This window comes from Ailuropoda melanoleuca, chromosome 3 (genome assembly GCF_002007445.2).
Source record: "Ailuropoda melanoleuca isolate Jingjing chromosome 3, ASM200744v2, whole genome shotgun sequence".
Classification (NCBI taxonomy): Eukaryota; Metazoa; Chordata; class Mammalia; order Carnivora; family Ursidae; genus Ailuropoda; species Ailuropoda melanoleuca.
The window spans coordinates 120,521,335-120,591,128 of record NC_048220.1 but is presented as its reverse complement, the minus strand read 5'-3'; the positions used below and the strand labels follow the sequence as shown (position 1 = coordinate 120,591,128).

The following is a 69,794-nucleotide window of genomic DNA, read 5'->3' as shown; positions in this document are numbered from 1 at the left end:
CAATATAAGGCAAGGTTTCTTTTGGGGGGGGGATTTAATTATCTCCAAAGTTAGTATTAAAAGAGTGTTTCGTGCAGACTTGCCTCCTTCTTTGTCTTTGGCATATCATTGCTTTTTGTTCATATTAGAATGATGTTGACCTTGAACTATTCTCTTCAAAGAAAGAAGAGAATTAAAATTTGTTGGGTGTATACTAAGTGCCTATAAGTGAGCTAGATCCTAGTCATGAAGTACTTAATCCTCACAAATGCTCATATGATAGCTCTCATTTGATGGAAGGGAGCCCAATGTTCTGCGAAGGGACTTGCCTATATTCACTTAGTCTTAGAGGTTTGGGCCTAAGCAAGTGGGACTCTAAAGGCCATGTGCTTTTCCCTTAGAGCCTCTGATTAGGAGGGGCATTGTTACGGAGTGAGATTCAGGACCCTGACTGTAGTTCACTGGAGGTGGCTCACAATGGGTACGTTTCTCACCAGGCTGGACAGGTGAGGGACAAGATGAGCAGAGAGAACACATTCAGCCCATCCTGTCCCACCCACCTGAGTCAGAGCCACACCTCCACTAGGCCCAACAGAAGACTGTGTCCTGATTTGTCAGTATCCAGAAGAGGGTTCTCTAGCCTCTCTAGTAATGTCCATGTGAGGACGGTGTATGGGGAACTTTGCCCCCTACCTGCTAGTGGGTATGAAAGTATATTTTCCTGGTCAAAGAGCCATAACTATATATAGATAGTTATGTGTGTGTGTGTGTGTGTGTGTGTGTGTGTGTGTGTGTGTATACAGTTCATTTCAGAAATGAACTTTCAGAAAATATATAGTTATATATTCAGTTATATATAGTTATATATATATAAATATATAGTTATATATGATATATAAATATACAAAGTTCAGAAATGAACTTTCAGAAAGTATATAGTTATATATTCAGTTATATATAGTTATATATATATAAATATATAGTTATATATGATATATAAATATACAAAGTTCAGAAATGAACTTTCAGAAAGTATATAGTTATATATTCAGTTATATATAGTTATATATATATAAATATATAGTTATATATGATATATAAATATACAAAGTTCAGAAATGAACTTTCAGAAAGTATATAGTTATATATTCAGTTATATATAGTTATATATATATAAATATATAGTTATATATGATATATAAATATACAAAGTTCAGAAATGAACTTTCAGAAAGTATATAGTTATATATTCAGTTATATATAGTTATATATATATAAATATATAGTTATATATGATATATAAATATACAAAGTTCAGAAATGAACTTTCAGAAAGTATATAGTTATATATTCAGTTATATATAGTTATATATATATAAATATATAGTTATATATGATANCCCTGTATAAGCACCAGGCCCTTTCCCTCCAGCCCCTTCAGGTGATTCCTTCCCCACCTTTGGGCAGTTTTCTCACATAGATGTGCTAATCAGTACTCTGCTGAATATGCAGGGGGAACCCACTACAGATATTCCTGGATCTTTTTCTGTGCAGCTGTCTCTTCTCTTTTACTCTGCTCTGAGAGTCCCCTGGGACTCTCATCTCCTTATCCTCAATTCAAGGCGTCTGCTAAGTTTCACTTAGTTCCTTTCCCTGCATCATGGCCTGGAAATGCTCTCAAAGCAATAATCTGGGGGCAGTCATGGCATTTATCTCACTTATTGCGCTCTCTCAGGGACCACTGTTCTTTGTTTGCTGATGTTCAGCGTCTTGAAGATAGTTTCATATATTTTGTTTACTCTTTCTCTTTTTGGCTGTTTCAAGTGCAAGGGTAAATCTGATCCCTATTATCCCATCTTGATTGGAAAGAGAGGTCAGTAATAAAATTTTACATGGAAAACTGCCCAAGAGTAAAGTGATACAGCCTGAGAATGCAATGCAAATTTAGGACCCGTACACAGATTTCATTGATGTCCATCCATTTGATGATAGCTATTTGGAAAATCCACATGGAAACCACTCCGGCAGCCCTGTTTTGGCCCTGTTACTTTGGTGACCCGTAGCCACACAGGGCAGTGGTAGGTACACTGAGGTGGAATGATGCACATAGAGCCTGGGAGTATGCAGAGCCTTCAACTCAGGCTCCTTGTCCTCTATGGTGGGAACCAGGAGGAGATGTGGTGCAGACATTTGAAATGTAAGCTCGTGATACCTCTGTTCCACTGGTGCTCTCCTGAGTTTGGTTTATTATGAAGGTGCTTGCCATCGGATTCTCTTTAACCTGCTGTGTTTCTCAACGTACCTACAGTGTCTGATGATTCAAATCCTTTTCTATGGAAGTGAGCACAGTAAGAGCAGAGACACAAGAGACCTCCTTACCCTGTTGCAGAGGTGAGTTCTGACTCTGATCATCAACAGGTCATCCGTGTGGGTCTGTGGATAGTGTGGCCTCTCCCAGATTCATTCAGCTAGGGGTTAGCACCTCTGTTGTTCTTGCTAGTAAGGCAGAATGCCAACCTGTACTATGGATTTGGCCACATCCTTTGGAGGTAACCAGTCAATTTCCAGTAGTGCCTCAGAAACCGATGTTATGGGAGTCTGCTGCAATAATACTTAGTATTCATAGTATCTCTTTCAATGCTGAGCATTGGAACCAAATCCTGCAAGATGGCGTCTCAGCTGACAACTTGCAACAGATCCAACATAGACTTATACAAAGTAAATGAATACATTAAACTTGTTTCTTCTTGCTGAATATACAAAATCCAGGTCCTTCAATATAAGGCAAGGTTTCTTTTGGGGGGGGGATTTAATTATCTCCAAAGTTAGTATTAAAAGAGTGTTTCGTGCAGACTTGCCTCCTTCTTTGTCTTTGGCATATNATATATAGTTATATATAATATGTATAATAATATATATATGCTATATATATATATATGTATTTTTTTAGGAGGGGAAAGGGCCAGAGGGAGAGAGAGTCTCAAGCAGCCTCTGCACCTTGGGGCTTGATCTCACAACCCTGAGATCATGACCTGAGCTGAAGTCGAGTCAGATGCTTAACCGACTGAGCCACCCAGGTGCCCCCATAACAAAATAATAGGTATAATATAGAACTCCTTCCAATTCCCTAGCATTGTAAACTACATATACTCTTTCTAACCCACAAATAATCCTATTAGGTAGATGTTTTTATCTCCCATGTTCAGGTGTTGAAACTGAGGGTCAGAATCACCTAGCTGGTAAGTGAAGTAAGATTTGAACCCACATCTATCATATTTCAAAAATACACTCCTTTTTACTATGGAATAGGGATTCTGACTTTGATGAATCTGAGAATGCATATGGAGACACCTGGTTAGCAGGTAGGTCTCCAGAGGTGCTCTTTGTGGGCAATGCAGCTTACACTCTGAAGGGAGCCTGGATTTCAAACTCAGCCTCCAACCTCGGCTCTCTGACCTCAGTGAAGTGATTCAGCCTTTCTCGGCCTCTATTTATTTATTAAGGAAATAATAGTCCCTTGCTCAAAAGATGGCTTTTGTGAGAATAGGATTATATATAACACAGCATACTTAGATCAAGTCCTGACAGGTCCTTAATGCTCAGTGGATGTTGGAATAATAATAATAATAATAATGATAATGATAATAGTAATAGTAATGATAATGATGATCTTTCTGAGATGCTGGAGGTCATAGGTCTGAAGGTTTAAATGAGAAGCTTTTGTATATCATGCAACTATTATTATTTTATTTTACAAGTAATGAGTAAAGAATATACATACGGATTCATCCCTGTCAGCTTAACCTGCCTCTGCCACTTACGAAGTATGTGGCCTGGGGAAAATCATTTAACCTCCTTGAACCTTGGTTTCTCCATCATTAAAATACAGATAATAGTATACCACGTAAAGTTGTTGTGAGTTTAAAATAAAATAATGTATGGGACATGCATAGGACGGTGGCTGGCCGAGTATGCACTCAGTCAGTGTTTGCAAAACAGCCTTTCCTCCCCCCCTCCCTCAAAACTGGAGCTAAAGTTCTCCTCAGCTTGTATTTAACAAGAGAAGCTTCAGATTAGCTGGAGTGAAACTGCTTCCTCAGTAGCCTGAGGTTTTCCTCCAGTCTCTCACTGTTCCTTGTTCCTTGTCCGTGGTTCGAAAAGAATCACAGGAGAAGGAGAAATTAGGAGAGGTTGGTCTAACCTAACTCAGACCCCAGGTAGTAGAATTGCTTTAGTGCATGGAGACTGGTTCTCTCTGTAAATGACAGTGAGACCGCGAGCTGCCAAGAAGATCCATGTAAGAGGAAGAGTCTTTTGAAGGACTCTGCTGTGGGAGAAGTTGAGTCAGTAGAGGTTTTTCTTCCACCGAAACAGGCCCATATCTCATTCCTCAAGAACTGCTGAGCAAAGCCATAGGAGGAGCTGCCAAAGCCCAGATGTCAAAAAAACAAAACAAAACAAAAAAAACCCAATAAAACCCAGTACAAAAATTGTTCTCTTTGCTTGAGCATCTCGCTGGAAGAATCAATCCCAGATGTCCTGGAACTCTGCTAGTTTTCCAATGTGCTCTCGTGCTTTCTACCCCACCTCCTCTGGAAACCCAGTGACAACGTTCCCTGGACATTCATTGCCAGGAGCCCAAATCCTTGGCTTTTAAAGCCTCTGCAAAGAAGTGAAAGCAGAAATGGCCCCTTGAAATAGGAGTTAATTCTAAGGTTAAATGATAGTTGCAATCCTCATGTAAAGATTTTAATGTATTGAAAAGGCACAGAACATCTCAGATTTGGGAGTAAACTTTTAGCTAAATCACAAATGTACTTCAATTTTAATTATTTACATATCAAGCTCCTTCTAGGCACTAAAAATACAATATATTTAAGATAGAGTCCTTTCAGAAAAATAGACACACATGACCAGATGACTAGTCTCTAGTAAAGCATTAATAGAAATGTAAACAAAGAGGACAAGTAATAAATTGGGAGATTAGACATATGGGTGAAGACTGTGTATACACTGGGGGCCGGTTGCTGGGTCTTCAAAGAAAAGTAAACTATCAGCAGGTAGCACAAAAGCCAGAGGAGGGCATTTCAGGTAGCGCGAGCAGCAGCACAGTGGCACGGAGATATTTGCTATTTCTGAGGAAACACAAGTGACCGAGGGTGGTTGTAGTTTAAGGTCCATGAGTAAGAACATGCTGGAGATGAGTGTGGAAAGATAAACTAGGGTCAGATTATGTGATGTTTTGTGTGCCATGCTAAGGAGTTTAGAACTTATTTACTACTCAGAAGGATTTAAGCAAGATATGACATGATCAATTATTGGCTTTCCAGCATTAACTCTGACAGCAATGGAAGGACGGATGGGACCAAGGGAGATTTTAGAAGTCAGGAGATCAGATAGGAGGCAGATACAACAATCCAAGGAGGAGGTGTTGGGAGTCTTAATTATCTAAAGCCATAGTAGGAGGAAGGTGGAGAGGATGGGTTGAGAAACAATTTGTGATCTGCTCTAACAAGACGTTAGCACCAGTTAGATGTGAGGTGTAATGCAGGCAGGAGTCACAGGAGGCTTTGAAGTTCCTAGCTTGGACAATTGGGTGAATGGCAATGCTACTAAAATAGTGTTGACAGTGAAGATTATCCTGGAGGATGTCTAGAGGGTCTGAGGAAGATGATGATTTCTATTTTGGATGTGTTAACTTTGAGGTACCCACAATGCATCCACTTGACAATGTCTAGTAGGCTGAATGGTCCAGGAGCTCAAGGAGATAGATTCTGAAGTGAAGGGAATGGATAAGAAACCCATGGAATATGTAAATGTGAAATGAAAGGGCTTGGGAGAGATTATTTTAGAGATAATATATGCAGTGTGATTTGGAATCAAAGCAGGGCTCAAATTTGAGCTTTCCCATTTGCAGTGAGACTTCCTGTGTCTCCCTTTCTTCATCTGAAAAAAAATATGAAGGGGCCCCTGGCTGGCTCAGTTGGTAGGGCATATGCCTCTTGATCTGTGGGTTGTGAGTTTGAGCCCCATGTTGGGTGTGGAGTTTACTTAAAAAAAATTAAAAACTAATCTTGAAAATGTGAATAATAAGAGCAGTCTATTTTAAGTGCTTTACTTATATATGGCACATAGGAAGCGTCTGTGAATTGTTAATTATTGTGATTACTATTGCATTATTTGGGGGTAGTAGGAAGGAGGGCCTTCTGTCTTCCTTGTAGATTTTATTTTTAAGATTTTGTTTTGTTTATTTATTTATTTATTTATTTATTTATTTATTTATTTAGAGTGCAGGGGAGGGAGGGATGAGCAGAGAGAGAGGGACAAGCAGACTCCGTGCTGAGCAGGGAGCCCAACGCGAGGCTCCATCTCACGAACCGGAGATCATGACCTGAGCCAAAATCAAGAGTCAGAGGCTTAACCGACTGAACCAGCCAGGCAACCCAGATTGCTTTCATGATAGCAAAACAGTAGAAAAAACTCAAATGTCCACCAGTAGCAACACCAGTACATTTATGGTCAATATACTGAGGTCCATGTTTATGATCATATAATATGGTCATTCAGAAGCATGAAGTGGAGCTTTGAAGAGTTATAGAAAAATACTGCAGATATATTATTGAGGGTAAAAACATGAAAAATACACATTAATGAGTATTATATAGAGTATAACCCATAAATATATATAAATATGTAGTTAGTAAAGTAACAGTAATTATCTCTGGGACATAGGATTATGGGGGACTTTCAACTTCTATATTATGTATTTGTGTTATTTGACTTTTTTTTTTTACAAAAATATGTATTATACCTGTGATAATAAAAAAGATAAATTTTTAAAGAGTATAGCATGTGTGTCCAATATTAAGAGACAACATAATGTAGTGTTAAGAGAATGGACTACAGTCAGACGCCCAGGTCAGAATCCCAGCTCTGTTATTTATTAGTTGTCTGACCTTGGACGAGTCACTTTACTTCTTAGTTTCCTTATCTGTAAAAATCTGTAAGATGTGACTAAATAAGTTACTGTAAGTAAAACTGCCCAGAAAGAGGCCTGACAGAGTATGTGCTAATTAGAGGTGATGAGGAGGAGGATGATAAGAGAAGGAGGACTAAGAAGAAGCCATTATGCTGGCAAACAGGGAAGCACCCATGTCGTTAGAGCAAGCCGTATTGGTAGAGAAGGTTTTTGAGATTACTCCAGTAATCCAGTAACTGATTAAAGACCTCCCCAAATCAGGAACTCACTCGTTACCTGTCAGAGTGGCCCTTTCCAATACTGGACAGTTCTAATGGTTAGAAGAATGTAATAGTCAAGGTCATGGACGTTAGAGTCAGACGGACCAGTGTTGGAATCCAGGCTCTGCCATTTTCTATGTGCCATTAGGCAGGTTATCCTAAGCCTCAATTTGCTCTAACGAGGACTAGAATAGTATCTATAATAGGGAAACATAATGAAGAACAAATGAGATTTTTACGTAAGGCGCTCAGCACAGGGTCTAGCTTATGGTAAATAAATACTAGCTCAATAAATAAATACTCAGTAAATCCTAGCTACTGGAACAACTCCAGCTAATCATGCAGACATATTGGAAGGATGAGAGTACCGTGCATCAATTTCATTTTTGTTATTTTTAAATGTTTCTAGGACAGCCACATGCCAAAAAGCTATTCCGGTATTACTTTTGAGGGGGCTTACAATGTAGAAGCCGGCAGAAGCAGCAGGGAGAACCATCTCTATCTTCACAAGAGGGGAAAGAAGGAGCGCCCACTGATCGATTAGTGGTCTGCTGTCCTCTTGGTCATGGGAACAGAACAGAACAGCCTCTTCTGGGCTGAGGGGCTAGAGAGGGAAAGCCAAGGAAAGTAGGATTTGGGGAGATTATCTACAGAGGGAAGTGCGGCAAGGCGGAGAAGAGCTCATGGGCTGTGTCAGCCAAACCAGCCTTGGCAAGACCTGCGTGATGACCTTTATGCCCCATCGGCTGGTTTCCCGGGCGCTGCATTCCTATTCTTTTCCTGTCGTCTATCAGTAAATATTCCAACACTGCCTCTACAAAACTGGGGAGGGGGGGATTTGGGCAAACCTTGGTGTATGAATCGGTGGGAGGCAAATCTGCTCTTGGTCCTGATGCCAAGGGGCAGCAGCTTGCCCAAATGAGGATACTAGGAAGAGCTGGAGGCATCGGGGCAGATGGGGAAGGGAGCCTTTAGCCTCACCTTCGGGCCTCCCTGAAGAGGAACAGAGGCTGCTAAGTGACAAAGAGATAGTTCGGGGTGCCTTGTCTGTAGCAAAACAGGAGAGAAATTCTACCGTCTACAGCCTTCTGCCTTGTCCACAAAAATGGATTGATAGGATATAATGTGGAATAGGGCAAGGAGAGTGAATATTTTTCATCTCATGGGCCCACTCTGTTCGTGGTTTCCTGGAGGCATGCTTGACATTCCAGAGCAAAGGGCTGTGGTTTGGTGGAGCTGATTTATTAGTTGTCGTGGGGTACGGGTGGGGAGATAGCTGACCCACACTGTCACAAATTTGCTATTCAGGCAGAGCGACAAGAGCAGGATACTTTGAGTGAAGGCACCTCATGTGTGACGCCCAACACTGCCATGAAATAGCTACGGGAACTTTGGTCACCTAAACATTCTGAGTCTGTCCTCATCTTTATTCATTCCGTCAACAAACATCTCGCGAGCACCTGCTAAGCGCGAGGTGCGGTTAGAGATGCGGGCACTGATAAAGATAAATAAAACATGGGCATTACCCTTGAGACAAGAATCAAGTAGGAGAGGCAACCATGAGGAATTAATGAAAATGAGTGAGTCCTGTAGTAGAAATCTCAGTGCAGTGCGAGTGGGAAGGAGAGACAATCTAAGAAAGTTGGAAAAAGACTGAGAGGGTTATATCTGAGTTGTTTCTTGAAGGGCGAGTAACAGTTCATCCAGGTGGAGAAGAGAAACCATTCCAGGAAGAAGGAACTGTATATGCAAAGGCCCTGAGGCGTGACAGAGGACAGTGTATTGAAGCAATGGTAAGTTCTTTATGGCTTCCATACAAGTAGCATTTCCTAGAGGGTATTGCAAGGTTGCTGATTGCAAGGGATGTGGCACTGACACCGAGGAAGAGGGAGAAAGGCCCTGGGGCAGATCAGTTTAGGAAAAAACAACCTAGGGTAAACAGTGACACATGTTCATTTCCCGGACTTCTCAGAACTTTTAATATACTAAACTTCCCTACTGGCCTATTGAAACCAAATTAATTTTTTTAAATCACTGTATTCATTTATAGCTGAATTCTTTTTGAAATGGTCAGTGACTTCAATTTTGGCAAATAAAACACAGTCTTTAAAACCAAAGTAGAGAAATTACCTAAGATTTGGTTTTATTTTAAAGCAAGGGGTGTAGCACATGCTTGAACTGAGGGTACAAGAATGCTTTTGTAGTTTGGTAGAAAATTTGGCCCCCACTTCAGGACATAATAAAGTCTGTGAACACCACTACCTCACCAATGGACTATTTTATCTGATGACAGAAATGTGACTTCAGTACATCCCTATGAACTAATTTTTCTTTATGATCCATGGTGGTTGACAGCTAGCTCTGGCGACAGACAAGACCGGGTTCAGACCCTGGGACCACCCCTTTCTAGCTGCAGGTAATCCTGGTCGTTCTCATCCAAGAATGGAGAGGAGAACAGCACCCGTCTCTTAGTGTTGCAGTGAAAGTAGAATGTATGTAAAGTGGTTATCAGGGTGCCCCACCCCACAGCATTCATATAACAAATAACAGCAACCTTTATTTTTGCTGAAGCCTGGGCTTTGAGTTTATTACCTTCTTGTTACAACACTGATGCAGGAAGCAAAAGGAGAATTGGTAACTATCGTTGGTGAAAAGCTACCACCAAGCTGGCGTGGAAAACATTTTGCTGGTTAACATCTTGAAAGTGAGCTGGAGCTTATCAGCCCTTAGAAACAGACAGTCTGACACAATTACTTAAACTCAAAGAAGATAATATATACACTGTGGATGGAAGTCAGTGTCCTTTCAGTGACCTGGAGATTTCAGGCAAGGGGAATCCTGCCACCTTGTGGCGGGAGGGTGGTAAGGCCCAGGCAGATTTCTAGTTACTGTCACCAGCAGAGGTCCCTCAGATTTTTGCCCACCTCTGAGTTTATGAGACCCTGGGCAATTGACTTAATTTGCGCCGTTTCTTCTTCAGATTTGAAATCACATTATCTCTTAGTTTACTGAGAAGGAAGTTAAAGTGCCAGATAGCTTTCTGTATTTTATGCAGTCAGTAGTAGACAGAGAATGAATCAGTCTTCAGTGGAACTTGCATATAAGAAAGTCTCATAAAATTTTGTAGCTCATGTTTCTATGGAACAAATACTTTTTTTCAGGCAAATAGGGGCAATGAAAACCACACATTGCAGGCTTGAGGTCTAAATAGGAGATGACTGAAGAACACTTAATAGAAACCAGGTTTCTGGACCAGATTTCTTTTGGACCAGATTACTTCTAACTCCAGCCCAACTTCTCCAGTATTAGGAAATCAGAGTATGGGAATTTTAATGGCTGGAAATGGGGAAGATAGATCCTCTTTGTAGCACTTAGCAGGGCCTCTGGGCTCTAAAATGTGTGTGTTCATGAGAAGAGATCACCTGAAAATGATGAACAATATAAAAGACCCCAAGTTAGGTAAATTTTTTCAGCTGTGATTAAAAGCAATCCAGGTATCTAAGACATCCTTGGCTACCATCCGAATCAAAGGAACAGCTCCCTGCTCTTTAGGAAGAAAAACCAAGACTCTAGAATCATTTTAGAGGCCTATTAGAAGAGTCAACATTTAAGGGGTATGGGCACATGGTGAAATAGTCAGTTGCCTCAGACAGAATCCAGCTTTCTATCCTAATAAAGCAGTGCTTCGGAGCTGGATGAGAAGGCAGGAACAAAGAAAAATGCACAAATGGTTTTCTCCTTTCCTTTAGGTCTTCTGTGATCAGTAAAGAGAAAACCTCTATACAAGATAGTCAACAATAAAACCAACCTGTTGATAACAAAAATTCTGGATCACAAGATGTATTTATCAACACTGATAGCAATGGCAGATTGAAAGCAGAACTAAGGACTGTAGAGGGAAAAAGGTCTACTGAACAGCAGCATTACAGGTAAAATGCCCAGGGGCCATTAGAAAGGCTCCTGATGGATAACTTGGGGCAGAGAGGGGGTCAGAAATCTTTTTTTAAACAGGTGCTTTTAGTCTCTTAGTGCCTGGGACTCTAATGCCTTTCTTATTTCCCTTTTATAACTCACATTTCCTTTTTTTCCAGTTCTGGCTTTTAAAGAAGATTCTGCAATATCTAAGTAGTTTTTGGTGAATATTTTAATAGACTATTTGTTAGTACCTTTAGTCATAGCCTGTTTCAGGTCACTAAAACTGCCTTGTGATTTCTGAAAACATTTGCCCTGGTCTCATGCCATGTTAAGAGTCAGAGAGGGCTTTTTGATTCTTATTATAAATGAAGAAACTAGGGACAAGAAAGAGTGATTTGTTCAAGGTCAGCCTGGTGATTATAAAGCTGACTTCCTGAATCATGGGTTACACTTTCCATCCCACTCTGCTGCCCCCAACCCCAAACTGGATTAAAGAACCTTGTTTTACGGAAGGAATGTTCACCAAGTTTGTTTTTAAAAAAAAAACAAAACAAAACGAAAACAAAAAAAATCCTTACCCCCTGAACAAATGTGTATCTAGGAAAAGAAATTGGTAATCTCAAATTATATTCCTTACTGTCTTCTTCATGTACCCAGGGAGAAAAATCACATTCCTGTGAGTTTACAATCTAAGAAACTTTTATTTTTCTTTTCATCGATTCTCAGTTATGTTGGCAGATTTAATGGAGCTCAAAGACTGTCTTTGGGGATCCAAGTGTCTTCTAACAACATCTCTATTTCAGTCAGTGCTTATAAGAACATTTTGGTTCTTCATTCAAAAAATTATTTTTTTATTTCAGTCCTTTGTTCATTCTATAATAGCTAATGATCAACCAGTACCCAAGCAAGGTATAGTGGTGAGTAGTGTGCTGCTGTGGCATAAGAACATATATACCAATTAATCCAATGGCTTGTCTATAGACTGGTAGTCTTCCTCCTGCAGCTGTGTTCTCCCTTAGCTCACTCCCAGAGCGCTTTGAGTTTGGCACTCAGGACCAAGGTCTCAGGTTGCAGCCCTGGCTGAAGGCAGCTGTATCCCACTGACCTTTTCTGCAGTGCTTGTGAACTGGTCACCCAGCCTGTCCTTGCTAATTTTAGCCCTGTCTGGAGACGGGCCTGCTATTCTTACCCAGAATAGTCTGAATTGACTAACGTAGCCTCAGAAGAGCTGCTTCCATTTTCACATATCCAGATGAAAATGGGTTTTCAACGACTGTGATAAAAAACAAAAGTACCAAACAGAAGTGGCCATTTGGACTCCATTTTGCATGACACTAAAATTTTTAAAATTAATATTTTGGGAGACCCCAATGTTTTAAGATCTCCAGAATGACAAACCCATATCAATAAACCAGTGGCATAAAGTGTAACCTTGCAAAATAAAATGTTACGGTGTGATCCTGTTATTGCATTTGAAATTAGTTTTAAATACTTAAATATTTTCAGTGTTTATTGTCAGTGTAAAGTTGCTAGTAGTCCATGTTGTGAGATTTTGATGTTAAATTGTTTAATGAAATGGTGGTGATAATGAATGGTGGCTGTAGTTTTAATATCCTCATACCTGAGAAAATAGTAAGTTGCTACTTGTGTTGGTTCTGAAAGTTTTAAAATTTTAGTATTTTGTGAAATCCCCAAGTTTTAAGAAATCACTTGGAAATATTTAGCTCAGTAAAACTGAATATAAACTTGCACTCTCTCTTGGAAAACTGTAGATGAGGGCTAAGCCACTTTCGAAATTCATTCAGTGGGAACCAGCAATCTGGACAATCCACCCCGATCAAACACTTGATGTTTCTAACAGATCTGAGTCAATAAGGTCATTCACAACTTTCAGATTCTTTTTAAATTAGCTAACAGGACCTGAAATTTTTGAGGTGGACGAGAGTTAGCTATTTTCCTACAGTCTCTGTACTAAATTAGAAAAGGGGAAAAAATCAAGCCCAAACTGTCCCACATACAGATTTTAATAAACATTTATCAGCAAGCATGCAAACAGTTTATGCAACCTGTTCCTTTAGGTCAGTGAAGTCCCACTTCTCTGTTTTGGTAGCCCACCCATCAGTTTCCATGAAAGGCCCACTTAAGGCAAACTTGACAGTATTCCAGAGGTGAGACTGTCCCAATCCAGTCAGCAACAAGCAACCAGAAATCCTGGACAAAATGGCAGGAAGCAAGACCCTTTAGGGGTCAAGCCTCAGACACCAAGCCTAAATATACAGGCTACAAGCCTCACTAGATTCTTATGTGCTTTCCATGCAAGCGCGGGGAACTACTCATCCTGAATACCTCTAGTTTTGCCAACGAGAGCCACTACTGTAATCTATTATATTGATCAACAAGCTGCTCATTTCAAAAGTAAAACCTACTTTAAACATTTATTCCACTAGTTATCAAAATCTCTGGTGGGGACTGCAATATGGACAGCAGAAGCACCCGGAACAGTTGCCCAGGGCATTTCTGATCAGGGCACTAGCTGTCACTCCTGGAGTGGGAGATCCCCGTTAGGGCTGCCAGCTGCCGCCGGTGTGCATGTAACCTGACCTGTGTGTGCAAATACCAACTATGGCAGAATCAGGAAAAGAAAGAAAATATACAATTTCCCCGATTTCTCAGGACCCAGTAGCTTTTGTTTCAGGAGGGAACAAGGAGAAGTCAGTGTGAAGACAGGGAAGGGAAAGCAGTACATTGTTCCAAAAAATTCCCCAGCCTAAACTGTTAAGAGTGCCACATGCTGCCTTTTCAGCAACTGTAACAAATTCTTACCAGGACTACTTGATACACCATAGAAACTCTGTGGCTTCTTATAAAAGTGACTGTGTTACAAGATTTATTGTTATTAGAAAAGTAGAATTTAAAAAATTATTTTATTTTTATTTTGATTCATTTCATCAATTCCAGGTGGAAGCACACCATCATCAAACAGGGAAAAACATTAAAAATGGAGAAAAAGATTACCCATTCCTGTAGTAAGCACAGTTTAATAAGAAAATGAGATCAACTTCAAAAAGGCAAACTAAAGGTCTTAAAAATAAGATTGTTTTTCTGTGTGTGACACATGAAATGAATTAGTCGTCACTAATGTGTCCTGGTCGACCTGCGAAAGCACTCCCCCTAGTGGACCGTCATAGGAATTTGAACAAAGTTAAACTAGTAAATTTGTAAGTTGAAGTGAACACACTAGGAAATTCTATATTCAATCAGTACCTTCCTGTTAGGGTGATGGAGAAAGAATTACATTCATTAGCTTCTGAATTCTAAATGGCTAAAGATATGTACAGCTAAAATGATTGTCTTAAATGTGCAAAAAGTCAATCTTTCCCTATGAAACCAATATATATTTTAAATCCTTCACAGGTCTAACTTTTAAAAAATACATTAGATCAAAATCAATTCAGAGCTAAATAATTGAAATTATCGTGACTAATAAGATGCTAAAATGTAATCTGAAATGGAGGTTCTTCCATCTAACAAATACTTATTAAATATGTTACATACTAGGCACTATTCTAGGTATGGGACATCAGTGAACAAAACCCAAAAATAACTGCCCTATTTTAAAGGAAAATTATAGTCCTTGAAATTGACTGGGTTAAATATTTTCAAAATTATGTTTTATATTTGTTCTGTTCTCGATGTTTCTCTAAAAAAATGTTTGCACAACATTTAGTAGATTCACTTCCTTCTTGAACATATACTGTACTTCACAAAACTCCAACTGTTTGTGCCAGCCGGCATCCTGTGAGGACCTGGGGACTCGGGAGTCATCAGGGAGTCACTGTGGGCTAGACACTCAGAACTGTCCATGTGCCAGGGAGCATTTCCCTGAAGTGCTTTGCCGAACTACTCTCCAAACCAACCTCCTCTAATGCCGTGTGGCCTATTTTAAGGTAGGGCATTCCAAATGTACCCTTTTAATGAATGTTTTTGATGAATATTATTCAATGGTTCTTAACCATCAGTAACGGGGGGTGGGGGTCACAGGTCGCAAGGACTGGCATTAGTGGGTAGGGGCCAGGGAGGCTTAATGAATCCTTCAATGGGATGAGTTTTTTTTTCCCAATGACGAACTGTCCCACCCACAAAAGCCAACAGTGCCTGCCCGACGCTGAGCTATATCACACGGTATAGGAACTTTTAGTTATATGTTTTTTTCTACTAGAAAACAAGCCAGATAATTTTAGTATTTCATTTTATTAAATATCTACATGCCATCAAAATTGATTGAAAACTACCCCAGAAAGTGCAGAATCACTTAATAACTGGTTTTCAACATCTTGGATGAGAAAGTCTTATAGGCGAATAGAAGGTATCTATTAAGTACTTACTACAGTACTTACTGCAGTGAGCAGTTCCAGAGAATAAGAAGAAATCCTGTAACTCTGAAGACTGTTTTATATTTTGTTCATAGATTTCTTTAAAATGTGTACTTTAAAAATAAATCATATAATTACTCAGACTTGTTTGGCAAAGCCTAAACTTCAGAACATTTGGGAAGAAATCACAAGTAAAAGCAATCACTTCAGTGCAATTAAATGCTATTAAAACCAAAAAAAAAAGTATCCTTCAAAACAGTGGTTCTCAAACATTAGCATGCATCAGAATTTCCTGGGGGGAAGTTTTCTTGAGCTACAGATTCTTGGCCCACCGCCAGAGTTTCTGACAAGTTTCCAGGTAATGCTCCTGCTGTTGGTCTAGGTGCCACACTTTGAGAACCACTGTTAAGAGATATTCTTTGGAATTCAAACTAATAAGCAATGCCCATACGCTGCTGCTTTGTCTAACAGTAAATAAATAAAAGAACATATCAGGTAAGGATTTATCAAAGTTTAAATTTTTAGACTCTTGAAATGTCTGACTTAAATAGATGATTCATCTTGCCTCATAATGATTCCCGTGAGTTCAAAAGACAGAACCACAGGACAGTCCAGTAGTGGGTAATCCATGACTACATGAAAACATTGGCTTACAAAATACACAGCAACTGTTAGGCTACATGGACCTTATTCCCATCTCCTCCATGCTTCTTCCCTTTAGAAAACCCAGTATCACGGAGCCACTATACCCAGAATGAGAATGTGACCTCTCTGGAATGTTCACGTAGACATCACAGTGAATGCCATACTTAAGACTCTGATTCGGAAACTTCTTCATCAGGACAGCAGTAATATTCCACAAAGCATATCTGTCCATCTTCATTTCTAATCATATACTGTAATGAGAGGAATCCTCGGTTATCTGTTCGAATAGATACCTTACAAGACAGGACTAAGGCCTTTGTGGAGGGTTTCAGTAAAGCAATCTTGTATCTGAGGAGGAGTAAATAAAAAGCAGTTGTTATTTGGACACACTTGACATAGTGCTCATAACTCCAAGTAAAGGACAAAAATTAGCCAAGAACTACCAAGTAACAACTAGAAGGATAAAATCAAATACTCGTCCAATTTGCTAATATTTTTCATTTTTAAAATTTCACCCACTATCATGACCCCAAATCTCCAAGTAAACCCAGCACCCTACTATTTATATCTTTAGGATGTTATTCCTTTAGCAACAGATTGAAAGTTTAATATTTATTTAATAGATACATGATATTCGATCTCACCTTCATCACCAATATATTAAGAACTGACCTGTTGACCTGCGTCTGGTTACAATTAAATGATTCCATCAAATCAGAATCTTTGGGATAATCAAGGTGGGAGCTTCCCGCATTCCCAAAAGTAGATAACCTACAGCAAAAAAAAAAAAAAAGAGCAATTCATTTATTCACTGGTCCAACAATAAGCCACATTAGGATCTCAGTAAAGATGACACTTCCTTAAGAAGCTCATTCTGGTGAGTGACAGATATAAACAAACACTGACAATACACTATACCAATTATAGTAATAAAGATTCTCACAGGATGCTATGGGAGTTCAGAAGATCCAGCAACAAATAAACAGCTTTGGAAAAAATCAATCATGAAAGGAATCCAGGGGTGTCTGCCTCAATTTCATTACCTTAATTCTACTCTGATACTCGTCCTTCCTCATCCTAAATCAGAAATCATATAAAAGGAGAGAGTTTGAGGAGTGATGGAAGACCCTGATTGAACTCATCGGCAAGCCTGGGGTCCTGTTCTCCACCCTCAACCGCCACACCCCGGAATTCTGGCTCCTCTGTATCTTAGTCAGACTGCTCTCTAGGCTGTTTCGTGGTTTTCCTTGCTTGGCAGTATCAGCAGTTTGTGTGTTTAGCAATTCATAAATGTTTAACGTCTGTTTAATCTGCAAGAATGTATTGCCCATTTGCTATGGGGTCAGCACACTGGTAAGTACTGGGTGAGCGCACAGAAGACCTAGGTGCTGGTCTCCCTCAGATTTGATCTTTTCTCTCCTCTAACGTAACCTCTTTCCCCGAGCCATCTCATCCATCCCCAGACGTGATGATGACTCCCAAATCTAAATTTCCATTCTAGATTGATGTTCTGAGCTCCATATGTTCAGCTACTCCCTAGTGTCATAGGCACCTCAAATTTAACAAATCCAGAAAAAAATTTCAACTCCTAGTTCCCCACCACCTCATCATTTCCCGTCCCGGAGAGGAAAGATACCATGATCTATCTAGTTACCTGTGCTGAGAGACACCACTTCGATGGGGAGCCTCTGAAATGCGCTGTTTAAGTGCCCAGAATTTTAATTCCTATCACTGCTTAAGTAGAATTTCCATTTTGGTTAATATTGTAACCAATCTTGAGCCAAATTTTTAACTGCTGCATGTCATGATAAGGGCCTGTAGTTCTTCTAGACTGGGTTTAAAAAGAACAACATACCTCTCATTCCTTACGTATTTTTAGCTCCTTTACACTTTAATATTCTGATGTAATTCAAAAGAGAACTATTTAAATCCTCTCCGAATTGATTCTAATCCTGAAAATTTCATAATTTGTTGGTTCAAAACATCAGGAGCAGCTTGAGAGTTTTTGACATTGTATACCTGCTGAAAACTGCTGAAAACTGCCCCCCCCCGGAAGCTTACCTCGATCGACCCCCCAAGTACTCTAAGCCTCTCTGTGTATTATTTTGGTACTTAGTGGCACACAATTCTGTTCCTTCTATGCTGTTTCACGTATCTTCTCTTCACCTTGATTTTAAGCCGCTCCTTTCCGAAGTGCTTAAAAAGGTAGTTATGCATATAGTAGGTGACTAATAGATATTTCGTGAATGAACCATGTAACCGTGTATAGAAAACATCTGCTTCCTTTTGCATCCTATACTAACTTGAAAGAAAAGGAGATACCATATGATACAAACACCTTTGTCAAAAAGCTTAAGCCCAAATTTTCCTCATGATGTAACAATCTACACCAGTAAGTAGTACAATGAAAACACCGCTAGATTATGAAGTAGGGACTGGGCTATTCACCTACAAACCAGCACTACTTAACTATGAGCTTTAAATACTGAGTTCATCTTCCTGGACCTCAGGTTTCTGCTCTATAAAAGTATGAAGTAAGAGCAAGAGCTCTCTAAAGATCTGAAAATTCTAGGAACCTGGATAATAAAAGTTGTGTCCTAAGCAAATGTGTAAGCAGGGAGATACAGTAGACTACAGTATTAATTATAATTGCCTTGCAGTCAAGTACCTGAAATAAGGCTTGTCGGGAGACATGGTGATCTGCAGGACCTCACTCGTCATATCCAACTCGGAAAATGCTTCACGGAGCCCCTCTGACTGCAGAATAATTTTATTGATAACATTGGTGCTGCAGAAATCAAAATCCAGAGTCTCCTCGGGCTCCTGAGTATTGATTTTACAGACTGTCACCACTCCTCCTTCTTCCAGAAATAGCATCAAAGGGTAACCATAACCTTGGTAACACATCCGAAGTGCAGTTAAAGTCCCTGCAATGGAAATAAATCATATGTCGGGCTTAGGTTTATAATGCAGGTTTCGCTTCTCCTTAAATGACACAAAAAATTCCTGAAGATTATTTTATTCTGTCCAATTTCTAGCACATATGTATGCACCTCTTTACAAAAAGGGATCATATTTTCCCTGATGACAGTAACGTGTAGACAATTCAAACAGCAACTAACAAAACTGGGAATGAGAACAAAATACAACTCTTTGAAATCATTTTCCAGCTTGCCAGAAACACCTCAGAAATAGCTTATTGGTTTTATATATCTACAATTTGCAGGAAGGAGAATCTACATGGACCAATACTGCAAGTAATAGAATCACTGCAGAATTAGCTAGGCTCTTTCCCAAAGGTGCAATGTGTGCAACAGCGGACTGCTTTAATATCGCCTGTACGATACTGTCAGTGTGTTCACTGTGATGAGGACCCTTCCAACCTTTCCTACTGGGAGATATTTACATTTCCTCAAACTTTAAGATCAAATTGGGAGAAAAAGAGAGGGCAGTTAATGGTGGTGTGGGTTTTAACACTACAAACCACTAGAGAGGAGGAGGAATATGACTAGAGTTTCTAGCTCCTTTCTCTCACTGGATGGAGAGCCACAGTGAGGAATGGGGAAAGGCAGATGCTTTTATGAAAAACCAGCTAGGGAATGCTGCGTTAGAAAAATGTATAATAACAATGGAACTGTCAGTACAAAATTAAAATATATTTTCTAAAGAACCACAACTGAACTTTCCCTGGCTAATCTCTAGATTCTGGTGAAATAAAATCATTCTTTGGGGGAGTCCTTGTAGTTTTATATCCATAGCAACTGAATTCATTATTTCTAAAAAAATAAACATATATTATATATATATTAACATAAATACTTTTGCAAATATGGAAAGAACTATAGCACACTTTCTATTACTGTGAAAAGTTAGAATACATGATTGTGACCAGTGAAAAATGAATTTGCAATTTCCAAGATATTTCTTACTTCTAATAACTTTTCCTGTATTTCTCTGACCATCTGTATAATGCTTTTGTGTCATTATAATGATAATAAAATAGTTCACCTGGCATAGGACTTGATCCAAAAATAGATAAACAGTCTAAAAGGACAGTTAAATTTATTCGAAAAGTAACAGATTCTTCCTGAACTATAAACTCTTGAAATATTCCAGCCTGTGAAAAAAAGTAAACATGAAAATGTATATATATTAATGAAAACTCACATACGAGGTTCTAGATTTCACTTTGTATGTTTTAAAAATAACAATATTGTGCTAACCCATGAAAATAATCTCTGATTACCGATCAAAACATCTTAAGCTTTTTCAACTATTATCCACTAGAATACTACTACTCAGTAGTTAAAGGTATAACTGATTTCAGTACAATGCAAAACTTTATGAAAGATCTTTCATCTAGCTTCTTGATCTAAACTATCGCCCACATGACTTTCCCTTGTCTCATTTTTTGCCCATAAACAGGGCTAAAGTCATTTGGAAAACAGCCAAACAATTTGATAATGCATGAGTGATACTAGTTTTCAATTTCTTTTGAGGACAGGAACCATGTCTTATCTATCCTTCTACACCTGAGGTCACACTCTGCACTTTGGTGTTCAAAAAAATGTTGGATTAGGGGCGCCTGGGTGGCTCAGTCGGATAAGCGTCTGCCTTCGGCTCAGGTCAGGATCCCAGGGCCCTGGGATTGAGCCCCACATTGGGCTCCTTGCTCAGCAGAAGCCTGCTTCTCCCTCTCCCTCTGCCTGCCACTCCCCCTGCTTGCGCTCTCCATCTCTTTTTTCTCTTAGTCAAATGAATAAAATATTTAAAAAAAAAAAAAGTTGGATTAAATCTGAAATCCTATCTGAGCCATACATGTATTACTTTGTAAGGACGGATTACAACCAATAAAAGGGAAAAGGGAAGTACTGGCCAAGAGCGTATACTCTGGAAACAAATGTTTCGGTTCTCATCCCAAATCAGCCACTTGCCAACTGTGGGACTGTTGGCAAATCACTTAAAAGATGCCTATTTCCATACCTGAATAAAAGCATTTGCTTGCACACACTTTGCATTTTCCACTGTAACCTTGATTCCATTTTTAGTAGCGAAACATGTAGCATGTTCTCGGAAGTGAATAGCCTTCAAGATAGTGGAGAGATTCCTAACATTGTCAAGGCTGGCCACTAAGCTGTAGTCATTCTCGTCCTGGATCTGTGGGGTTAGGAGGGGCATCGTCCACTGCACATTTGGTCCCAAGGGATGTTCCCGGTGCCAACACTTGCCGCCGAGGATCACGAAACACCTGCTGCGATTAGACAATAAAACTCCGGATCAATGCTGGCAAGGCCCGCGATGTCAACCTGCGCTGAGGCGAGTGGAAGAGGCCTGGGCATCAAACGCCGCCGGACAGGGGTTGCACCCCACTTCTGCCACTTCGATTCTCTGTAACTTTGGGGGGAAATTACTCCTCTCTCTAAACTACGATTTCCTCGTTTTTAGTAAGGGGCCAGTAACACGGGGAAAGTTGTGAATAAAAACAGGCAACTAATATGGGGGGCCAGTTTCACCACGCCACACTGGGACTACGTGTCCCTGCAGAGTCAGGTTTGAGCTGTCAGGCGTCCCCAGCCTTGCCCCTAGTAGAATAGGCGACGGAGAACGGGCCCTCATTCCCCGGAAGATCCTCGCGTCCCACACAACCCCGTTCACCAGCTCGTCAAGAGGTGGCATTTATCTACTGGCCCCGGGATCCGGGGCTCGGAAACCTTACCTTTCCGGCGGGATGCGGATGCCCGAGAGCCCTTCGCAGCCAGGTCACCGTGGGAGCCGACCGCTCCTCCCGGGTAGCTGGGGAGGAAATGCAGCGGCTCCCGCCGCTCTTTTCAGACCAGACGGCCACCTCGGCCACCGTCACCACAGAGCTAGACGCGGCCTAGAGAGCCGCACTTGCGCCTCCTGAAACCGGAAAAAGGTACCATCGAGCCGGGGGACTGCAGAGCCGAGCGCGCGGTACCATAGAGATCGGAAAGGGGCGCGAGCGGCAGAGCCGGAAGGAAAGCCGAGAGCGAAGGCGGTCAGGCAAAATGGCGGCGACCAAGAGGAAGCGGCGTGGAGGGTTCGGGGTTCAGGCGAAAAAACCAAAAAGGAACGAAAAAGATGCCAAGCAGCCAGCTAAGCTGCGCGACATCGTAGAAGAGGCGGAGGAAGAAGAGAGAGACCGTATCCCAGGGCCCGTTTCCAAGGTAGAGAGGGCTCATGTCCCGGTTACGCCTGCGGCTGGCTCTACACGCCTTCCCTGGGGCTACCTACCTGATGAGAGCATTGCTGATTTCGGAGTTGCCGGTCTGTTACCGGAGCTCGGTCTCAGCTTTCCTCCCGGTCAGAGAGGCCGCCGCGCTTACAGCTAGCTCTCATGCACGTGGCCGTCTCCGGGAGGCGGCGGCTGAGGAGGCAGGCGGGCTTCGGAACACTCACACGGTTCACAGGGAAGCAACCTTTGGGGTACTCAGTCCCAGTGTTGTGCCTTCTAATTACTCCATCCCCCCCCCCTTGGGTGGTATTACTTTTCCTTAAAGTTTTTTCTCGCTATTGAGTATGTATCTTCCAGTGGTTACTGTTCCGCCGTAGTCAGCTACTGTCAGTCAGGGATCCTGAAGCTTGTTAGGCGGTCCTTTAAAAAGCGGCTGTCTTTGGGATAATGATTTTGACATGTGTGATCAGGTTTTTAACTCTTAAGGGATGATGAAAGCTAGACTAAATAGAACGAACTTCTCTTGTATTCAAACTTGTTATATATATGTCAGGTACTGTACGAAGTTAGGTTTTCTCTGGTTTTGGGATTGCTAAACTAGAATGTGACCTTCTTTCTGAAGTGTTGGACGAGTGTAGAAGGAAACTTAAGAACTCATGTAAGTTCATGGTTTGTATTCAAAAAAAGGTGAACACAAGAAGTTGGGAACTTCCATTCCTTAAGCTAGGTTAAATACTGTGGAGACAAAGATGGTCTTTGATTTATTTCTGTTTTGATTCTATTTCTACTTTTCTGGCCCTTAGCTTAGTACTCTAGCAGGTAGTAGGTGATTAATAACCGTCTATGGTGGAAAGCACTAGGAAAGGAGTTAGCTCCGAGGGATGAAAGATGAGTTTAAATTCTAACCCTACAGATAATTTATGTCCACGTTTTGAGCTCTTTTGTCATCAGCAAATTAAGAGGAAGAAAATATGATTTACTTTTTGTGAAGAATAAGCTGGACTTCTAGAGGACTTTCAATAAATGTTAGTGCTCCCATTCTTCCCTTAACCTGGAAGGAAATATGATAGTATCTATGACCTGAGTCATAATATGAGAAAATTCTGTGGCAGTGCAGAAGATAGAGGTTACTTTTACCTTAGGACTGTCAGGTAAGGGATCATGAAGGATTTAGCCTTTGAGCTGGATCTCAAAGTAAGGGCACAATTTCAGTATTCAATATTCAAAAATGAGAGAGAACAATACAAGGGCAAAGAAGAAAAAATGATCAAAGGCATTGATGTGGAGGAAAAATGCTGAAAATCCAAAAAATAGAGCCAGATTAGTTAAAAGGGTTGATTTAGGACAATAGTGAGGTAAAAATAGAAATGTATTTTAAAATTCAGTGTTCAAGCTATGTCCTGTTGGAGTTTCTTTGGAAAATCCTGAGGGATTAAGGATATGGTTAAAACAGTGCTTTAAAAAGGCTAAGCTGGTGCTAGTCTGCCAAACCTATTGGAGAAACCCCTGTCTGGGAAGGCTAGCCATTTAGGAGATTTAAGATGATAAGGATCTGAATGCGGACACTGTGAATGGGAAGGATTTAAGAGTTGTTTTGAAAGAGAAATTGACAGCATGTAATAGTGCTTATGATATAGGAGAATAAGGCAAATAGATGATTCAAAGCCTGAGGGATGGAAATGATGGTTGCAGCATTAGAAAAATAAACAGGAAATTTAGTGTGTTTAAGGTTTAGTATTCTGGAGTTGAACTTGAGGTATTAAGTCAAATACTTGGATTATTAGGAGTGGAGAAAGTTCCTTACCTTTCTATAGATTTGATAATTGAAGCTATGGAATGATTATGAGAACTCCATCCTGGAGAGAACAGAAACCGAAAGAGAGCTAGGAAAGACTTTTTCCAGTCAGGAGGAGGAACTGGAGAGATGGAAGAAGAAAAACCAAAAATGAAGAAAGTCAAGGAAAGCATTTCTGGGAGGCAGCTCTGGTCATGAATACCACTGAGAGATTTGTCAGGATTGTTTGGCCTGCTACCTGGAAGCTTTTTATGAATTAGTATTGCGTCTCTACTTACCTTACATGCAAGGAATTAACTTTCCCATTGGCTGTGTTATTTTATTAGAACCGAGGACTATCTTTAGCTTGCTTTTTTAGTTGGGGGATCTAAATTTTGTCTATGAAGATAAAATGAGGACTTTTTTAAGTTCCTTTTTTGCATCATCACATGATGCCATGATGCTTTGTCATTTCTATCCTATATGACAGATACACTGTGGTTATCTATCATATAGAATAGAAATGGCAAAGCATCTAAATAAGGGTTTCATGTTGTTCTTGCCTTCATGTCTATTGATTTGCTTGCTTGTTGACTATCTTCCCACATAAGAACAGTGCCTGACTCCTGATAGGAACCTAGTAAATATTAAATTAATATTAAAGTTTTCTTGTGAAAGGAATATTGAGTGAGGAGTTCGTTCTGAATTCAGGGGTGGAAAGATTCTATGTATAGTGAAACATCTCAGTTCCCTGAATTACACACATGGGAGAGAGGCAGAATTAAGGATGTAGTCTTGATACATTAGAAGATGATGGCGTATTTAAGAACTAGATACTTTTAAAACTATCTTTAAAAAAAAACGGTAAAAAACTAAGGATATACTGTATGGTGACTAACATAATAAAAAATTATTACAAGAAACAAACGGGGTAGGTTCAGTATGAGATTTGAAAATCTTAACATTTTCTTTTTCTGTAGGGCAAGTGGAAAAATAAGGAACGGATTCTCATCTTTTCTTCTAGAGGAATAAATTTCAGAACAAGACATTTAATGCAAGACTTGAGAATGTTGATGCCTCATTCTAAAGCAGGTGCCTTTATATCATACACTTGAAAAGTCTTATTTATAAACTTGCCTGTATATTCTCACTTTAAGTTGTTGTTTAACCTTGTCATTTGTTCAGCCTTATCAGGTAAAGAACTCTGTTGTTGCCTCAGAACAGTGACAAGATTTTTCCAATTAATATTTTGTTAGAAATTCTTTACAAAATTCATTAAACATTCCCTTCACTTTCTTAGATGTCCTACTATTATCAAAACATTTGTTGAAGGTCCAGGAATGCCTTCATTGTAATGCTTTCAGAGGTCATGAGCTGGTTTGTCCTTCTAAGTAACTGAGGACTGCCGTGTATTGCTGTCTGCACTTTTTTTTAAGTTGGCTCCATGCCCAGTGTGGAACCCAACACAGGGCTTGAATTCACAGTCCCGAGATCAAGACCTGAACAGAGATCAAGAATCAGATGCTTAGGGGTGCCTGGGTGGCTCAGCCGTTAAGTGTCTGCCTTCGGCTCTGGTCCCTAGGATCCTGGGATCGAGCCCTACATCGGGCTCCCTGCTCAGCGGGAAGCCTGCTTCTCCCTCCCACACTCCCCTTGCTTGTGTTCCCTCTCTTGCTGTCTCTTTGTCAAATAAATAAATAAAATCTTTAAAAAAAAAAAAAAAAGAATCAGATGCTTAACCACTGAGCCACTCAGGCGCCCCACTGTCTGCATTAAAACAAAACAAAACAAAACCTCAGCCTACTTCTAAATGCCAAGATACTCTTTTTAGCAATGGTGTATCTTGCAGGTAAGTGAAGTTTTAAGTTTAGAACTGTGGCGGTACCATCATACAGCTGTTTTTGTGCCTGTGTTGGGAGGAGCTCTTGGCTTTAATTCTAGGTAATAACTTTGTTCCTTAGACCACTGTTTCTCAAACTGGGGTGTGCTGTTAATATCTTTATATCTCTGAAGCTAATAAGAGATTTAATTTCTATTGGTTTTCTTTTTTCTCTCTGTGATAATCTGAAACAGTTTTTTTTCCACTCCCATTTCCTTGGCAACTATGATTCAAAAGTCAAAGATTTCTTTGGTAACAATTTTAGCTTCTTCAGTGAGTGTTCCTAAACTGCAATCCTAGAACATAGATCAGTTTGTGAGAATGTTTCCATACTTGAAAGGGACTTAGAGAATATGTAAAGTTGACAAGAAACACTGCTTAAATCATAATTTATGATTCTCAAGGACTATTTTCTAATCAGTCATTTTTACAAAAAATGAACAAGATTTTTAAAGAGGTCATGTGTTTTTAGGTCTAATAATTTTGAAAATTAATAAAATCTCTTTTCAACTGAAGATTGTAAAAACACTTAAAATGCATTTTTAGAAAGCATGTGTGGTTTGTTTGAAGTAGCTTTGAAATCTTTTATTTACTTTTTCCTTTTTATAGATACAAAAATGGATCGTAAAGACAAGTTATTTGTCATTAATGAGGTGAGTTTAGATAATAATTCAAGTATTCTAGGAACACGATTTAGGAATAAAATATTTTGTAACATTAAAGATAGTTCATTTAAACAATAAGTCAGTTATTCAATGACTTTTAAATTGTTTTGTATAAGATAACTCAAATTTTCTTAACTCTTCAATAATCTGCCTTATAAATTTTTATATACTGTCTATATCTCACAGTTATTTCTTGATCATTCTTATATTTGTCTTTATCTCACCAAACATACTGAAATTTCTGAGAGACAAGGATTATAGCTCTTTTTTTCTCATCATGTACAATACAGTGCTAAATTTATAATGAGTACTTATTTAAGAAACTATCAACATGTACAATATAAGTAAAAAGTCTGTTAAATATTTTAGAAAGCATTTTGCCAGTATTAAAGGTGATAACACGTGGTATTTGCTCTTAAGATACTACAAATTAGCAATAGGTTAATTTTCAAAGTATTGTTGAAGGTATTAAACTTATATTTTCAAGCCAATTTTTTAAAAATTTAGAGGAACTGTGTTTCAAGATAATTTTCTTTTGCTATTAGAAAGGCTTCTTTTATTCATTTAGCATGGATTTTTGAACCTCTGTTCTAAATGGCCTTATTCTAGTGCATGGAAACTGTTTAACAGAACGACACCCTGTTATCCAATGGGGCTTACGTTCTAATGGGGCTTCAGTCCATGAACAAGTATAATTTCAAGTGAAGATAGGTGAAAAAACAGGGTATGCATTTCCAGCAACTGAGGCTTGACTAGAAAACAACCAGCTTAGTGTTGTTAAGTGTTGTTGTTCTAAGACCAATAAGAAACAAGCATTGGACCTAAGAGTTTTTTGAAGTTGTTAGATTTAAAGTCTCAAGTAGTTGAGAGTTGATGAGTACTATATTAGATAGTTTATAGTAATATAAACCTTCAAGATATTGCAGTTTAATTCATCTTGAAATACGTCTTCTATACTTCTGCCTTTCACCAGTCCCTTAGTGATTTCACAGAATGGAAATCACAGAAATGATAGTACAGATGAGGAAGAAAAATCCTAAATTTCTTGAGCTTAAAATCAAAACGCTAGGGGCGCCTGGGTGGCACAGTGGTTAAGCGTCTGCCTTCGGCTCAGGGCGTGATCCCGGCGTTATGGGATCGAGCCCCACATCAGGCTCCTCTGATATGAGCCTGCTTCTTCCTCTCCCACTCCCCCTGCTTGTGTTCCCTCTCTCCCTGGCTGTCTCTATCTCTGACGAATAAATAAATAAAATCTTTTAAAAAAAAATCAAAACGCTAAAGAGTTTAAAATAAAAATAACCATTATAATGGATGTAGTTGGTTCTTGAACGACTGTATTTTCCTAAGATTGATGAGGCTAACTGTTGAGTGCTTTATCCTGCGGGTATCTTTTTTTTACCCTTTGTAGGTTATACGTGAAAGTATGGTGGGAAGATAGAGGTTCCCAATAAGCAAGAGAGGCCAGAGTATCTAGTTTATCTTAGGATACCTAAGGGGATCTTTAAATGTTTCTTTTTGTGAATTTACCTAGACTTAGACCTTTGTAGCCTATTTACCTGCTTAAGTATTTTTGGAGGAATCTCGATATTAATTCCTTTGGTTCTCATTTTTATTATCTACTTAATTTTTCTGTATTTTGTTCTGTTTAGGTTTGTGAAATGAAAAACTGCAATAAATGTATCTATTTTGAAGCTAAGAAAAAACAGGATCTCTATATGTGGTAAGAGAATGTATTAAGTAAGATTTAGGTGGAACTATTCTTGTAAATGGACTTACTATTTACATCTCTTAGGTTATAGACTCCTTTCAGTCTTTTATGTAAAACGACTGGGCCAGGGGATGAAGCAAACTCATTGATTTCACAAAAGTTGAAACCTTTAAAGAAAATTAAATATGTGGATGTTACAAACACAGTTTGGTATCTTTTAAACTGTGAGGTAGTAAGAGTTTACTACATTCTAAATTACAATTAGTTGAAAAAATTCATATTTTTCAGGCTTTCAAATTCACCTCATGGGCCATCTGCTAAATTCCTCGTTCAAAACAGTAAGTTGACTCAGTTTAAGATTTTTTTATGACAAAATTGAAAATGCTCTTTTGGGATAATTGTGCCAAAGTTATAACTATTTTTGTTGTTACATTTTTTTCTAGTCCATACCCTAGCTGAACTAAAGATGACTGGAAACTGTTTGAAAGGTTCTCGGCCCCTTTTGTCTTTTGACCCTGTAAGTTTCTCATTTAGTGTATAAGGTCTAATTTTCTTACTCTGCATGGTTGTTTTTTAGTGGATATAGTTGTATAATTCAATTTAGTTAAAATTTCAAAAAAACCACAACTTTAAACAAAACACTGCTGTTGTCAAATAATGTGTTCATTCTATTTTTATAGGCTTTTGATGAATTACCACATTATGCTTTGTTAAAAGAACTCTTAATTCAGGTAAATATCTTCTCTAGAAAATATTTTTAGTAATATAAATGAGTGTTTCTTTGGGACTTTTTGTTAATTTAGCTATTTAAACATACATGATATACAGTAGAATAAGAAATTAACTTTTTTTTTTTTTTTAACCAGATCTTTAGTACACCACGATATCATCCCAAAAGCCAACCATTTGTCGACCATGTATTTACTTTCACCATTTTGGATAATAGGATATGGTTTCGGAACTTTCAGGTTAGCTTTAATTAATTTTTAATTTGAAATGAAGTAGGATATATAGTATATGGCATTTGTAGAAAATGCAAATAATAAGTCCTTTTGTTTTAAATAGCTTTTTGCCCCCACAGACTTATAGCAGTTAACTACTGTCTCATACTTTGCCTACTTCTCTACTTTTTTCCATGGCTATCAGTTGGTGTGGAGTAAGGGTTTGCTTACAAGCAACTATATATTCAGTGAGATAGAAGTTTCTCTCTAAAGAGGTTGGAATCTGGGGCTGGAGGTTGTTAAGACTTAGACATGATCCCTATAGAATGCATTCAGTGAGAATGGTGAGATGAGTCATACAGTGACTCGTTTAGGAGGAGGGGTGTTTCTGGAAATCTCGAAGCAGGAGTTTGGCAGGATAAGAAGTTAGAAAGATAGAGAGGTGGAAAGAAAAGCATGTGAAGTAACCAGGGCTCTTTCCTGCATGTGTTGTTATGTTGACTACCTTGCAGTGTTCGTTAAACACAGCCCCTAACTCTGAGGGCAGACATACCTGAACCAACAGTGTTGTGTTAGTTCTCTAATTTAGAAGTTGCCTCTTAATTCCGCAATCAGGAGCCATTCAAAAATAAACTTGGCCGTGTATCCTTTTATATACCTTTTAATCTAATTTGAATTAGATGTATAAATACAGTTTAGGGGTTGACTTAAATTTCAAAAGGGTTCTCCACAGGATGCTTTAATACATTTTGCTACAGTAGTAGCAGTTTTAAAAATTCATTTAACCACAGTTTTTCAAGAACACATGCACTGTGAGAACCAAGATAAGGACCAAATTGAAATTGCTCAGTTTTAAAAGAACACCCTGAAAAAAAGTTAATATTTTCCGGTGACAGTTACCTGTAACTAGTATTATAGTTCAGAGAATACTGAGAATTTGGCACTTGCCAAGTTTCACTTCCACCTTAATTTAATTTGTTCTCACTTCTTTTAGGCACATATGTAATGAGGTTATAGCCAGTGTAACTTTGAGGAATAGTATATCCAAACCAAAGTGAAATGTTTCCTTTTTATTAAAGATCATAGAAGAAGATGCTGCTCTTGTAGAAATAGGACCTCGCTTTGTCTTAAATCTCATAAAGATTTTCCAGGGAAGTTTTGGAGGACCAACTTTGTATGAAAATCCTCACTACCAGTCACCAAACATGGTAAGTAAGCTATTTCTGTTGTGCAGTGGTCCTGCGATGCCCAGAACTCTTTGGCCAAAATGATTCTGTCAAGCGATTTCTGTTAACTGGGAAACTAAATTTGTTTTTTTGCCACATACAGTCTTGCAAATTACTACTTTTTTTTAATGACAAGAGTGAAGGGAAATCCATACGATATGTACTATGTTTTTATGTTGAAACATCTGATACTTTTTGTTTTTAGCATCGGCGTATCGTAAGATCCATCACAGCTGCAAAATACAGAGAGAAACAACAAGTGAAGGATGCACAGAAAATGAAAAAGAAGGAACCAAAGACTGTTCTTCCACATGATCCCACTGCAGATGTTTTTGTTATACCAGCTGAGGAAAAGCCGATAGAAATACAGTGGGTAAAACCAGAGCCGAAGGTCGATTTGAAAGCAAGAAAGAAAAGGATTTACAAAAGGCAAAGAAAAATGAAACAGAAGATGAACAGTGGGAATGCAAAATGAATCAGTGGATAACTAATTTTTCAGTAATTTTGTATTTATTTTGTATTCGGTGTGTAAATACTTTTTATTATCCAGGACTACTTTATATCTCATTAGTGTGGCATTTAAGACAAAGAAAAATCAAATTAAAATATGTGGCTTCAGTGGTGTGTATGTCTTTCTAAATATCACCAGAACTCATCAGTTAATTTCTGTTTTTCTTTTCAAAGTTTGTTTGGTATTATTAAAAATATAGCACACTTCAGGTTTAAGCCTGCTCTCTTGGATTAAAATTTTGGGTTTAGCAACGCTGAAATTCAAACAGATTTACTGGGTCATTCATTATTAGTTGTAAAACAATGAATTAGGCACTTTGAGAGCATAGTTTCAGATGGTAAAGTGCATATAGACTGGTAGAAAAAAAAAAAGTCTTACTGAGGTTGGAGTCTCCGAGTCACCAATGAATGAGACCTTGGAAAAGCCAGTCCCTGATCTTGTTTTCTCACCTCAAGAAAGAGAACAATGAAAATAATTAGGTTTTGAGAATCAAATGAGTTAATACATGTGTTGAAAGTATTTTGCAGTCTATAAATTTAATTTAGAAGCAGTGGGTATAAATTATTTAATAGTAAAAGAAATGAAAATGGAACAGTGGGTAGAGGGCCCCAGAACATTTGAGTGTCTCCTCTGATAAAAACACTGTTTGAGGTGGAGAGCCACAGGGCTTACCCTCGTGGAGGTCAGTTAGTAGGAGGGAAGGACAAGATTCCGGGTGCTAGTGGCCATGGACAGGTAGCTGGCTGCTGAAGAGACAGACATACATATGCACATAGACACGTAACATAGGATTGGATCATGCATGTGGTGTTTTGTGACCCACTTATTTTTATTTCATATTAATCACTTCCCCATGTCTTTATTATACAACATGGCTAATAAGCGCATGGTATTGTCCACTCCATGCCATAGCTGTACAATCCGTCCCTTATTGTGGGAAATTATAGTATTTCAGTTATGGGTGCTTATGGCAAACATTTCTTGACATAAATTGTTTTGTACCACCCTTGTTTCCTGTAAGTGGAACTCAAAAGATGTGAACACTAAGAAATTTTGATCGTTCCCCTAAATGTACTTCACCAGAGGTCAGTGTTCATTTATTTACTTGTACCTTTGGCACCAGTGAAATAATTTTTGTCAGTTTGGTAGGTTAAAAAAAGAATACCCTTTTTGGGTAGGTATTGGTTTTTCTTTTGTGACTAATCTTGATTTTGTGTGGTAGTTATCATTTACTAATTTGTAAGAGCTCTTTCTATGGCAGGGTTATTCCAGACATCTTTCCTAGTTCCTCACTTGTATTTTAATTGTGTTATTTAAATTTGTAGAAAGAACAATTTTCTATTATATTTCATTTTTTCTTAATTTTCTTCAAACAAAGGCCTTGAATGTACAATTAGGCCACTTTATTTTGAAATAGTCTAAATTAGGCTACTTATCTTGAAATCTACATTAAGCAGATAATTCAGTTTAGAGGTTCACTTTAAATACTTGCGTGTGGCTAATGAAGGCCGGTTCTGGTTAAGTGCGGGGGGAGAAAAAGCTTATTTATTTAAGCAACTGAATATAGCCTGGGATGAAAAAAAGCTGTATTCAGGATTTGTATTTAAACACCCACATCCCAAGAAGTTAATTATAGGTTATAAAATAAACTGGCTCAACAAGTTGTTTGAAGACCCAAACTTTTAACATTTTCTGAGGTGTGTGTTCTGGAGTTTTAGTGGAATTTCTTCAACAGTTTCGATGATCAGTTTCTACATATTTTCCTGTCTCGAATTACTTCCCTTTCATGATCATTTATGTGGGTACCTCATTTGAATGAGAATTTCTCTTCTTTCAAGTTCATGTTCATTTAGAAGTCAACTTGTTAAATAAAGATAATCCTTTAAACTGAAATTTATATCTAGTGTAATTGTTTTTATATTTATGTACAATGTTACAGGCAGAAACAGTTCCCTCTTCTCTCAGGAGGAAAAAGGCAAGTGACTCACAGTTTGTAAGCAAAACCAGATGGAGGAGGAGGACAGAAAAAGTTCTCTTGTTACTTTTTGTCCCCCTACCCTAGCCACATTCTCAAATGGGGAAAGTTACCATTTTCACCTGTATCCAAACTTCTAAATCCCTATCCATTGCCAATTTACAAACTAAGGTGCTATAGTATCTTCCTTCTTTGAAAAAGAGGTGTATGAATTTCGAGTATGAGTTGGTTGAACAGTGGTGTGTGCAGAAACTTGATGAGGTTTAAGGTTGGTTGGTTTTGATTGTGCAACGGGCAGGATATTAGGGAAGCAAGGGACCACGTCGTACAATAGACATTAGCAAGAGCCAACTCTTCTGTTTACACATGGTTGACAAAATCTACACCTAACAACATATGTAAACATTCCACATTACAGTGAAATATATTGGTGTATATATGAAACCAATATATTTTAATGACAATTAGGATACTATTTTGACACCTCATCAAATTGTTTGGAACAGTTGTAGGGATCTTCCATCCTGTAATAACTGTATCAGATCAACAAAAACTGGTTAAATAGTATCCCTTAACTGCATTCTTAATCTAGGAAATGTAGGATTAGAAGCCAGAAAATTAGGATTAAAGAATGGTGGATGAATGGGTCAGCACAATTTTATCCATGTTGGTGGTAAAACATTTGGTATGTTATTTAAAATGTGTTGATGCTCTCTCAAATTCTTCCAGTTTAAGGCATCATATTTACTGTTATTTCACTGCATATTGGTCAGGACGAGCAGTATTAGAGATCTCGATAAGTGGCAACTGGAGAGAATTGAAGAGTTAAATCCTGTATTTGGTTCACCTGAATCCTGCCATTGATCAGCTGGGGAGGCCTGAGCAAGCCACTCGAAGACTTCGAGCCCGAGTTGCCTCATCTGGAAAAACGGGGCTCCACTGAGAAATCGTTTTCAGAAAACAAGATGCTTTCCAAAATCTTCTCCCATCAGGCTCCTATCAGCCCTCAGGTGACGGTCTGCCCAGTTGGTGCTACTTACACAGACCGCCTACTGTGCCCCTCACAATGACGCCGACCGTGGCCCCGCCTCCCACCTGTCGGGGCCCCGCCTTCATCCCGCCGCGGCCCCGCCTTCATCCCGCCGGCCCGGGCCCGGGCCCCGGCCCCGCGCCGGGCCCCGGCCCCAGACCCTTGCCCGGCCGGGCGATGAAGTGTCACTACGAAGCGCTGGGGGTGCGGCGCGATGCCAGCGAGGAGGAGCTCAAGAAGGCCTATCGGAAGCTGGCCCTGAAATGGCACCCGGGTAACTACTCCGCAACCGTCGCAGCCCTTGCAAAAGCCGGGCCCCCACCACCCTTCGCCCCTCTCTTCCCAGAGTAACTCCGTGGCCCTGGCCAGCCTCAACCTGCCCGCCCTGTAACTCCCTTCGCTCTGGAAACCCCGCCCGGGTCCCCGGCCAGGTGCCCCTGCGCAGTACTCTTCCCGCCGGGCGTCTTCCGCGTCCGTCGGCGGACGCATCCCTCGCCCCAGTCTTCACTCGAGCCCGGGGCACCGAGTCCCTTCCCAGACGTTCCCCCGCCCACCCACCAACCCCGACGGTACCCGCAGTGGCGCTTGATGGGAAGGGCACATTCTAGCGACTTCACCCGCTCCTCCCACCCCTTCGCAGACACCATCGAAGAAGCAGGAGTCCTGAGCTCCCGAGCTTGGTCCTTGTTTGAGTCTTTGCCGCTCAGCGGCCCTTAACTTTATCACGCAATCCCGGCTATCCAAGTGTAATTTATCGCCCCTTATTGAAATTAAGACAAAGAAGCTAGTAAACTGTCTTTTAAATAGCTGTGCTTATTTTCACCCCCTTTTCCAGTAAGCTGTTGAAATACAGATCCTGTACTCCACTTGGGATGTTTTGCAGATTCGGAGTTTTAATTGGTCGTCTTCCCTAGTGAAGTTTGTGTACTTAGAAGTAGACTTCTTTTGGATGTTTTATTTGGTGGTAGTTCAGGCCTGTGTGACTTCTGTGAAGTCATCTGATCTTTCAGACTGGGAAACTAAGGCTGTAGTTGAGTGTCAGCTCTTTGAGGTTTATAAGAGGTTTAGGTATTAGCACTAATCAATAAGGGTATTTATAGAATCTCCAGTATGTGCAAATCACCGTAGTAAGATTCTGAAGTGCTGCTGGGAAAACATGCTGTAAAGCACCAGAAGTTAAATACAAGCACAAACGAAATAGTGCAGCATACATAATTGGTAGTTGGATTAATAGAATAACTAATAAATGCCCCAGGAATTCGGGGGGGTGGTGTGTGTGTCTCACTATGTCCTGAGAGGCAGTGAGACTTCCCCTTGGCAGAGGAGTCTAGATTTAAAGCTGGATCTTAGAGAAATGGAATTGGGAAAAGTGAGCTTAAGAGTAAAGGGAAGAGCACCGTGGTGGACAAAAGATGGTCCAGGGGACAGTTTGACTGAAGGCAGTATTTATTGGAAATCTGAAAATATGGGTTGAGAGAAGAGCTGAAGGAAGGGCCTGGAACCCAAAGTCAAAAGGTAATGTCTGTAGTTGGTGGAACAAGAAATAAAGGTATGGGTTTGTTACTTAAAGTGGTAATGATTACCAGCAGGAACTAAACAAATGTGATATATATCGGAAAGGAAGCAGTGAACTAAACATTCATCACAGCAGGAAGTTAGTAGCTATATCCAAAATTAATAAATCCAAAAATAGTATAGAAACATATACTTAGAGGAATAGGGGTTGTCGTAAGAAATTAAGTTAGGAATTAAAAGGAAGTTAGGAATTCCTTGACTCTTCTGGCTGGGAAAGTGTGAGGAAGAGGATTAACGCTTGTGACCAAATGCATATGTAATTTTGATGATAATATGAAGATGTTTTTGAGTGTAGTTTTAAGATTAGATTGTAAAGGGTCCTGAGTGTTAGGCTCAGGGCTGTAAAATTGGTTTTTCCAATAAGGGAGAGTTGAAGCCAGTTTTATTAAGATGTCTTGAAGTGGTACTGTGAGGGGGGCTGAGTGGATTGAAGAGGGACGGGGACAGAAGTCAGGTGGCGCCCACCATGGCAAGTAAGGACCCATGACAGGCTGGGGGTCAGTGGGAGGAAAGGGCAAAGCGGGGCTAAAGACATGCTGTAGAGGAAAAATGGTCAGATTTGGTGATTAATTGGAAATCAGTGAAAGGAAAGAAGGAAGACGTATACAAACGTTAAGAAAACATCAGTTAACTATTTTGAAACCAAACTGGTTAAAAAAGGAATTGTGAATGTCTTCTCTGAATGTCATCATAAATCATAACATCCTAAATATCTTTTGGTTTGAAGATGCCTGTACATTTAAAGGATACATACTCCCCAGGCGACACAGGCTCTTGATAGATTTTGTTGCGCTGGTTTGTTAATTTGTTAAGCCCGTCAGTCAGCAAATGTTTAATTCATTCTATGTGGGAGGTCCTGTGTTAGATGTTTCTGAGGTTAACATATGGGCTTCGATTCAAAGAATAATTTCTACTTCAAAAAGAAAGGCTGCTCATTTTTCATTCTTAAAGGTATTCTGTGTTTTTTGGGTTTTTTAAATTGAGCAACTGAAAATAATTTTCATTAGGGTCAACATTACTTCCTAGTGCGATCATGCCTTGTGAAGGGAAGGCTTTTATCTGATGACTGCTGCGAGCACTTTACTGTGTGAATGAGACAGGAATGGTCCGTGCCCTTCTGTCACATAGAGTCATCAGGGAGTCCCAGGAAAACAGGCAGTTTCGGGCTGGTGAGGTCAGGGGGTATGAAGGCGAGTGCAAGATGCTTAGGAGCGCGTGCCTGACCCGGCCTGGGTTTCTGTGTGGGTGGGAGAGATGTGCTTCCCCGAAGTGACCTCTGAGGTGAGACCGAGAGCCAGAAGGCAGGGAGTGCAGGTGGAAGGAGGGCAAAGAGGGGAGCATGGCCGGGTATGCAGCAGCCAGGTCTTGGAGGTGGGGGTGAACTGGATGAGGTAGATTGGCTTTTAGCCTGAGGGCAGTGGGAAGCAGGGGAATAGATAGGTGGTTGTTTTTCAGGTATTTCTCCGGCCACGTGGAGAGAGTGGATTGGAGCAGGCAAGAGTGGGAGTAGGGAGACCGGGGGGTCAGAGTACATTGAAGTCACCCATGGTGACCATAGGACCTGGGGATGGAAACTCTGAGCCAAGTGCCAGAATTCTCAGTGAGTTAAGGGGCAGTGGTTGAGTGATGTGTGGACAGTGAGAAGGGGAAGAAGAAGGGGTTGGCCAATGGTTTGAATCTGGAAGGAATGCTAGTGTGCCCTTGGAGGTGAGTAAGGAGCCCGGGAAGGAAGCCCTGCAGAGAAGTGGTGTTCTCAGGGAACCTGGCTTCAGTCAGGGCAGGACTTAAAAGGCTCAATCCGTGGAATTTTCCAAAAGGCGCTGTAAAAAAGTTTGGGAGGGAGTAGAATAGTGAGTGAATGGAGAGAAAAGCACGAAGAATAGTGTGAGAACGCCTTTTAAACTTTAATGACTGGATTTGCAATTCCTGTGGCCTTTGCATGTGGCTAATAATAAATGTGGGCTTTTTGTTTCTTTATTATTGCTTTTTAACTTACTGCATTTATGTGTTTAGATCCCAGTTTAACATTATAGTCAACCAGTTCAGGTATATTTAAGTGAAATAAGCCATATGACAGGCTGCAAAAAATTATTTAAGAAAGATGCTTTAGGAAGAGATCTTATTTTCAGCTGGTACATTGATGGGTTTTCTGTGTTTAAAAACTTGAGCTTTCTCCAAACTTCTTTGGGGGAGGAAGGAAGGGTGTGGGAAGAAACAGGACAACGAAGTACGGTACTGATTAAAAGGTGAAGAAGAACCGCCCACATACCTCCCCCAGTCACCTTTTTTGTTTTATGTGGGAAGATTTATTTGCTGGCATTTTCTGCCATTCTGCTTTAATTGGGACTGTGCTTTTTTATTTATGACAAAGTTTATGAATGATGTGATGAAGATGTAGAAATCATGAGTGTTTTTGAATCATGAAAGATGTAGAAATCATGACTCTCTCCTTGAAGGCGTATCTGGACTGCATTCAGCTGCATATGACAGGAAGGTGGCAACAGTCACTAAACCCAAACGGTTTGCTTTTTCTCACCTGGCAAGAAATCCACAGAGGACCCGTCTTGGTAGCTTCAGCTCTTGCTGAAACCATCAAAGACCTGCTCCATTGTCCTGCACCAAGTGTCAGCAGTTAAGCCTCAGAGCGGGAAGTTTCTGGCTCTCTGATGTCAAGGTGCAGAGACAGGCAGATGAGCCGCCACATAGCAGTTCTCCTTCACGAGGTCTGTGGACTCTGCTCAGCAGCCTTCAGGTGGGCCCTCACTGTCCAGGGTGGCCGTCGGGGTCCCAGGGAGCAGAGTGGAGGAGGAGAGGGCAAGGCAGGGACAAAGTTTGCGTGCTGGTAGCCTGTTAAGGAAGTTCTTAAAAGTTGTCCTAGAACGCTTTTACAGGTGTTACAGATCAGAGCTTAGTCACGGTCATGCAAAGTCTCTCAGGAGACTGCGAAGTGGAGTCTTTTTAATGGGACCAGGTGCCCACCACAAAGTTAGGGTTGGCTTGTTACTGGAAGAAGGGAATAAACTAGCAGTCTCTGTCTCAATCCTCATAATCACCTGTAGGCCTCATACCCTGACTTTGGACTGAGTTAAGGGCATAAGGTGAGTGCCACCAAAGCCCATCTCTATATGGAAAATGGAATCTTTCCTGGGAAGTTTCACTTGGTTGGCATGTGCTTGTATCTCATTGGCTAAAACTGGGTCACCCGATCTCCCCAACCTCAAGAAAGTCTGGGGAGGTGAGTTTTTTTGACTGGGTACATTACTACTGTGAACAAAATCAGGGTTTTGTTAGGAGGAAGAAGAGACTAGATACTAGGTAGGCAGCTAGTAGTATCTTTCACAGAGTGGAAATCAGAATTTAAAATAATTACAGTAGGGCACTGAGTGTCCTGCATTACCGGAAAGCCTGATTGCGACAGGGCCACAACGAGATGGAATTTGGTAGTATTAGTTGGAAATAACAGAAAACCTAACCACAGTGGCTTAAATAAAGGTTTCTCTCTCTCTCTCTCTCTCTCTCTCTCTCTCACCCCCTCACCCTCTCTCACCCTCTCTCACCCCACAAGAAGTTTTGAAGGTAGGTGCCTGCTGGCATTGTTTCAGTGATTCATTAATGAATCTCTTGGCTTTTTCTTCACAGTCTCAAGATGGCTGCTGAAGCGCCAAACATCATGTCCACATGCAAGACAAGAAGAAATAGGAAGGAAAGAAAGTACACTAATAATTAGACTTCTGCTGTCATCTCATTGATCAGAGCTGTGTCATATGGCCATCCTAGCAGCAAGGGAGGTTGGAAAGCAAGTCCTTGAGCTTAGTCAGCCTCCACAGTAGAGGCTGCAAGAGAAAAGGAGGCAGGCGTTGGCTGATCGAACCTTCAGTGTCTGCCACAGAATGGTTTCAGAGCTATATCTGAGTTTTTAAAAAGTCCATTATATAGTTATCGCTTGGCTTGTCAGTATGAAAACTACATGAAACTTCGTCAGCTGTAAATTCAGAGTGATGTAATGTGATGCTGTGGTGGAAAGTTATTGTAATGAGCTATAGTGATTACAAGTAGAGTGTGAAGAAAAGGGAGTACTGAACGGCTCCTTGATTATTGGTGCCTGTCTTTGACTGCATTTGAAGTAGGGGATTACGCTGCGCCCTGAGAAATGGGAGTATTTATCCCCGGGAAGAGGTGGACTTTGGAGTAACCATTGGCTGTCTTCAGAGGGGCTGAGCTATGGGAGGGGACTTAGACTGGAATTGTGTTATTGCCGCTTACAGCGAGGCTGCAGGGATGGGGGATGTTCTTCCATTTCAAGTTGCCATGATTCTAAAATAGTGAAAGCTTTTTATGTTAAAGCACCTTAGCAAAGAGAGCTATGGCAAATTGCTGCCCTTGAGAAAGTGTTGTCCGTGATAGTGGTCGGGCAGAAAACCACCTGAAGGACTGGACACCAGTGTGATGGTACCTAAAAAGAGGAGGCAGGGTGCCCCCGAGGGCCTTGTTCTAAGGCTGCAGGATTATTCCCAGGGTGTATGTTTCTGTCCTACTTTTCTTCTGGCCTCTTAGAGGGCAAGTATTTAGTTGTTCTGGTATGCTCCAGAGTAGATTGAAAATATTTTACTTTCTGAGTATATTAGTTATCTATTGCTACATAACAAATTACCAAAAACTTAGGGCTTAAAACAGTAAACATAGCAAACGTGTTATATGGACTCAGTTTCTGAGGATCAGAGTGTGGGAATGGCTTAGCTGGGTGGTTTTGGCTCAGGGTTTCTCATGAGGTGGTATCCTCATTGGGAAAACCCGTTTTCAGTCTCACTCACATGGTATTGGCAGGCCTTATTTCCTTGCTGGCTGCGGGCCAGAGGCCTCCGTTCTCTACGTGGGCCACCCGAGTGTCTTCTTGCTGTGGCAGCTGGCTACTCCCAGAGCAATCTAAGAGAGCGAGAGCCCAAGATGGAAACTGCAGTGTTTTATAAACCAATCTCAGAAGTAACTTACTGTGCCTTCATCATTCTGCTGCCTGCTGTTGGTCACACAGACCAACCCTGGTGTCCTGTGAGGGGGCTCCACAGGGCGTGAATGCCAGGAGGTGGGGATCCTTAGGGGCCATCTTGGAAGCTGCCTACCTCCCTGAGGCAGAGATGCTTTCTGAATTCATAGTTAAGGAAGCACAGCTAAGCAAAGAATAATTCGTATATATTTTTAAAGCTTTATGAGGTTTATTTTGGTCTATGTTGATAAGAAAGAAAAAACATAAAGACCGTGTGAACAATAAACATAATTTGGGACTAAATAATAGCAGTCCTTCCGTAACTGATTTGATATATATTTTAAGCTTTTTCTAAAAATAAAATGGATACTACTCAGGGTTTTCCATTTGTGGATGTCCAGATTGAGTGCTCAGTGATGCACAAAGGCTTAGGGGAAAGCATGCAATTTCTACTCAAGTAGATACTTCTCACATATCCTGATTATCAACTCTCACCAGTCTCTCTTTGCTTTTCCCTGATTGTTTTTCTTTGTTTTGTACACTCCTCATCTCTTTATGGCATTTGTGATAGAAGAGGTTCCTTTGAGATTCTCTCTACTTGTTTGATGACTGAATATCTGCGACTTTATCTTACCAGATAAAAACCTGGATAATGCAGCAGAAGCAGCAGAACAGTTTAAATTAATCCAAGCAGCATATGACGTGTTGAGTGACCCTCAGGAAAGAGCCTGGTGAGCATCACCCAGTCCCTCCTCTCTTAGGGTATTTTGTTGGGAAGAATTATCAATAGAAGATTTAAAAAATGCATCTTTGTCAGATGTCTCGGTGTGTTCCAAGGCATCTATAAAATGCAGTATTAGAATCGGAGGGAACCAGTTATTTCATGTTATAGGTGGTGGAACAAACCTTGGCAATATTAGAGAGATTTAGCTTTGATACTGTAAAGTAGCTTCTCATTAAATGGGGTCTCTTTGGTGTAGGACAAGTTTACTGGTGTTAGACAAGAATGTCGACTTGTCCTTAAAAACAGAGTGTTTCAGAGCAAGAATTGCAGGATTTCCCCAAGAACGGCTTTATATGAGGAAACGGAGTTAAGCTTCTGCGTCTGTGGCAGAGACATCTACTTGTGATGACCCGATAATTTAATACCCTTTCCAGACAAAAATTTCTATGTTTAAAGTTGAGTTTTCAGATTCTTGATGAACTTTTTGCTACAAAGCAACAGGTTTAAAGCCCTGACATAACCGTGCAAGGACCTGCTGTTACAACGCGCAGGTGGGGGTCAGTGGTGCTGGGCGGGTCTTGTGTGTGTTAGCGTCCAACACGCTGGCTCTCAAGAGAGAACGGCTGTAAAAAAAAAAAAAAAATTCTTTAAAAATTGTCTTGGGGCGCCTGGGTGGCACAGCGGTTAAGCGTCTGCCTTCGGCTCGGCGTGATCCCGGCGTTATGGGATCAAGCCCCACATCAGGCTCCTCCGCTATGAACCTGCTTCTTCCTCTCCCACTCCCCCCTGCTTGTGTTCCCTCTCTTGCTGGCTGTCTCTATCTCTGTCAAATAAATAAATAAAATCTTTAAAAAAATAAATAAATAAAAAAATAAAAATTGTCTTTTATGTGAAAATCAGAGAGGGAATCCTACCTTTTTCTCCTCTTGAAAAATGTGGAGATGTGGCCTCAGAAGTGCTTTTGTTTTCCTTTAGGAACTTTGACATTCTTTCCTGACTTCCTTGGTTCTGTCCCCTTCTCCAGATCTCAGGTGGCCTTCCTGTGCTAAGGACTCTCTTGTCTTTTGGTCTGAAGCCCCTGCTGTTAACTCTCCTGTTACCTGCAGGCCAGACTGCACAGTGACGAGGAGCACAGTCCTTGTAGTGCGGGAGACCTGGTTTAGAATTCTAGCTTTGCTGCTCATTGGGTTTGTGATTATGGACAAATTATTTAGTATCGCTGAGCTTCAGATTCCGGTTGTATCTTTGGGGATGAGAACTAAACGTTACAGAGTTATCATAAGCAGTAATTGTGTATATGTGAAACTCGTAGGTTGTTGACATAAACCTAGGAAGAGTCTTGTTTTGGTCTATGTTGATAAATCCGATCACAAATATATAATCAGTCTGTGGAGCTGATCATGTCCAGTGCTGACCTATTTAGTAATATTTCTTACCTGTAGGAATGCAGCTGCCTTTCTGGGGGAGTCGTGGAAATTCCCTGGCTTGTAAAGTCCGTTGTTCGTATGGGCAAGTACTATGTCAGGCCTTCATCGGACTGGAAGTTGCAGTGATAGTTTTAAGCAGTTCTGTGAAAGATTATCAAGTCTTTTTCATGTTGATGTATTTTTTTTTAAATCTTTTTTTTTTTTTTAAGATTTTATTTATTTATGTGACAGAGAGACAGCCAGTGAGAGAGGGAACACAGCAGGGGGAGTGGGAGAGGAAGAAGCAGGCTCCCAGCGGAGGAGCCCGATGTGGGACTCGATCCCGGAACGCCAGGATCACGCCCTGAGCCGAAGGCAGATGCTAATGACTGTGCCACCGAGGCGCCCCTCATGTTGATATTTAAAAAAGAATTTTTTTTTGAGTGTGGATTGGACCCATTAAAATGTATAATAATATTTGGGCTATTTCAGAGTAAAGAGTCCTTCTGAATTCTTATTTAGTCAGCGTTCACTGATGATGCTAATTTGTTTTGTTTAGGTATGATAATCACAGAGAGGCTCTACTTAAAGGTGGGCTTGATGGGGAATATCAAGACGACAGCTTAGATTTGCTTCACTATTTCACTGTGACCTGTTACTCTGGTTATGGTGATGATGAAAAGGTAAGATAAACGAACTCACTCTTAATTTCCTATCAAGCACGAGACTTTCAGACACAAAGAGAATTCTTAAAATTATTTATAATCGGTGAAACAGTGTTCATTTTGAAAACTGACAAACTATTGCCTTCATATTTCAACTGTCAGCATACGAAAACCTCCAGCTGAAACCGAAATGTTCTGCCAGTGACAGAGTTTGAGCCCGTAATTCTTTAACGTTGAAGTTTTTGTTACATTTTAAAATCATATTCTGTGATTAGACTATAAAAATATTAAGAATTTGTGTTCCTGCTACTGTGTTTTAGGGCTTTTATACAGTTTATCGTAACGTTTTTGAAATGATTGCGAAGGAAGAACTAGAGTCCGTGTTAGAAGAGGAGATGGAGGATTTCCCCACTTTCGGAGACTCCCAGAGCGACTACGATACGGTAGAAGAAAATTGCATTGCCATTTTCTAATTAGCATTTATCAGTGTGTCTTCTCCCCATTTCTTTCTTTAAGAAGAATGGATCCTAATCCTCGGTCCTACACTGGAACTAACTCTCCTCCCCTCTCTCCCTTCCTGGAGGGGCTTTCGGCGCCCTCTGAGCATCCTTCTGTACTTCTTCCTGTTTGTTGAGCATGGTCCCATCCCGTTCATCGCCTCATTCAGTTTGTTCTGGAGAGTGATTTATCCGTAAAGCCCTAAAAGGACTGTCTTCTCCATTGACTAGTGGTGATGTCATGTAAACGAAAACAGAGAAGATGTTTTGTGTCACTGATACTTGCTGCCTTGCTGAAGAAAGTCTTAAACGTCAGCATTTTACTTGCTCTCTTTGTCTCCAGGTGGTCCATCCTTTCTATGCCTATTGGCAGAGCTTCTGCACTCAGAAGAACTTCGCCTGGAAGGAAGAATACGACACGCGACAAGCTTCAAATCGCTGGGAGAAACGAGCCATGGAGAAGGAAAACAAAAAGATCCGTGACAAAGCGAGAAAGGAGAAGAATGAGCTTGTGCGCCAGCTCGTGGCCTTCATCCGTAAGAGAGACCGAAGAGTTCAGGCGCACCGGAAGCTGGTGGAGGAACAGAACGCCCAGAAGGCCAGGAAGGCGGAGGAGATGAGGCGGCAGCAGAAGCTGAAGCAGGCCAAGTACGGGACGCGCTGGGATGCGTAGCCGAGCCCCTTGCTCAGTACAGGTGGGGGGCCGTGAGGCCGGGCCTTGTGGGGCGCTTTCCTGGGGGGACCACGGCCTCGTCCTGGCTGCGTCAGGCACCCTAGCCTGGCATGTTCCCCTCCAGAGGCCTTTATACTTGAGATCCTTTCCAGACTCTTGTGAGACGTCGTAGTAATGACTGTCAGTGGATCTCTTCCTCTGGACCAGGCCCCGTTCTAAGCACCTTGGTCACAGCAGTTCTGCGAAGTACACCCTGGCTTTTGTCCTCGTCCTTTCGAGGAAGCGAGGCAGACGGGTCCAAGACCCCATAGCGAGGGAGTCACAGAGGCAGGCGTCAGACCCAAGACGCCCGTGCAGTGCCCCACGCTGCCCCACGTCGCAGTCCTGCCTCTTTGTCGGGTGCACTGCAGATCACTAGTTCCTTTTCAGGCCTTTAAAGCTTTGTTCCGTGGAGTTCGTGTCAAAAGCTTGCGTCCAGAGCACTGTAGCGTTCTTTTAAAGATTATTCATTTCTTACAAATTCTACCCCCACCCCACCCTTCATTTTTGGAAAGTGAGCACTTTACTCGACACTTAGGATTTAAAAGCACCTCAAGACTTCTTTAATAACTTGCTAAGAATTCTAGGTTTCGAGTAGCTAAAATCCCCCACGCGACAGGTAAGTGGCTCTGCCCGCCTGGAGCTGGGTGCTGACGGTCTGGGAGGAGGCCGCTCTCCGGGGGGTGGGTCTGAAGCCTGCAGGGCGAGCGAAGCAGCGCGGGGACCCGCTTCTCGGCGTGACGGGACCGTGCTGTGTGCCCAGCCTGGCAGAGCAGTACAAGGAGCAGAGCTGGATGACTGTGGCCGACCTGGAGAAGGAGCTCAAGGAGATGGAGGCGCGCTACGAGAAGGAGTTTGGAGATGGGTCCGATGAGGCGGAGACGGAGGCACCTGAGCTCCGAGACGCGAACGACGGTAACTTCGAGCCTCGGGAAACTCGAGGGAGCGAATGTGTTTCTGCGCACATGTGGTGCACCCAGGATGCTCGCAGGTGGCCGGCGGTGGTGGGCTGTTCGTGGCCGTCTGCTTTCTAAGCGGAGCTGGAAATCTGGATTTTTATGGGACCTCTTTCAGTTTTTAAACTGGAATTGTGGCAACAATTAAAATGATAAACAATATCGTATAGGCCAAGCAAAGGTAGTCCATTGATGTCGTTGAATCCCTAGACTACTAGAGTAAGAAATGAGAGTTTATCTGATGAGTAAACTCTTTTCTGAGCATGCTTTAAACAGTTTGAGCTTCTGGCTGCATAAATACATCAGCAAATGGGCATATTGACCTGTGTGACTGCTGGTTACTTAAAACCTGCCATGAAGCTCAGTAGGTCAAGTTTTAATAGCAGCCCTTTCCAGAAAAACTGGTATTGTACAGGAGTCTACGTGGTGTATGTGAATTCTTTCTCTCGTTTCTGACTGTGTTGAGGGGCTCCTCTTGGTGTGCAGACAAGTGTCCTTTCTGGGCCTCCCTCGTGAGAGCACAAGGCACGTGACCACCTGAAGGAGGAGTAGGCATTGTGGAGAATAACCCGACCTTTCCTGTTGTCTCTAGCTGTTCCATGAGGAATAATGTGGAAGGATCTAAGCACAGTTTCACCTTATCTACAAATGCCATGTTTTAGACTAGTAGCCAAATGATAAAATGATGGACTTTTATTTACTTAAAATGATTACGAAATGAAATTTTCTGTTAATGACTTAGAAATAGTATGGGTGAAAGTCTTTTGAAAATTGTAATGAATTCTGTAAACGTGAGGTGGCATGAGTTTTATGTAAAATTGATGAAGTGCTTTCACATGCAAGAGATTGCTCGATCCTCACACAGTACCCCTTAAATGCATAGAATGATTTCCCTTTTACTGAAGAGGAAAATAAGACTGAGGAGCTGTGGCATATAGGCTTGCCATCTGACCATTCTCAGATCCAGATTTTGACTTCAAATCCAACATTCTTTATTAACTATTTGATTAATCGTTTATATAATGAAAGGGTACAGGTAATTGCACAGATCTGCCATTTATTAAACATTAACACTAGGTAGGATGAGTTTTGGTCATTTATGATTTCAGTGAGAATGTCCTTCAAAATCATATTAATATCACTTATTTATAAAGAACCGAAACATAGACTATAGAAGAGATATCTTGGGATCTTTATCGATCTCATTGCATAATCTCAGTGGCAATCAGTTTACTTGTTTATTTCTTATAAAGATAGGCGGGATTTTGCAAAGACTTTCAGTTCAGCATTTTAGTTGCTTAGATTTTGTGGACTATATTGATAGTAATTATTTCATTTTAATAAAGCTCCAAGCTTATAAAAAAGCAAGAGGGTAAAGATTTGTTAAAGTTTACATATAAGATGCTATTTTATGACCAGCCCATCGAATAATGGTGGAGTGTTATAAGCTAAGTTGATTTAAACATGTAAGAGTAGATTACAGTTACGAGTGTGTTTGCATCAAATCTTGCACAAGAGATAAACTGAAAAACCTTTGTCGAAAAAACTGCTTTGTGGTAGAACTATAAAAATGGCATTTGATTTTCTGAACTTAGCTCACACTGAGAACTTTGAGGAGACTTTGAGTCTTCTCAGTAGACTTGTGAGAAGCACTGGAAAGACAAAGTGGTTCATTTGGAATCCTCTGATTCAGGACTGCATTCAAAAGGGCAGCTCAAATCCTGGGGACGTCGTTTGTTTTTTTGTAAGGAAATACAGTTTCTAATTTGTGTGTGATGTTAGATCGTTACTGAAGACATGTAATTTATTAACATGCTGTGGATTTGGGCTTCTACTCGGACGGAGTTCTTACCGTCGGCTTCCCTCTCGTAGGAAAAGACAGTGACGAAGCTGAGGACGCTGAGCTGTACGATGACCTTTACTGCCCAGCGTGTGACAAATCTTTCAAGACGGAAAAGGCGTAAGTCTAAGATCTTTGAACTCCCCTTTTGTTCCGAGGTGAACTAGAACACTGGAAGTCCTAAAAAGAAAGGGCTCGTGGCAGTGGGTCACCAGCCCTCCTCCGTTCTCTGGGGGGGATTTCTGTGCAGCAGAGGAGGGAGAAGGATTCGTACCAGTGGCTAAGCATGTTGTACTGATTCTCATTCATGCCAGGAGTCCTACGTGATAGCTGCTCTTTAAAACATGGACGCGTCCAGAAAGAAATGTTGCTTATTGGGACAAAGAAGGCACGGTCACACAGATAGGGAGGCTAGACCAAAGCTAGTCTGTGTCGTTGGTGGCAGACTCCCTTCCGGCCATCACAGTCCCGTGCAGGCCAGTGCTGCCAGCCTGGGAGCTTTAAACATGTCCTGCCTAAATTACATTTGCTGAAGCGGAGGGACTTCGCCTTTTGGAAACAAGGAGGAAGAGAAAAGTATTTAAAGGGATACTATGATAAAGAGAGGGGAAAGAATAGGGAGAACACAAAAGCAGAGTCAGCAAGGGACAAAGAAACAAAGCACACGCAGGGAAGGAGAAAGGAGACTGAAGGATGCCAGTGGGGGTGTGGGAGTCGTACAAGGTGTTGGTGTAGCGCCCTGAAGGGCAAAATTGTAGAGTGGTAAGAGAAGTGGCAAGGGCAGAAGAATTAGAAACAAGAAAACAAAAGCAACAGTGAAGGAGATTTAAAAAATTATTTTTTTATTTGGAAATAATGTCAGATTTACAGAGAAGTTGCAAGGACAGAATATAGAGCGCCCAGTTCACCTGTTGCTGACGTTTTGCCCCATTGGTGTGCACCCCCCCTCCCCTGCTCCACACACTGTTTTCCCTGAATTTGAGAGTAAGTTCCGTCCATGATGCTCCTGTACCTCCAAATACTTCGGTATGTTTCTTAAGATGAGGTGTTCTGTTAGATGATCACAGGACAGCGTCAGCCTCGGGAAATGTTGTAACATGGATATGGTCCTCTCATGTCCTTTACCGCCCATCTTCCACTTCTGTCAGCAGATCCTCTGTTCACGTCCTGTACAGTGTCTCTTCCACTCCGATCGGGGGCCACTCTAGGATCATGGATTGCATTCATTTATTTAGTCTTATTTAGTCTGGATCAGTTCCCTTGTCTATGCCGTCGTTACTCCAGAGCACGGGCCCTTTAAAACATTTTTTTACTGGAGTATATATCATCTTGAGTTTGTCCGTCTCCTCAGGATTAGCTTCACGTTCTGTGTCTCCAGCTGGAATACTGCATCAGCAAGTCGTGCTGCTCTCGGGCCTTCATTTCTGGAAGCGTACAACATCTGTCTGCCCTTCCTTGATAGTTTTGATCACCCAGCCAGGACGTTGTCTAATTTTTCCACTGTAGAGTTAGTATTTTTTCCCCTTGCCACAGATTTTACCTTATAGCCTGTGTAATCTGTGGGGAGACACTTTAAAGTTGCTCCTCATCAAAACGTCCCAGATTTGTCATTCACTGATGATTTCAGCTTGTACCGCTTGTCACCATAATGGTTCCAAGCGGGGCCTTTCTGGTACCAGTGGGCCTTTTCCATTATTAGTCCTCATTAGGGCTTCTGCTGTCAGTAAGAGCCCTGCCTCTCCTCCATCTAAGCTATTATCAGTATGAATTTGTGAAGTTTTTCAGTGTTTTAAAATTTATTACTGTACTTTTCATGCTCAAACTTTTCCAGATATGATTAGTGAGAGTTCTTTCAAGGTGGCTCCTGTGTCCTTTGGACATGTCCCAGTCATTTTTTTGAGCATTTACTTTCTGGCAGAAGATGTTCCAATTTCTCTAAGAAACCATGGTATGAGGAGAATTTTAGTGGAAAGGAAGAGTAGCAACTGAAACTAGAAAACCCAAGTCTGAACAGATGAGATAAAGTTGGTGGTATTGACATAAGTTTCCTACTTTCTTGTTCATCTGATAACTCTGGTACTTATGTGTTGTCAACCGAATTTCGTAGAGTGTGACTTCATGGCCCACACATGCACTGAAAGAGACATGGCTCATAGAGTTTTAGGCAAAGGAGGGTAGATGTGTCTGAGCTCACATGTAGGATGGTGGGAGTGAGAAGGGAGAGCCCTCTTGAGAAGGCGAAAGACAGTTATCGAAAAAAGCAAAGGGAGGTAAACTACCCTGGTACCTGAGGCCCTTACATCATAGCCCAAGCGGTCTTCTCTTCAAGTTGGAATGTTGTCGTGTAGTTTCTCAGGATCGTCCAAAGCCCACAGTATAACCTGGAACATGTAAGCGCTTGGCTAATACTCAGTAATGAAGAGGAAACAGTAGAGAAGACTTGAATTTTAAGAATTGGAAAACAAAAATAATAGAGAATTTGACCAAAAAAAAATTGGAAGTTAATATGTAGATAAAAGGACTGAGGGAAGGGAGCATGCTGGGAAACGGGGAAGAAGAGCACAAGCGTGGGCTGGCCGAGTCCTCCTGCCTGAGAGGTCCTCACAGGGTTCTCCTGCTTCTCTTTGTAGGATCCCCCACATTTTGCTTCCGTACTGGGAAAAATGTTAACTTGGTTCCATTTATTGAGCCACATATTTGGGCACATATGAATCCTGTCATGGTTACTAACATCAGATTGTTCTTTCACAGCATGAGGAATCATGAAAAATCAAAGAAGCATCGGGAAATGGTTGCCTTGTTAAAACAGCAGTTGGAGGAGGAGGAAGAAAATTTTTCAGGACCTCAAACTGATGAAAATCCATTGAATGCCAATTCTGAGGAAGAAATAGAAGATGCACCAAAACAAAAGTACTTCTAAAAATGCTTCTAGACGTACTTATCACATTAGAGATGAGTTGCATTTAAATGCTGTGTTATCTGAAAGAAGTTATTCTGTTATGCTAATATTTTCCACAGTTTTTTTCTACATAAAGGAACTTACAGTATTGAAACGGGTAAAGCATGATGTCAAATATAATCTTTACAGAATATATTATGACTGTATTAAAAGCACTTTTAACCGAGGTAATTGATATGCTAATTACCATCAATGGAACCACTGTTCTAATTTTCTAATGATAACGTGAATATTTTCTTTTTAATACCTTGTGATATTAAATACTTTTAAAATTTTACTTCTGTCTATATCAGTAGTGTCTTAGTATTTTTTTTTTTTTCACTTAGGAAGTAGTCACAGAGTTAAATATTTGACATTTTGATTTATATTTATTCTTAGGCTTTCTAAAAAGCAGAAGAAAAAGAAACAGAAGCCAGCACAGGTATGTTGGAAAAGTTTTATTAACATTAAATGTCAGACATAAAGTGGGACTGCTTTTGTCCAGTATAGTTTGTATTAAGGAGAGGGATTTTCACTCTATAATTTTATGTTGGTTATAAAACAGATTGAAGGGAGTTGAAAACAATTTTCTTTTTTCATCGCTTTTCTGCCGTTAATATGTATGTAGCTAATTTACTTACTGTTGTCGGTGTGTCTTAAAATTTTGCAAATGAAATTAATTCCCTGACACTAATTAGCTGAGTGATATTAAAAAATATCTGGACACCTGTGATGACTGGGTCTTTAAATCAAGACAACAGTTAAAATCAGAAATACGTGAAAATCTGAGGGTTGATTATTGTATATCTAGGTTTCTTTTGCCAACAACAAATGAAATTTTGCAAAAGGAACATTTGGTTAGAAATGTGATGATTATGATTCTTGAAAAAATGTTTCTTAATATTACTTAGAAATGTAAGTAGTTTAAATATTTCACACCTGGCATCTAAATCCAATCTCTCAAGAATATTTTTAAATAAAAATTTATTTTGTTGTTATAGATGCTGACAGTCCTGTAGATGTAAAAACACACGCGAGCTTGCCCATTTTACTAAGGGTATTTGGGGTTCTTAAGGGAAGGAATTGATTTCTGTGCTGCTACTTTAATCTAATTGTATTAGCTTATATTAAGTATTAAATGTTACAGTTCTTTTTGAAACCCGAAAATACTTTCAAGAAAATTTAGTTAACACATTAATTTTTCGTAAAACTTTAGATTTGGCTTATCTATTTAAATGGTTATGTATTTGAAAGTAGTTTTATCTGCCTCATGTTCCAAAAATGATACATGACACATGAATTTATCACTGTTAAAATTTGTGACTTGGAACCTTTGCTTCAATTATAAAACCACATAGCAAGTTCTATGTTCCTTTATAAAATGACTCATACCGTCTTCTACCCAAAGACTCTATAGTCATTAGCTTAGAACATTTCCTCTCTCCTTTACGTGTGCCAGAACCACTAGAATAAACACAAGATAAGAGAGATTTGTACCTAACCCAAGCCTATCTTGTCTTGAGTTAGGAAGGGTAGGTCCCATAGATTGCAGTAATAAACACATGTATTTGTGTTTTCTTACCAAAGAAAATGCATCGCTTACTACCCCATCTTTTCCCCTCCAAAGCTCTATTCCTTTATAGTAATACCTCTCTTCGATGATTTCTGATTCTATCAGGAAGAAAGTCCCAGCTTGGACAGTTTTATGTAACACTCTTCCTGATGTTTTCTCAGTTCTTTTTGAAAGGAAGGTGGTGTGGAGACGTGAACTAGATTAAAGAGCAGCGGGCAGCAAATACAGAGAATCAGGAAACTTCAGACTGGGAGAGTTTTCTGTATGGTCAGAAAAAGAAATTTGCATAACCAGGATAGTAAAAGAAAACCCGAAAACTGAAAATGAATGTAAACAGATGACCCCGGCTGACCTAAAGGAGGAATCCAAGTAACTTTTGAGCACTGTACTCCGAACACCTTTCATGGGACACATTCCAAAGACAAAATTACTTGCAAAAAAATAAATCCTTAACTTAGTAGATATTTTGGTGCTAATATTTTTGCTAGAAATGTGTAACCTGAATCTAATCGTAAGGAGACAATCAGGCAAAGTCAAATTGTGGGACAGAATAGCCAGCAGATTGTCAGTGTCATGAAAGACAAAAAGTAGGGCTGTGGTTCTAGAACAAAGGAGATTCAAAGGGCATGACCACTACATGCAGCGTGGGGTCCTTGATTGTCACCCTGACCTGTCAGGGCTCACGAGAGAGGACGTTACTGGGTTGTGTGTGCAAGAGGAGGGAGGAAGGGAAGGGAAAGCAAATGGGGCAAAATGTTGCCCCAACCCAAACCAACAACAGCAAACACTCTTCACGTAGTGAAGGTGTTTGCCAAGCTTTGTCTTTTTTATAATGCTTATTTGCTGTTTTTTTTTCTAACTATAAAATAGGTGCTCATTGCAGATCGTTTGGAAAATATAGAGAACTATAAATATCACCCCTAATTCTGCCTATAGATACTACCTAGTATTAAATTGTAATCGGACATTATATATAATTTTCTCTTTTATGTTTTAGCTAATGTGTTGTAAGTATTCCACAAAATTGAATCAGTGTCTTTGCAAACATGATTTTTAAGAGCTTCATAATTCCCTTCATAATTCAATCATTCACTTATTAAACATATGGACTGTTTCCAATTTTTTCCTCATTTAGTATTTCTGTAATGAGTATTCATGTTTTTAAATTATTATCTGCTTTTTCTTTTTACTTCCTGAAGATCTACTCCTCCAGAGCATACAGGACATTATAATTGTTTAGTATAATTATTTGGTATCATAAGCTGGGATTATTACTATATTTATTTTGTAATGCATACATGTTCTATTACCTAGAATTATGATGATAATTTCAATGAAAATGGAACTGGAGAAGAAGTAAAGGTTGAATCAGAAGATACCAACTTAAATCAAGACCGTGCCAAAGAATTGGATGGTAGTCCCCAAGAAAGTGTCAGTGTCACTGAGACTGCCGAACTCTGTGATGATCCAAAAAGTGAAGCTAAGAAGTAAGTCAAGTTGATGGTGTTTTCTAATTAATGTTGGTGGTAAGAATATCTTTTCATGTCTCAAATACGTCTTTCCCACGATTGATGAAGCAGCTCAGGTGTTATCCGTGACTTGTACGTTGATCCAGACCGACATCCGCCTGTATCCGGGTGAAGCATGTCCTTTTGATCCCGTTTCTATCCTGTTGAGGTCCTTATTTTATCCCAGATCAGTAATCCTTGACACTCACATGAGAACAGACCTCCTGATGAGGCTGCGCCCCACTTGCCTGGAGTGCCGGGAACCGTGTGTCCGTGCTCGGGGCAGTCCTCCTGTGTTGGGCCCCGTAGTGCCGGTCATCAGGATCTGTATCCACAGCCTGGGCCCTTCCTGCTGGCAGGAGCCCCAGAATGTGGGGGCCACACAGGGTCACAGTGGCTGGCCAGAGGAAGGTCTCTGTCGGGGGAGAGAGCATTCCTGGTCGCTTCTTCCTGCCTGGCCTTGCTTTCTTGTCTCCAGCCTCCCCTGTTCCTCTAGAGCAGAGAGTAATTTCTTATTTCTCGAGGAAAGATCTGAACAGTAAGTAGCCTTGGGTCCCTGTCTAGGACCTCGAGAAAGAGTTCACATGACAGAGCAGAGTGGGCACCTGAGACGCCAGTCCTTATGACCGTTGGAGCAGCAGCGAGGGGGTGGGACCGCGCACTCGGGGGTTTAGGGACTTAGGTGGCATCCGTGAGGGAAACACGGTGATGGAGGCCTGGGGTAGGCCTATGGCTCGAGCAGGAGAGCAACGAATCGCACAGTCCTATAAGGTGTTGTAGCTTGTGTTTCAACCGTTTTAAGTAGGTTCTTTAGTTTTGGTGTCAAATTTGACATCTGTGATCTTCAAAGTGGCTCTTTAAAGCTGTTCTTGGAGATGTGAAAATTAATTAGGTTGGCCATTAAAATTAATGAATTAGCCTTTACAGTGCATATCACTCTTTTGAGTCTTCTTGAGAGCAAAATAACAATTAAAAGGGGTACATTATTATTGGATTGTAACAATTCTATAATTTATTTTCCAGTGTTCCTAGACCCAAAGGAAAGAAAACCAAAGATACGAAAAAATCTGTCAAAGTACCTGCTGAACCACAGACAGTGGTAGGTCAAAATCATATTGACATGTTTTCAGTGGACCTTGTTTCAGCAGTCTAATCTAAACTCTTTGTTCTCGTTCTGAAGATGTATTTGGTGAGCCCTGCTGCACCTGCTATATGGGTATGGGTCGTCCACAGTTTTTCTGGACGAATGTAGAATTTATATCTGTGCTGCTGTCACTGTTGTTCTTTAGAGTAAAAGGCACATGGAAATGCCAGAGTGTAACAGAACAGTTACTGCTCTGTTTTCCATTACTTGGAAATCTAAAACCTCCATCTAGTCCAGAGGGTGCGTACTGTTGAATGCCTCAGGACTCCTAAAGTTGATGGTGTTGGTCAATGGGACTTAACTTCTAAGAACAGCTGTCTCTTTTGAGCCTGTCTTCGTGGCTGTCATTTTGTTAAAAGGTCTTTATTTTGAATTATTTGATATTTAATCTCAACATGAGATTAAACCCAAATCACCGCTCTCAGGTAATAACACTTACCCTTATTTATGGTTTTTTTTCCCCTCTTCAGAGTGATGTTCTTATCAGCTGTGCAACCTGCCATAGTGAATTTCCATCCCGGAATAAACTTTTTGACCATCTGAAGGCCACAGGTCATGCAAGAGCACCTTCGTCATGTTCTTTAAACAGTGTAACAAGTAGTCGAAGCAAGAAAGAAAAACGTAAAAACAGATAGAAATTCTGCCAACGCTTTTTCTTTTTGATTGTCTCTAGATTTTGAAACCAAAAACTGAACTGAAGTCATCTAAAGAGTTAAAATTTCGGTGATCTGCAATTATTGCATTGTGGAAGATTATTTTTTATCTTGTAAAAACATTTTTTTGTTTAATATATATTTTTTAAACATTTCATTAGTGATTGAATCTGCCATCTGAATTGACTTGAATGTCTCAAAACAGGTACATATTGTAAAGTGTGCATTCTTGATTTCTGTTGGCTCACATGGACAGAAATGTACAGGGAGAATTAAATTATTTTAACACATACAAATGCTCCTTTCTGTTTTATTTTATGGATTTCACATAGTAATTTTATATGATTCAGTTCTTTTGTATTCTGTTTCATGATCTGTCAAAGACTCAGTTTGTTTTAAAATCATCATAGATTTTTTTTCTCACCTGATACCATGACTCCAGTTCTGATTTTAAAATTATTTCTAAATAACCTATTGTTGATTACCGTATTTTTTTCCTCAAGGACAGTGGTAGGTAGAAATTAATTGAACATATGTGGTTATGTTTCAAGACTAGTATCTCAAGGTATAACCATGGTGATTTAATTTGAGATTTTATAGGTAATTCTCAGTAAGGCATATCTTTTGGTGTTTTGCTCTGATTGAAATCGTGGAGGTGGAAGCAAATCAGTGTATGTGGCACTCCCTCCTTTGGCACAGTGACGGCCGTAAAGCATGATGGATCCAGATGGCGGGTGGTTCCGACTTTATTCTGACTCTTTAACAAAGGATATTCTGCCTTGGGATTTTTTTCTTCACTATTTTCAAAAGTTTTTAATTTTGTTTTTTTCATCATTTAATGGAAAACAACTTTTTCATTAAAAGTTTTTTCATGGGGCTGATATTTATGCCATCTGTTCTTAGCAAAGATGAATATTACCTCGAAAAACAGAATGGTCAAAAGTGAGTGTAGTCAAGTATATGGATCGGTGATGAGTCCATTTTTAGGATGAGGATGGGTTAAATAGGCAGTTCTTACAATTGGTCATGAGAGTGGCTTTGAACTCACAGCTTAGAATATATACTCTGTGTTCAGTGAAGCTCTCTCCTTATATCCTTGAGTCTTCAGTCATGTATGAGCTCTAACACTTGAGTGTCTGATGGCAAGGAAAGCCTCGTGGGGAGCACTGAGTACTGAGCACGTGGATCATTCTGTGTGATTGACTTGAAAATATGCATTTATATTTTAATTTTTTTCTTCATTTAGAGATACAAGTAGATTTTTTAAAAGATTTTATTTATTTGAGGGAGAGAGAGACAGAGCACCGGTAGGGGGAAGAGCAGAGGCAGAGGGGCAAGCCGACTCCTCGATGAGCTCTGTGTTTGGTTGAGCAGGGAGCCTGAGGTGGGGTTCGATCCCAGAACCCTGGGATCATGACCTGAGCCAAAGGCTGACTCTTAGCTGACTGAGCCACCCAGGTTGCCCCGTAAGTAGATTTTCTTTATCTTCTTCCTTTCTGTTTCTCTCTATCACTAATTCCTCCTAATTGCAGCCCCCCTTGTCCCTTTCTTGTCCCTTCAGGGGAAATAGCAGCCAGGTCTTTGGGCTCTTCCCCCAGGCTTGGTCTGAAAACTTGCAACCCTCCTCTAATTAGAACTAAGAGAATTGGCTGTAATAAGAATAGGAATATCGATGAACAAGAGGACATACTGATCACATATTATTGTACGGTACAATTATGAAGTCCCCTTGAAAGGCAGAGAATGTTCTGCGAATGCCTTCAGACATTCTATGCTTTCCCTCATACCCACCAGGCAGGTGTGTGGTTTCTGCTTCAAGTGAGGACTGATTGGGGTGACTTGTTGCTTTTATTCTGATTGACAAGACTCAACCATAGTTTGAAGGGATCTTCATCCAGTTGTGATTGAAAGTTAGATCTCATTTGTAAGTCCTGTGCACATAATGCCAACAAATCATTTAACTTCTCTGAATTTCATTCTTACCTCTAGCACAGTTCTTAGCATGGTATTGTCTCCATTTATCATACAGGATTATCACGAAGGGCAGATAAATCAGTAGTAGTATTTTTTTGTCATTTTTTTTAAAGTTTATTTATTTATTTGAAGGAATCTCTGTACCCATAATGGGGCTTGAACTCATGACCCCAAGGTCAAGAGCCATGTGCTCTTCTCACTGAGCCAGCCAGGCACCCCGGATGAAACAGTATTATGAAAGTGCTTTTTAAATATGAAAGCNGCACCCCGGATAAAACAGTATTATGAAAGTGCTTTTTAAATATGAAAGCTGTATACAAAATGTCAAATTTAAGAGTCAAATCTTTTTCAGTTAAGATATTTGCAGACTGAAGTGTACATTGAATTAAACATGTATTAAGTTTTATAGGAATGTCCTTCCTAATCCACTTCTGAAGAGGAAAACAGAAACATGTATTGTGCTGAAGATAAAATATTTTTGGTGAATCACGGACATTCGATTTCATTTTTCTGAAGCAAAACAGAATAGTCTAAAATACACGAGCACATATTTTACCTGATCTTGTTACGAGTCAGTGGTGAGCGCCATTCTGACTGAAGTAGGCTGAGCTGTGGAAGATGCATGGCGGGCGGGCTCTATGAGGAGAGGTTTAGGGGAAATGCTGTTCTCTGTCCGTAATTCGTGATTTGTTCAGTGGTGCCAGAGCTGGGGTGAGACTTCTGTTTGGAAAGGAGCAGTATCCTTAGCAGAAGTAGACTAGAGGAGAACAGGACCGCATCAGAATGAAAGCTTGACTGGGAGAAACGGTTTGCAATAGATGTACATAGAACGGACAGGTTAGCATCCGGAAACATGAAAAAGTACCTCTTACAAATGAGTGAGAAATGACAGACATGCATTAATACAGTAGTTCTCAAATGTTTTGATCACAAGACCCCTTCACACACCTAAAAATCGAGAACTCCAGAAAGTATTTGTGTGTGTAGCTTCTATCTATTGATATTTACTCTCTTAGAAATTAAAATGGATTTTAAAAGTATTAAAAATAATACATGTTAAATAACAAATATGAAAGATAACTTTCAAAATGAAAGTTTAATGAGAAGAGAGGCATTGTTTCACATCTTTAAAACTATTTTATTAGAGAACGCCAGTGCAGGGAGAGGGAGAAGGAGAAGCAGGCTCCCTGCTGAGCACGGAGTCCAATTTGGGGCTGGATCCCAGGACCATGACCTGAGTAGAAGTCAAGACACTTAACTGACAGCCACCCAGGCACCCCCATCGTTCCACATTTTTTTTAATCTCTTTGTCTAGCTCAATGAAATTAAGGATTCTCATATCAGCTTCTGCAATCAATCTGTTGCTCTGTGTTTGATTAAAGTATATGAAGAAAATGGAGCCTCGCCTGGGTAAGAAATTGGAAAAGGAGGGACCTCGTGGGCCCCTTAGGTCTCCCAGACCACACTTAGAATGACTGTATTAGAAAAATGGGTGAAATCTATGAATGGAAAAAGCTGGAATAGTTAAACAATGTGAAAAGATCATCATTACTGATAACCACGGAAATATGACTTAATGTTCTATGCTTTCAGATTGGCAGAAGGCAAAAAGTCTCCAAGATCAAGGTCGAATGTTGGTGAGGATGAAGAAACGAGAACACGTTCATTTCTTTTGGAGTAAAATGGATTGAATTTGATGATGTCTGTGAAAGCTGAAGGCAGGTGTAGCCCCTGACCGTAGGCTCTGTGACCCTAGGCACATGCCTAGTCTCGCTTCCCGGTGCCCGCAGAGCAGCACGGCCTTGCCCTGGGAACTCTCTCCTGAAGGCGGCGCTCAGGTCCCACCCCGGATGTGCCCAGTGAGAGTCTGTGGTTGAGATTTCTTTGGCAACTGACTTGCTCCTTAAAGCTTGAGAAGCAGTACTGTCCAGAGCCCACGCCCTTGCGAACAAGGCTGCTTATTATTACATATGGATGCTCGCAGCTGAATTGTTTGTATCTGGGAAAGGCGGGAAATAGCCTAAGCGTCCATGAACAAGAAAATGGAGCAACTAGGGCCTATTTTAAGATGGCAAACAATTGAACAGTTAAAGTGAGTGAACTTGATCCGTAATATTCAGTGATAGCCATTGGGGGGAAAATACTGAATGAAAATAGTATGTTGGAAGATGAAATGAATGCCATTTTTAAGTTTTTAAAAATACTGTTGTTATTCGTGAAGAGAAAGTACAGCAACCTCCCTGGGAAACATTGTTCAGAGAGTGATTGCCTCTGGAAAGGGAGGGAGAGGAACGGAAGTGGGACGTGGTGGCAGGGACGGCCTCATCGAATGGAGTCCACTTGTCTGTAAGATCCGAAGGAAAATGAGCGTTTGTTTGTTCATTCTGGATGGTGGGTAGTGAGGGTTTGTTACTGGCTTTCAGGAAATCCTCGAACATCCAGAGAAATACGAGTTAATGTTTCCCTTCTTGCCAGCAAGATACACCCTCACAAAAGGGAAGACAAAGGGTTTAAGATGTACATTTTATTCCTGGCCTGTTCCGTAAGCACACGGTGGCAGAGGCCATTACTAGTGTCTCAGTCCCCTTCTTCCCTCAACTCTGATCTCTAGCTGGGCACAAAGCCACTTAGAATGCGATTACCTTCCCAGCTGTCCTGGCAGCAAGGTGTCCTTTCTGGCCAGTGACTTGAGCGACTTTTGGGACATGTCCTTCAAGATGGAGGACGTCCTTCTTCCTCCCTCTGGCTGGCTTACCCGAAGAGGTAGTGGCTGGAACTCTAGCCCCGTCTCCCAGCGAGTCTCCCAGGGCCGAGCCACAAGAGCCCAGCAGCGTCCGTCCTTCACACATCGGAGGGACCCTGCAGGCCCTGGACCAGGGAAACCAAACTCCCGCGTTACCGAAGCCTCTGTTGTTCTGTGCTTTGGGTCACAGGTGACTCGAGCCCTGACTGATGGAGCGTGTGCACAGTTACCCGAACGGGAGGTACGGCTTCAACGGTGCCAAGGACATGGGCTCTGAACTCTGAGATCTTAGATGACATTCCAGTGCCAGCATTAACTAGACGAACTTGGGCAGGTCATTCAAACTCTTTAAGCCTTTTTTCTTTCTCTTAATCTGTAAAACGGGTGTTTGGGTGGCTCAGTGGGTGAAGTGTCTGCCTGTGGCTTAGGTCATGATCCCAGCGTCCTGGGATGGAGGTCTGAGTTGGGCTCCCTGCTCAGTGAGGAGCCTGCTTTTCCCTCTCCCCCTGCTCGTGCTCTCTGTCTCTCCCTCTAATAAAATCTTTACCAAAAAAAAAAAAAAACAAAACAAAACTGTAAAATCGGGATGAGACCAACCTTGCAGAAATGTAAAGGTTAAGGCTTTCAGGTGTGAGCACCGTGCCCGCACATAGTAGATATTCAGTAACTGAGCTTTCACTTACTTTCAGTCATCTCTTCTGCTAGGAATTTTCTTACTTCAACTGTTCACTTTGATTTCTGAAATCATCCAAACAGTGAAGTGATGATGTGGAGAGAAATCCACGGTTATATTGAACTACAGTGTATTAAAAAAGAGAAGTACCATTTGTATATGTTAAAATTCTTTCTGGCCTAACTGGAACAAAACTTTTGCAGGCTGAAGCTGAAAATATGCTATTTCAGTGTGGTGGTATGACGCCAATGGAAACTTTCAAAGATCAGTGATCTTAATTATGTTAGAAGGCTCAGCGCATTTGTACACGTAATTACTTTGCCATTAAAGCCACTCAGGGCCCCAACATCATTAATGTCCTTTCAGATACAAATGCCTTCTGAAAATAGAAAAGGCTCAAATTATCCTTTGCAGTACAGATCATTTAAATGTCACTTAGAGAAAGCTTCTAATGATTTCTGAAAATGAAAAGATCATGGTATCTCTTAGCATTTGGATAACATGGTATATAGTTTATATAATCTCTCCAGGTACTTTTATTCAGATTTAATAAGAACTCCTACTTCTGTGAGTCCCAAGGTAACAGTAGTCTCAGCACGTAATGAAGCAGACTTTCCAACAGAATTTGCTGTCAGAAATGCCGAGGAGGATGCCTGCAGCAGCGGGGAGGTGCCCCAGTGACGAGTGACAGCGGGGGCCTGGGCTGGGAATCCCCACCTGCAGGCAGCCTGTCCCAGTCATCGGCTCGCTCTGAATAAGCAACTTTGTGTTTAGGACACCTCTGGTTGGCACTAATTTTACTGTTCTTGATTCCAGAAGTGACACTTGTTCTAACCTGCCAGCCCACTAGCTGGGAAGTACTTTCTGAATGTCTTAGACGTCGTGCTCTTGCTTGGCAAGACTGCCGGGGACAAGTTGTCCTATTTCTGTTCTGGAGTTGAATCTTCACTTTTCTCAGAAAGGAGCAACAGTCTTTCAAAGAGTGATTTTGCGTGCGTTTGAAGCTTGTGCTTTACCCATAGAATTAGGAAATGCTATTTGCAAAACATCCCCCGGAAAACTAAAAGGAAGACAGATGTCACCTGGAATCCCACAAGTATCGACATTTTAATGAATACTGTCCCAAGACACTTCCTAGGCAGATAAAGACACTTAAAAACTGAGCTTGTCCTCTCCATGTGGTTTTGTAACTTCCTGTCCGCTTACGCACATGCTTTGTAAACTATATATTATTTTAAAGACTGCACGGTAAATGATTATATATGGTTGATAGAACTGATCATTTAGGTTTTAAAATTGTTCACCACACTCTAATGGATATCTTTAGACTTACCTTGATGCTGCTTTTATTTCTCCCCTTTGGATAAATTTCTGGAAGGGGAAGTGTTGAGTCAAAAGAATTACTCGTTTAAAATGTCGACCTGGGGGGCACCTGGGTGGCTCAGTTGTTAAGCGTCTGCCTTCAGCTCAGGGCCTGATCCCAGGGTCCTGGGTTGGAGCCCCGCATGGGGCTCCCTGCTCTGCTGGGAGCCTGCTTCTCCCTCTCCCACTCCCCCTGCTTGTGTTCCCTCTCTCGCTGGCTGTCTCCCTCTCTGTCAAATAAATAAATAAAATCTTTTTTAATTTTGAAAAATAAAATGTTGACCCGCACTACCAGATTGCCTTCCCCCAGAAGCGTATCTGCTTGTCCTCCTCACAGGGCTTGAGAGGCTAACATGGCCAGGCCACACCACAGAACTGTCCACAACATGTCTTAAACTGAAGTGAAAGAGTCGAAAGTCGTTTTGGGTGACCTCGTTTTCCTCTGTGACAACCACCGTTGGCCTGTGGTTGGGAGCGGCTGGGTGGCACGTTCTCACCAACAGCCGGTGACAGGGCCGCCCTGATGCCTCCCAGGGACCCCACACCACTCTCACACCCAAGACCAACCAAATATTCAGGCATTTAAAGTAATTCCAGAGTTTGCACATGGATGAAGAGAGCTCTTAATCCTTTCTGGCTTTGATCTGCTTGTTTTTTGGTCTGTCCTGGTACCTTCCCCGAACGAAAAGCAAGCCGGCATCAGCCAGTGCTGAAAGTCTCTCTCAGTCTGTGTTAAGCAGAGCCTCTCACTTCTCAGGAAGCTTCCCGGCCAAAGGGGCCGGAGAGGCCCGCCGGCTCCTGGAGCCGGGGGGCGATCACGCAGCACTTCATGCATCTGCTTGCTCCCCGCGCAAGAATCGTGTTTCGGAAAGGGGGCGTGGATGGAGATGGCAAATACTGCAAGGAGCTCTGGGGAGGAGTCCCCTCACCCAGGGTGGGCAGGCCCGTCCGCTCAGCTAAGAAGTGGCTGAACTGTGTTCTGCCATCCGGCTCAGCCTGAGAGAAGCTTGAGCCCCTGGAGAGACACGTCTTTGGGGCTCTCCCCTCCACTCTCTGGAGCTACCTTGATCTCAGGCCCTTTGGCTTCCAGGGTTCAACCCCCTCAGACAGCTGGATGTGGGCCTGGGATCCAGTGTCCACTCTGTAATCCTGGTACCTCCCTCGTGGGTCCCTCCTCGCCCTGCTGCCCGGGGACCCTGCCGCCCAGGGACCCTGCCGCCCAGGGACCCGGTGCTCCTCATCTCCTGGACAACAGTGAGGAGATCCTCAGAGACGGTGACAGTTTGAGAATCAAGGCAGGTATGTGAGCAGCCTTCTGAGGTACCTCAAAACCGAAAGGTGGGGATAGCTATTTCCTCCACTGAAGATCGGAGTGGAGAGGGTAAAGGTATTCAAGTTAGAGCCACATGGGTTCAGATCTCAGCTCCAGAATTCGCAAGGTTTGTTAACCATGTTGCATTATGTCAAGGCTTTGAGCCTGTTAACTTCGGAGTAAAATAGAGATGACGACTGCTATGGCCTAGCTCAGTGGTTAAAATCATGACATCTCCTCTTCGAATGCTAGTGGAGTGCGTGGCACCCAGGTGCCTGCTAAACTGCTTCCCGGTCCCCTCCCCTTCCCCCTGGAGTGCACGGAGCAGCATGGATTTGATTGCCAGTCGATCTGCACCCAGAACTCCCTGAACAGGGGGTTTTCTTCTCTGGATCGCGATTTCATTGCCGATTTATGGAGAGGCAGAACCATGACCTTGATTTCGTGAGTTCTTGTCCTGGGGCCATTGCAAGAGGCAGTTACCCCCACCTCCAGTCCTGGGACTCTAAGTCCACTTCCTCAGTGGCCCCTGAAGGGGCTGCGCATGACAGAAACACATCGAAAACTGGGGCCCTCTCCTCCCACTGGAGACCGGGAAGCTCTTTCGCTCTGGAAATGTCGCCAACAACCTGGGATCCTCAGCTGAAAATAGGCATATGTAAAAGCCACGAAACGTCTCTCTTACTTGAACATTGGCTGCTAGGCTGCCTTGTGTTGTCCTGTAGTTCACTGNGGGGACCCTGCCGCCCAGGGACCCTGCCGCCCAGGGACCCGGTGCTCCTCATCTCCTGGACAACAGTGAGGAGATCCTCAGAGACGGTGACAGTTTGAGAATCAAGGCAGGTATGTGAGCAGCCTTCTGAGGTACCTCAAAACCGAAAGGTGGGGATAGCTATTTCCTCCACTGAAGATCGGAGTGGAGAGGGTAAAGGTATTCAAGTTAGAGCCACATGGGTTCAGATCTCAGCTCCAGAATTCGCAAGGTTTGTTAACCATGTTGCATTATGTCAAGGCTTTGAGCCTGTTAACTTCGGAGTAAAATAGAGATGACGACTGCTATGGCCTAGCTCAGTGGTTAAAATCATGACATCTCCTCTTCGAATGCTAGTGGAGTGCGTGGCACCCAGGTGCCTGCTAAACTGCTTCCCGGTCCCCTCCCCTTCCCCCTGGAGTGCACTGAGCAGCATGGATTTGATTGCCAGTCGATCTGCACCCAGAACTCCCTGAACAGGGGGTTTTCTTCTCTGGATCGCGATTTCATTGCCGATTTATGGAGAGGCAGAACCATGACCTTGATTTCGTGAGTTCTTGTCCTGGGGCCATTGCAAGAGGCAGTTACCCCCACCTCCAGTCCTGGGACTCTAAGTCCACTTCCTCAGTGGCCCCTGAAGGGGCTGCGCATGACAGAAACACATCGAAAACTGGGGCCCTCTCCTCCCACTGGAGACCGGGAAGCTCTTTCGCTCTGGAAATGTCGCCAACAACCTGGGATCCTCAGCTGAAAATAGGCATATGTAAAAGCCACGAAACGTCTCTCTTACTTGAACATTGGCTGCTAGGCTGCCTTGTGTTGTCCTGTAGTTCACTGAGCTGTTCTAAATTGAATGGAGGACCACGTGCTGCAGGGAGCCTGGGCTTTGCAAGGAAACGAAGCTGGGTTTGAATCCCAGCACTGCCCCTCACTGGCCGCGTGACCTTGAGCATATTCCTTAATCTCACCGTGCTCTAGCTTCCCCGCCTGCAAAAGGAGGGTAATNGGAGTAAAATAGAGATGACGACTGCTATGGCCTAGCTCAGTGGTTAAAATCATGACATCTCCTCTTCGAATGCTAGTGGAGTGCGTGGCACCCAGGTGCCTGCTAAACTGCTTCCCGGTCCCCTCCCCTTCCCCCTGGAGTGCACTGAGCAGCATGGATTTGATTGCCAGTCGATCTGCACCCAGAACTCCCTGAACAGGGGGTTTTCTTCTCTGGATCGCGATTTCATTGCCGATTTATGGAGAGGCAGAACCATGACCTTGATTTCGTGAGTTCTTGTCCTGGGGCCATTGCAAGAGGCAGTTACCCCCACCTCCAGTCCTGGGACTCTAAGTCCACTTCCTCAGTGGCCCCTGAAGGGGCTGCGCATGACAGAAACACATCGAAAACTGGGGCCCTCTCCTCCCACTGGAGACCGGGAAGCTCTTTCGCTCTGGAAATGTCGCCAACAACCTGGGATCCTCAGCTGAAAATAGGCATATGTAAAAGCCACGAAACGTCTCTCTTACTTGAACATTGGCTGCTAGGCTGCCTTGTGTTGTCCTGTAGTTCACTGAGCTGTTCTAAATTGAATGGAGGACCACGTGCTGCAGGGAGCCTGGGCTTTGCAAGGAACCGAAGCTGGGTTTGAATCCCAGCACTGCCCCTCACCGGCCGCGTGACCTTGAGCATATTCCTTAATCTCACCGTGCTCTAGCTTCCCCGCCTGCAAAAGGAGGGTAATGGTATCCTATTAGTTTCCTCGCCTGCTGTAATAAATCACCACAAACTTGGTGACTTCAAACAACACAAATGTATTATCTTCTGGTTCTCGAAGCCAGAAGTCTGCAGTGGGTCTCACTGGGTTGGAGTCAAAGAGTCAATCAGCAAGGCTGATTCCCTCTGGAGGCTCCAGGGAAGTGTCCCCTACCATTTTCAGAGTCAGAAATGGCTACTTGTCACATCTCCTCTGACTCTGACCTTCTTCCACTTACAAAGACCCTCGTAATTACAGGCCCACCCAGATCGCCCAGGGTAATTTCCCATCTCCAGATCCTCCCTCACCCCTGCAAGGTCCCTTTTCCCATATGAAGAAACGTACGTATGTGCGGGTTCAGGGACGAGGAGGTAGGTGTCTTTAGGGCGGGAGGCGCGTCCTGCTGCCTGCCATGGGCCCCGGAAGTCAGCGCTGCGGCAGAGCCCCCCCGGTTGGTAATCTCTGCGAGGCGGGAAGCACGGGGTGCTCAGCCTTCGCGCCTCCACCCCGGGCTGACCAGTCCTGGGCTGCAACGAGACGGTAAAGCCCTTGAAGGCAGGTAGGGGCTCCGGCCTCCTCTCCGTCTTCCCGAGCGCTGGAGCCCCAGGACTTGTTTGGCAAATACTTCCCAAACCGAATTCCAGGCGAATGCGGAGCACAGAGACAGAACAGACGCCGCAAGCGCGCTCCGGCCGCCCGCGGCGGTCCACTCCGTGCAGACACTTGCGCACCGGCAGTCCGTTCTCTGGATTTATGAAAGGCTGGCTGCTGGAGCCCCTCCGCGTAAGGCAGTGGTCCTGGGGCGATGGCAGCCGGCACTCGCGTTCAGTAGGGCCAGCCTGGCTGAGTTGACACGACACAAATCCATCCGAGTAGCCTGCTCTGCTCTCTGGTCCCAGAGGGCCGACCCTCACTCACTCTCCATACCCACGTGATGAGAAGTGGAGCCATTAAAGCCTCCCGAATAATATCTCGGCCGGGAGGAGCTTTGCACTGGCCTGGAGTTCCCCGCGCGGCCCGGGATCCAATGCATTTCCTTTGTCAGGATCGCCAGGGCCCTTCTAAAGTGAAATCGCGCGCAGCTTTGGGTTTTCGGAAGTAACCGACTCATTTTTTTCTTTAAGAGAAATTTGAAATTTACCAGCTTCCAAACCCTCCTATTCTTTGTAGGAGGCAGACTCCAAGCAGCAGTACACCAGGGCCATCGCGGGGGTGATTCGCTAATCTCCCGGTCCTGCTGAGCGGAACCGTCCAGCCTCTCTCTGTGCCTGTTCTCGCCCTAGAGGAGAATGTATGGTTATTCGGTGGGTTTGGCAGAGGAACTGGGTGTGGGTGGCTTGGCCCCTCGCTCCTCTTCCGCTTTGGGTTGGCCGATGTACTTGTGGAGTGTCAATGTTCTGGTCTGATCCAGGCCCACAGTGAGGGAGACAAAGCAACGAAGGCTTTGCTCCCACGGGGTGGCCAGCGAGGGGGGTCGGGGGGTGGGTGGAAGCGAGGCCAGTGGCGGTGCAGTGCTGCTGTGATTGGGGGGGTCTCTGGCTCACTCTGTGGTTTAGCCATGGGAAGCCACTGTTGCCACACGCCTTCAACGGCTGGATAATAAAGCTGAGGCTTTGATGCTCATTTGCCTTGGTCCATTTTCTCTCCGTTGGGAAAAAGAATATTATAGAGTGGGGGAAGTTCCCCCTAAGGCTCAGAAGTCCAAGGGTGCCTTGTGCACTTACAATTTGGCACACCCTCGAATTTCGGGGACCTGGGGAAGGAGAACAAATGGGGACCCACATACCAGATGTCAAATTGTTTCAGTCATAAATCAAGCTAACAAACTCTTAAGTTAAATATGCTTTATCCTCCTCCTCTGGTAATTATAATTTAAGGACCCAAAAGGTCAGGTTCAGATTTTTGAGTCCTCCAATTCCTTGCATTCCCTACCAGAGAGCAGTGGCATGGGGAGACCCGACCCCTGACTGTTCATGTGCTCATGCCCCTGTCTTCCCACCCTCAGCTCTGTCCGGCTTTGTGTCCATAGCCCAGCATCCCTTTCCAAGTTCCTTCTAAAGGCCTGCAACCAGCCGCCCCAGGGCTTGGCGGCTGGGGGGGAGGGGTGGGAGTTGGGGGGGTTGAGGAGGGGAGAGACCCATGGACACCCTGCACATGAGCTTGGAGCTATTTGGGCAGGGGATTTGGGAGTTCCGGGGAGCTGTGTGTCTGGATTATGGCCTAGACTTCAAAGGAAGGCCAGAGTGGGACCCGTCTAAAGCGGAGGGCTCAGAGCAGGGGCCCCTGCCGCCCCTAACTTTGCTTCAGAGCAATGTCGTTTGACGGGCTCTTTTCCGTGAAGCTTCCCCAGTATCTCCTCAGTCTAAGTTCTTCTTCCTCTGAATTCTTCTGCTGTTTCACACTTACATTCTTCCTCCGGAGTAAAACAATGGAATTTTTGGAAGGACACCGTCCACTCACCACTGCCGAGGAGCCTGCTCCTGAGATCACTCTGCCAGGGCAAGCAGAAACACGCATGAGGGCTGTTGTCTGTTTTGGTCCCCTAGTCCATTTCCAAATGGAAACCTCAGCCAGTTAGACCCAGGTCTTATTTTCTTTAAAATTTAATTCATGTTCAGTTTAATTCTTTGTTATTGTCAGTATTAGCACAGCCTTGCCTCCTGAGAGGATGACGTAATGACCTTCCTGTTTTCACCCTTTGCTGGGGAGGGGGGGTTGGTGCTGATAATATTTTATACATTTTTAAATTGTCTATTTTGGAATTTTAGGGGGTGATTTGTTACTCCTGTGGGAGCTTTAACATCTAAAGCAATTCATTGTTGTTTTTTTAACACGTGGTAACCTTATTAAGCAAAATCTCTCCATCTCGTAATCATTTGCGCCTGACGCTTTCCTCACGTGCCATCGGCTTCATCACAGGACGGAAAACAATCTGACCTAAGAGCAGCCTGGCTGGTAGAATGCCAAGAAGCCATAATCAGTACGGGTTTATTCAGGCTTGCTCTGAGGCGAGTGTTGGTGTGGTTTGCAAGCAGTCAAGAGAGGTCTAAGGCATTTTCTGATGTCTTCAGGGAAAGAAAGTCTTCCATGTTCCATATTCCCAGGTTTTTCCAATTTCCCACATCATTAGCACCATCCGCATCCTGATAGCCACTTAGAAACATGCCTGTTCCCCAGGAGACCTTAGAACTCAGGGCTGAGGGAGTCTGCAACAAACACACCCGAAGTCACTGAGCCCAGACCCTTCAAAAATCCACTTCAGCTCTGTTTCCAGGAAGATCTATACCAAAGCCCTCTCGATGTACCTGCTACTTGTTTAAAATTTCAGGGAACAGCCAAATGCTAGCGCCGTTGGGGATCTATCTAGTTCAACCTGCTCATTTCACAGATGAGAGCACTTGCTTCAGGGAACAGACTGTCCCCTACTTTGGTAAGGGTGCTCAGCCGACAGTGACCACTGCTGGTATTTACGTCTCCTTACAGATGTAAGGTCCAAGAGGCACCACAGACTGAAGGTCTGGTATTGAGAAACCCAGACACAGAGAGAAGGCATGAATTCTCTGTGCTTCAGGGACATTTTTTTCTTACCCAGATACAGAGAAGTGAGGCCTGTTGGCTTTAAAGCAACGGATTCCCTGTGTCATTGCACTGGTTTATGTAATCCAAATCTCTATATTAATCCTACACTCTGTGCTTGCTGGAGAAAATGTTCCCTACACATGAGTATCTTCTTTGCAAAAATGTTTAAACTCATAACATTTACCCTTTTAATCATTTCCAAGCGTACAAGGCCGTGGTGTTAAGCACGTGCACAGGGTTGCACGACCATCACTGCTAGCCTCTTAGCCATTTCTCATCACCCTGCACAGAAGCTCTGGACCTGCTAACCAATGATTTCCCACTCCCGCCTCCCCCAACCCTTAGTAACCTCTATTCTACTTTTTCTCTCTACGAATGTGCCTGGTCTGGGCTCCTCCTCCAAGCAGACCCATACACTAGTTGCCCTTTG

At 42.0% G+C, this 69,794-nt stretch overlaps 3 protein-coding genes and 1 long non-coding RNA gene across 8 annotated transcripts; 3 read left to right on the top strand and 1 right to left on the bottom strand.

Moving 5' to 3' along the window:
- Positions 1 to 2,265: 2,265 nt before the first annotated feature.
- Positions 2,266 to 14,119, top strand: LOC109489665. 2 transcript variants are annotated; one of them, XR_002142724.2, is made up of 4 exons: positions 2,266 to 2,370; positions 8,905 to 9,011; positions 10,968 to 11,147; positions 14,092 to 14,119. It is a non-coding gene; the product is annotated as an uncharacterized LOC109489665 (long non-coding RNA). The 2 variants fall into 2 exon arrangements; XR_004624335.1 differs by lacking the exon at positions 14,092 to 14,119 and having other exon boundaries at positions 10,968 to 11,775.
- Positions 14,120 to 15,365: 1,246 nt separating this feature from the next.
- Positions 15,366 to 22,037, bottom strand: RAD1 (RAD1 checkpoint DNA exonuclease). Of its 2 annotated transcripts, none has more exons than XM_034657023.1 (6): positions 21,868 to 22,037; positions 21,135 to 21,399; positions 20,160 to 20,268; positions 18,820 to 19,078; positions 16,824 to 16,922; positions 15,366 to 16,499 (listed from the first exon to the last, which is right to left on the bottom strand). In XM_034657023.1, the coding sequence occupies exons 2-6, from the start codon at positions 21,327 to 21,329 to the stop codon at positions 16,316 to 16,318; spliced, it is 846 nt and encodes a 281-aa protein (XP_034512914.1). In that variant the 5' UTR covers positions 21,330 to 21,399; positions 21,868 to 22,037; the 3' UTR covers positions 15,366 to 16,315. The 2 variants fall into 2 exon arrangements, with proteins under 2 accessions (XP_034512914.1, XP_011223575.1); XM_011225273.3 differs by having other exon boundaries at positions 21,135 to 21,402; positions 21,868 to 22,035.
- Positions 22,038 to 22,048: 11 nt separating this feature from the next.
- Positions 22,049 to 32,944, top strand: BRIX1 (biogenesis of ribosomes BRX1). Its single transcript, XM_002919431.4, has 10 exons — positions 22,049 to 22,339; positions 25,102 to 25,213; positions 26,610 to 26,653; positions 28,315 to 28,385; positions 28,662 to 28,711; positions 28,817 to 28,890; positions 29,054 to 29,104; positions 29,240 to 29,341; positions 30,394 to 30,522; positions 30,746 to 32,944. The coding sequence occupies exons 1-10, from the start codon at positions 22,181 to 22,183 to the stop codon at positions 31,013 to 31,015; spliced, it is 1,062 nt and encodes a 353-aa protein (XP_002919477.1). The 5' UTR covers positions 22,049 to 22,180; the 3' UTR covers positions 31,016 to 32,944.
- Positions 32,945 to 34,161: 1,217 nt separating this feature from the next.
- DNAJC21 (DnaJ heat shock protein family (Hsp40) member C21) lies at positions 34,162 to 61,664 on the top strand. Of its 3 annotated transcripts, XR_004624334.1 has the most exons (14): positions 34,162 to 34,330; positions 41,250 to 41,343; positions 43,302 to 43,425; positions 43,728 to 43,850; positions 44,248 to 44,552; positions 45,380 to 45,531; positions 47,445 to 47,532; positions 50,164 to 50,322; positions 50,750 to 50,792; positions 53,238 to 53,410; positions 54,455 to 54,530; positions 55,046 to 55,433; positions 58,518 to 58,612; positions 58,796 to 61,664. XR_004624334.1 is itself a non-coding variant. In XM_011225272.3 (12 exons), the coding sequence occupies exons 1-12, from the start codon at positions 34,234 to 34,236 to the stop codon at positions 55,208 to 55,210; spliced, it is 1,599 nt and encodes a 532-aa protein (XP_011223574.1). In that variant the 5' UTR covers positions 34,162 to 34,233; the 3' UTR covers positions 55,211 to 55,524. The 3 variants fall into 3 exon arrangements, 1 of the variants encoding a protein (XP_011223574.1); XR_002142726.2 differs by lacking the exon at positions 58,518 to 58,612; XM_011225272.3 differs by lacking the exons at positions 58,518 to 58,612; positions 58,796 to 61,664 and having other exon boundaries at positions 55,046 to 55,524.
- Positions 61,665 to 69,794: the final 8,130 nt, after the last annotated feature.

Bases quoted from the DNA above. Each gene is read 5' to 3' on its own strand.
- RAD1 (XM_034657023.1), bottom strand. From the start codon at position 21,329: ATGCCCCTCCTAACCCCACAGATCCAGGACGAGAATGACTACAGCTTA. The intron at 20,269-21,134 runs GTATGGAAATAG...TTTTTTTCACAG, and splicing joins AAGCAAATGCTTTTATTCAG to GCTGGAATATTTCAAGAGTT. The intron at 16,923-18,819 runs GTACTTGACTGC...TTTTTGCTGTAG, and splicing joins CCCGACAAGCCTTATTTCAG to GTTATCTACTTTTGGGAATG.
- BRIX1 (XM_002919431.4), top strand. From the start codon at position 22,181: ATGGCGGCGACCAAGAGGAAGCGGCGTGGAGGGTTCGGGGTTCAGGCG. The intron at 22,340-25,101 runs GTAGAGAGGGCT...CTTTTTCTGTAG, and splicing joins TCCCAGGGCCCGTTTCCAAG to GGCAAGTGGAAAAATAAGGA. The intron at 28,891-29,053 runs GTAAGTTTCTCA...CTATTTTTATAG, and splicing joins CCCTTTTGTCTTTTGACCCT to GCTTTTGATGAATTACCACA.
- DNAJC21 (XM_011225272.3), top strand. From the start codon at position 34,234: ATGAAGTGTCACTACGAAGCGCTGGGGGTGCGGCGCGATGCCAGCGAG. The intron at 34,331-41,249 runs GTAACTACTCCG...TTATCTTACCAG, and splicing joins GGCCCTGAAATGGCACCCGG to ATAAAAACCTGGATAATGCA. The intron at 53,411-54,454 runs GTAAGTCAAGTT...TTTATTTTCCAG, and splicing joins CCAAAAAGTGAAGCTAAGAA to TGTTCCTAGACCCAAAGGAA.